The sequence below is a fragment of the Dasypus novemcinctus genome, chromosome 3 (genome assembly GCF_030445035.2).
Source record: "Dasypus novemcinctus isolate mDasNov1 chromosome 3, mDasNov1.1.hap2, whole genome shotgun sequence".
Taxonomy (NCBI): Eukaryota; Metazoa; Chordata; class Mammalia; order Cingulata; family Dasypodidae; genus Dasypus; species Dasypus novemcinctus.
In genome coordinates, this window is record NC_080675.1 from 17,236,841 (window position 1) to 17,308,364 (window position 71,524).

The 71,524-nt window shown below is 42.4% G+C and overlaps 2 protein-coding genes across 3 annotated transcripts in view; one reads left to right on the top strand and one right to left on the bottom strand.

The window, feature by feature from the left end:
- The first annotated feature begins 4,823 nt into the window (after positions 1–4,823).
- Positions 4,824–50,624, top strand: NRDE2 (NRDE-2, necessary for RNA interference, domain containing). The gene is made up of 14 exons (XM_004476062.5): positions 4,824–5,044; positions 15,464–15,572; positions 16,807–17,040; positions 20,553–20,702; positions 25,987–26,434; positions 27,357–27,762; positions 29,001–29,134; positions 31,620–31,740; positions 38,894–39,069; positions 41,701–42,087; positions 42,818–43,746; positions 44,834–44,972; positions 49,544–49,615; positions 50,214–50,624. The coding sequence occupies exons 1-14, from the start codon at positions 4,981–4,983 to the stop codon at positions 50,337–50,339; spliced, it is 3,495 nt and encodes a 1,164-aa protein (XP_004476119.2). The 5' UTR covers positions 4,824–4,980; the 3' UTR covers positions 50,340–50,624.
- A 14,708-nt stretch (positions 50,625–65,332) lies between these two features.
- PSMC1 (proteasome 26S subunit, ATPase 1) overlaps positions 65,333–71,524 on the bottom strand; it is a 14,696-nt gene continuing 8,504 nt past the window's right edge. For both annotated transcript variants that reach the window (XM_004476060.4, XM_071213727.1), the window contains 4 exons: positions 69,081–69,270; positions 67,903–68,054; positions 67,158–67,312; positions 65,333–65,682 (listed from right to left, as the gene is read on the bottom strand). In XM_004476060.4, the coding sequence (XP_004476117.1) occupies positions 65,548–65,682; positions 67,158–67,312; positions 67,903–68,054; positions 69,081–69,270 (632 nt within the window). In that variant the 3' untranslated portion in view covers positions 65,333–65,547. The remainder of the gene's footprint in view (positions 65,683–67,157; positions 67,313–67,902; positions 68,055–69,080; positions 69,271–71,524) is intronic.

Genomic DNA, 71,524 nt, shown 5'->3' on the forward strand with positions numbered 1-71,524 from the left:
TTTCCTTCCAGATCATGAGATCCTTGAAGGCATCGGAAGTTTTATTTCCTTCACCTTCAGATGACATTTTATCGGCAATACAAAGCATAGTGATATGCATCTTAGCATGCTGTTAAACGATATTCATGTATTTTATTTTAAAAGTATAAAAAATAAGGTGTTGTTTTTTGCTCACCATCTCTTTTGTAACTTTTTCATTTATTTGAATTGAATACTTTTTTTGCATCGAAGCATCATTTTAGAATACTGACCTCAATTTCTTGTTTTTGGTCTCAGGCTCAACATGTTTATAAGTTGTTTATAAGACAATGGTTTGAGGGAAGCAGACTTGGCCCAATGGATAGGGCGTTCGTCTATCCACATGGGAGGTCCGCGATTCAAACTCCGGGCCTCCTTAACCCGTGTGCAGCTGGCCCATGCGCAGTGCTGATGCGCACAAGGAGTGCCCTGCCATGCAGGGGTGTCTCCCGCGTAGGGGAGCCCCACTCGCAAGGAGTGCACCCTGTAAGGAGAGCCGCCCAGCGCGAAAGAAAGTGCAGCCTGCCCAGGAATGGTGCTGCACACACAGCTGATACAACAAGATGACGCAACAAAAAGAAACACAGATTCCCGGTGCCACTGATAAGGATAGAATCGGTCACAGAAGAACACACAGAACACACAGCGAATGGACACAGAGAGTAGACAACTGAGGGGGGCGGAAGGTGAGAGGAAAAAAAAGACAATGGTTTGAATTAGGTCATATTTGCTTAATAAATCGAACTTTGGTTATCCCACTCTGAGAGCTGTTATTAAATTCATACTCTATTCTGTGGGACTCAACCACATGGCCTTGTAGGATGGACTCCTGGTAGCAGTAATGCAAGGATGTCCAGTGGAGGGGGGAGGAGGGAAAGCTTGGAATAACTTGCTTTAGTCATGGCTGAAACACGTCAAGCCCTTATGTCTGATCTTTACTCCAATCAGTGGCTGTCATGGTCTTTTTCCTACCACAGCAAATGAAGAAGAGCCATTCCCCTCTCCCATTCTTAGATGGGCAGCCCAGTCTGGCTTGAGAAGGGGACAGTATAGAGGACTGAAGGGAAGGGGATGGTTCTGGGCAGGTGTGTGTGTGGTGTGTGTGTGAGAATGAGTGGGTTTGAAAGCCAGCACCTTTACAACCGCACTTTGCAAGGGTGAAGATGCTGGGTACTCTCCTTCCTGTAGAAGAAACTGAGAATTAACTAAAAATTTCCGAAGACTGGAACCTGAAGAACTCTGCTGGAAATCACAAGACAAATGAAACCCTTCCCTAAACAAACAAGTCTGTGTCCTTATACCAAATCCTTGATAATGGTTGCCTTTTTGGGAGGGTAGAAGGGAAGTGGGGTTGAGTTTTGGGCAGGGGTGTAAAAGGACTTCAGTCTTTCTCAATATTATTTTATTTCCTTTAATCCGGGTTTTCCTTGGGTCAGGAAATTCTCTGTGGGGGCTGTCCCGTGTGTTGTTAGAGGTTTAGCAGCATGCCTGCAAGATACCAATAGGAACCTCTCCCTCCCGCCCCCCCCCCCGTGACAACCAAGAATATCTCCAGACATTGCCAAATGTCCACTGGGAGGCAAAATTGTCCCCACCGTCTTACCTGTTGAGAAGGAACCATTTAAATAAAAAGCATATAAACACAAATAGAACAAATGAAAATGTTAACATGTGTTAAGTTGGGGGTGGGCTCATGATAATTTGTTGTATTATTCTGTATCTTTAAACTCTTCCCAAAGACTCAAAAGGAAACTGTGTCAGGAAGTGGATGTGGCTAACTGATACAGTGTCTGCCTACCATTTAGGAGGTTCAGGGTTTGGCCCACCGGCAGTGCTTGCTTCATGCAAGTAGTGCCATGCTGCACAGGGGTGGCCCCCACGTAGGTGTGCCCCATGTGCAAGGAGTGCACCCTGCAAGGAGAGCCGCCCCACACAGAAAAAAGTGCAGCCTGCCCATGAGGAGCTGATGCAGCAAGATCACCCAACAAAAAGAGATACAGATTCCCAGTGCCACCTGACAAGAATGCAAGCAGACCCAGAAGAACACACAGCGAATGGATACAGAGAGCAGACAATGGGGGGTGGGGGGGGGTGGCAGGGGGGAAGGGCAGAGAAATAAATAAAAATAAATCTATAAAAAGAAAAAAAGGAGCTGTGACTTTAAGAGCCAAGTCTTCCAGCACCAATAATTGCAAACGATGTCAGTAAACTGCTGTCTTTGCCCAAGGACAGCCTGGCCATGTATAATGACCTGCTTTCACCATTGTAATATCACATAGAACAATTCCAGTGCCATAAAAATGCCCTAAGTTCCACCTGTTCTTCCCTGCCCCTCCTCTCAGAACCTCTGGTAACCACTATCTTTAGATCAGTGTTGCAAGTTTGTCCATCATTATTACAATACTAGAAGTCTAATCAGTTTTCATTATTGATTATCGTTGTACTTCTCGCTTTGGGCCAGAATTGTTTGTTGAAATGTTCCTATGTACTGTTTGCACATAGTTTAGTGACTTTGTCAAATAGATGTTTAGCAAAGCTTTGCCTTTATTATTTTCATCATTTCAATAATAATAAAAAACAGACAAAGAAGAAAATTCTTCACCTCTCAATCTCTCTCTGTTTCCCCTGCTGTACATAGCTGCTATTTTTGGTTATTCTTGCACATTTATTTATTTATTTATTAAGCAATTTTATTGAGATACATTCAAATACCACATGATATATCTAAAGTGTGTAATCAATGGCTTTAGTATAATTACAATGTTGTGCATTCATCATCACAAAAATTTTTAGAATTATTTCATTACTCCAATCAGCATGCCTTCCCTAACCCTACATAACTACTAATCAAATTTTATCTTTATAAATTGATTTATATTTACACTTTATCTAAATGGAATTATACAATATGTTACACAATATATTTAATTCATAGTAACACAATCATATAGAATTTGTCCTTTTGTGTCTGGCAAGCTTCACTCAACATAATGTCCTACAGGTTCATCCATGTTGTCATATGCTTCACTACTTTGTTTCTCACAGCTGCGTAATATTCCATCATGTGAATAGACCACAGTTTGTTTATCCATTTATCAGTTGATGGACATCTTGGTTGTTTCCAACTTTCAGCAATCATGAATAATACCGTTATGAACATTGGTGTTTCATGCCACTGCTCTCAGTTCTTCTGGGTATATACCCAGCAGTGTTATTGCAGGGTCACGTGGCAAATCTATATTCAACTTTTTTAGGAACTGCCAAACAGTCCTCTACAGTGGCTGTACCATTCTGCATTCCCACCAACAGTGAATAAGTGTTCCTATCTTTCCAGGTCCTCTCCATCCCCAGGTAGTACCCCCATTATAAAAGCCATCAGATTCTCTGCATCAGCCCCCTCTTTGTCAAACGAATACAGATGTGCTAAAATTTTGCATAAGCTTTGAATTGCAACTTAAAATCAGGAATCTAAATCATTAACTCTACTACACGCTTTAAATTGTTCTTAAGCCAAATTCTCTTACACATGTGTGAGTACACAAAATACCCAATATGCCCAGATTCCTTCATGTCCCAGAAACATTATGGTTTTCATTCTCTTAAACCTTTCATATAATTCTTCCTTTTCTGGGTGGGAAGATATGATGCATTGGGGAAGACTTATCATCCTAGTCACCAGTGGTAATCCACTAAAGAAAGCAGATGCTGCCCAGTTGATTGAGGTAACTTAGAATTAGAGATTTGAGCAGGACCTGGAGTTTTAAAGCTCCAGACGCTAAGCTCATTTTCATAGGTGTTTTGTCTAAGGACCTTCAGAGCTTGAAAGCTTTGATTTTGGAGCTCACTAATTCTCACAAAGGTCTGCACCTACCACAGGAAGATAGATTAGATTAAATTGATTAGATTTGCATTTCTTTTTAACGTATTTCCTATCTAACTAAAGATCTTTGAACTCCCAGAGACCCTAAGAAATATATTTTCATTCATCTATTTTCAGCTGTATTAGATACTTTAATATATCTCTAATATATAAGAACTTTAATATGTAACCACAGTGCCATTAGTACATCAAACAGAATTAACAATAAGTATTGATGTCATCTAATTCTCTGTCCACCTTCCTATTTCTCCATCTGTCTCAAAAAAGGTCTTTTAACAATTTGTCCAATCAGAATCACAATGAGGCTATTGCTTTTGGTTGATGCCACTAAGATCTTTTAATCTATAGCAATTTCCTGCCTGCTTAAAGCCATCAATTATTGAAGAAACCGGGTCATTTGTTTTCTTTTGATTTCCCACATTCTGGATTTGGTTGATTGCTTCAAGATAGCATGAAGTCTTTAGTTTGTCCTCTACCCTTGATTAGATTCAGGCTTGATTAGATTCAGATTCAATTAATATTATTTTGGTCAAGAATACTTCATAGGCTGTATTTTCTAGTTAGCAAAGACATTTGACCTTGATGGAACCTCACATTCTTTCCTAATCCTAGGATATTTAAAATTGCAGCCTGGTTGAGTTTGGAAATTTCACATGGCTTTGGGTTAGATGCACATTATATTCTGATTTAATCTCAACATTTAGCAGATGAGAAACTGACGCTTAGACTTCGATTAAATTTGACCCAGTTTGTAAGCGATGATGAGAGTTCCGGAGTTGGGGGGTGGAATCCCAGCACCGACCTGCCAACACCTTTCTGTTCAGTTTCATTACGTTTTCAGATCCCCGCATTTTCTGGTTCTCAATGAAGCCCTGCAGTTCCCGCCCTGCTTACGTAGCCCCGCCCCGCCCACAGAGCCCCGCCCACGGAGCCCCGGCTCGCCCCGCCCGGTTGGGAGTCCAGCGGGGGTGAGAGCGGGCTAAACCACACTTCCCAGAGTTCATCGCATCCGCAGAGGCCATACTGGCGCTCGCTTGTCGGCGCCATTTCTGTAGAGGGGAACGGCGGTGAGGCCTGTGGTCATGGCGTTATTCCCGGCCTTTGCGGGCGTCAGTGAGGCCGCTGACATCGGGAGTTCCAGAAAAGGTAAGCTTATAAAAGGGCCGAAGGGGGCACTCATCGGGCTTAGGGTGCGGTTTCTCGAGGCCCGGCCTTTTCGGCCTTTGCCTTGGATTTGTTTATCCACTTGTATCCCAACATTCTCCGCGGCACTGCAAAGCCTTCTGGGAAGGGTTCCTGGGTTTACCTCGGTTACTCCGGGGGCCCAAAGGCAGGGGTGGAGGGTCAGAGGTTTAGAGTTATGGAACGGGGAAGAAAAATGGCAAAGAGACCCTGGAGCTGGAACTTCGGTATTACCGGATTGTCGGATCCCACTCTTCCTCTGAGCCGTAGTTACTTCATTTGTAAAATGAGAATAATGACTCTGTGCATCTCAACGAGACGACTCCTGCAAATGTTGGGTGTTACTACAGTTTCCTTCCCTTACTGTTTTATTTATTTCTGAGTAGTTTATTGGATTCATGAGATAGAGGATTAGGATACAAATTCCAAAGCAACAGTTTCTGCTCTCCAGTCGGCACAGTCCATAGGGAAAAGAATGAACGTTTATTTGTTAAAGCCCTACCGTGTGCCAGGTTATGGCTTTGCATATTCTATTTAAGCCTCAGACATTCCTAGGAGGTGTGCAATGTTAAAAAATTTCACACAATGAATTCTTTTTAAAAGAAATTAATCCTAATTATGCATAATTATGTCGCACAGCCCAGTTGTGTCAGGCCCTCTGTTATGTCCTCTCAAAGCTCCTATACTTCCCTTGCAGCACTTCTCACAATTGTGAATAATCTTTAAAAACACAATCAGTATGATACTATTCTCCTTTTGCTAGACCTGTAATCTCCATGTGGTCAGAGATCCAGGTTGTCTATTCATTGCAGAGTACTAGCTCAAATCCAGAATTTAGTAGTGCTCAATAAACGTTTGTTGAATGTACAAACCAGTAGAAGATACTTAATAAATACTTCTTGTATGACTGCTTGAAACCACCCAAAAAATAACTGATTGCACAAGGTGAACTACAGCAATAATGACTGTAATAGGAGGGTCAAAGAAAGCTTTTATGTAGGAGCTAACTTTTGGGATGGGTTTTCAAAGAGGGTAGGATTTGGAAAACACAGATAGTGGAATGGCATTCCAGAACCTGTTAAGGGTCAAAGGCATGTGGGGAGGAGGGCGTGAAACCTGTACAGGAAACTTTCATAGTCTAGTTTGGTTGGAAATATAGTGGCATAAAGAGGAAAATGGGAAATGTGGTGGTGAGGGAGGGTAGTTACTTGAATAACAGGCTAAGGGTTTATCCTTCTGTTTTGGGAGGAACACATTGAAGGTTTGCAACAGAATGTTACTCTTGACATTTGTATCACTTAAACTATTAATCAGGGCTCTTTTTTTTTTTTAATATCTAAATGTATACTATATTTAAAAGGCATGATACTCTTTCCACGCTTAGTTCTTCTTTTTCTCATAATGTGCAGCAGGTAGGAAGATCTCGCTCAGGTTGCTCCAGAAACCCCATGGGAGTAAATGTTCTGGTAGACTCGGGGCTCTGCTGACGGGGGTCTTGATGAGTGGAGGCACTGCTGGCACCGAGCCCAGCCCCCCTGTACCACTCATTCGTGGTCTGGTTGGTGATGGCCAATTTTTGTTTTAATTGAAGGGGTAATATGTGTAAAACATGGATATTTTATCTAATTATAATTATAATTTTAAAAATTTGAATCTATTTACGGCGATTCCTTCCTCCATTTATCCTATCCATAGGAGAAATGAATTAAAGCTTTTTAACTAGTGATGGAGAAATATAGTTATGTAATAATAAACTTACCACAAAAACGATTTCAGCTTAAAGTGTTCAGTGATGATTCATTATATTATTTTCTGTTAAATTATCCTGAAAATTTAGATCTGCTGGGTTCTTCTAGATACTTACCTGTTTCCTATTAGACAGTAGTTCTAAAGTGGTTTTTCTGCCTGATCCTTCTACACTTCTTCCTTGCTTAGATGGGTGTATATGTGATAAAATATATGATAGAATGCTAATTTCTGGGCAAGTTCAAACGGTTACTTATTTACTATCCTGCAGGGGCAAAAGATTTGTCAGAATGCTTATCTTAAACCCTAGGCATTTTGTGTTCTGCTGGGATTCGCCATAATATGTTACATCCTGCTTAATATTGACACAATTATCTAAATACATATTTGGTTTCTATAAGGAACTTTAAATTTGTGAGGGTGTAAGTAAATGTCGAACAGGACTTTACAGTATCATTAACAAAGCATCTAAGCATCTTTTAATCTCGGGAAACTTACCCAGTTAAAGTTGTTAAAATTAATTTAACAGAGTGGATGTGGCTTAAGTAGTTGAGTGCCTGCCTCCCACATGGGAGGTCCTGGTGCCTCCTAAAGAAAACAAAAAAACAACGAACAGACAGCAAAAAAAGAGTAAAAACAAAATGAGCAGACAAAAAGCAAACAACGAGCAAACAAATGAGGGAGCCAACTCAGGGAAGCTGGTCTGGCTCAGTGGTTGAGCACTTGCCTCCTGCACACGAGGTCCCAGGTTCAATCCCCGTCTCAGTACCTGAAAAAAAAAATTAACAATTCACATTAATTATTTGAACAGTTAAAGTTATGATTAAATAAAAGTGCTGCGTGAGCAGAGACCTTATCCCACATCTGCCTTGTTTACCACTGTGTTCTCAGTGACTGCATCTGAGCTTGGGCATGCAGTAGATACTCAATAATTTAGTCTTTACTGATTAAATATACATTTATAATGAAGAATGGAATTATAACGGTTGTACTTAATACCTAGATAATGGCTTAATTTTGAAGTTTTCAAGGTCCTTCATCTGTTCAGTAAATTAGGTGGTGGGGTTATAAAGATGTAATGATATGTAAGGATCCTCATTCACTTTTTTCATTCAACATATATTTATTGAGTCCACTTACTTTGTGCAACCCACCATGCCAGGTGTTGAGAATACAGGAATGAACAGACATGGTTCCTGCCCTCATGTTGCTTATTATTTGAAAAGGGGATGGGTAGGTGTTCTGGAGACCTGGGTGAAATAATTGTAAACACTTTGGGTGTATTTGGTTGGTAGAATATTTTGATATAATTTAATTTTTCTTTTGTTCTGTCCTCATTCCCTAGAGTGTCACAGAGTCATTATTACTAACTTGGTCCCTATATGCATTTTTTTAAAATTAGAAAAGTTGTAGGTTTACGGAAAAATCATGTGAAAAGTACAGAGTTCTCCTTTGCCCCCTCCCACACGGTTGTCCGTGTTTGCATTATTGTGGTACCTTTCTTACCAATGAAGAAACAATATTATAATTATACAATTAACTGTAGTCCTTAGTTTGCATAGGGTTCACAGTTTGTGTTGTACAGTTCTATGGGGTTTTTTTTATTGTTTTTTTAAAAAATTTTCACGTTGTGAAAATTGCCATCATGGCCTCTTACACAAAGTACAAGGAGAATTTAGGAAAGTCAGCTCCTTAGTTGAAGAGATCAGTAGTGCGGTGGTCTGGTGGAGGGAACTAGATTGAAGATCCCCAGATCCAGGTTCAGATGTGTGTCCTTGGCCAGGTGCCTTCACCTTCACCTCTTCCGACCTCTGATAATCTGGTCTCCAGGCGGTTCTCCAGAGAGCCTTCCCAGGCCCAGCCCTTCTTTGGAATCCAGAGTATCCCATTTTCTATTCCACATGTTGGACTTCTATGAAAGATTTTGTTTGAACTGTGACTTCCATGGCTAAAGAATGTTTGAAAGTCTCTGGACTAGATGATCTCTAAAATCCCTCCCAGGTCTAACATCCATGACTATTACTTCTGATATTCCATACATATTCACTGCTAACTGCTTGCCAAGTAAAATTACCTTATTCCCCCACAGAAGGTCCTTTGATTGAGATAAAGGTCACACATAGAGTGAGTGTTGATTCTGGTTCAAAATCCAAGAGTGCTAGTTCTTCATACGCTACTTTTCTCAGTGGTCCTATATGGCAAATCCTTAATTATGTCCTTCAAGCCTTGTACCTTCTGAAGGATTTTGGAGAGTTGCAATTTTTTTTGCTGTTTTGATATCTGTGTTTCTTTACGTTTTCCCGAAATTGTTATCACCATCTAGAACACTTAATGTAAAAATATACTGGGATTGTTTTAGAGCATTTCTCCCTGTGTGCTGTTTGTTACATAATTTTTCGCTTTTCCTTCCCTTGTTCATGGTAGAACATGGTTATTGTGAAAATAATTGTGGTATTACTGAGCAACAGGATCTGTTTTCACATACCTCTTGCCAGGAATTAAGCCCAAAGGAAGGGAACCAACATCAAAAGATAAAAGGAAAAGATAGAAGAAAGATGGCATGGACAGTAGTTTGTTTAGCACTTATTAGGTATGACCTTACAAAATACTTAATCCTAGTTTCCTCTTTTATAAAGTGGAAATCACATTACCTCCCATAGAGAGTTGTTGTGAGGATTAAAAGATACAAAGGATGTGAAGTGCTTAGCCTGGTGCTTGGTTTACATTAGGCACTTAGTAAATTATAATCCCTCTCTTCCTTCCCTTTTTCCCTGTGCTTCTTACTGTACCTTTCCTCCTCAGGAATTTTCCTTTTGTCCTTCCTCTTATTTCCCCACAAATATTTATTGAACACCTACTACAAGCACGTATTGCATGATCTCATTTATAGGAAGTAAGAATAGGCAAATCTCTAAAGATAGAAAATAGTGGCTGCAGGTGAGGGTGGGGAGTGACTGCTAATAGGTAGGAAGTTTCTCTTTGGAATGATGAAAATGTTCTAACTTATATTATGGTGATGGTTGTGCAACTCTGTACTAAAAACCATTGAACTAAATTCTGTAAAAAGGTGACCTTTCTGGTATATAAAGTGTATTTCAGGAAAACTTAAAAAATACAATTACTCTCCTTTCATCTCTTCAGTGGTTTCATGGGTTTTTTCCTCCTCAACCTGTGAATGTGCTCTGGGCTCTCAATCGTAAAACAAAACAGGACAAAATAAAGACCCCTCCTTGGGGAGGGGGTAGCTCAGTGGTTGATCTCCTACTTCCCATGTACGAGCCGGATTCAGTATTCCATGCCTCCCAGAAACCAAACCAACGAACCAAACAAAAAGCAAAAACAAAAACTTTCCTTGGGCCCTTTTGCTACATCCTGGTTTGTTTGTTTTTCTTCTTTTTTTCCTGTTCCTGACCTCTGTTAAAACTTGTCTCTTGGCTTCTGGGCCACCATTTTTCTCCTACCAAAAAAAATATGTGTGCAGCACTGAGCTAGGCACTTTATATACATTTTGTTGCCTCTGAGCCAGGTATTATTATCCCCATTTGTTGTAAGAAAGCTGAGGCAAGGGCAAGCAATAAATGGCCACGCTGGGGTAGGAGTCTTCTCCCTGGGCACACTGCCTGCCTTCTGGAGGCTCTTAGTCCCTACACAAATGCCTCTTCCTCTGCCTGTCCCTGGGCTGTCTTACCTGCCTCTTGGATGTGGGTTGCCCTCTATATTAGTCAACCAAAGGGGTGCTGATGCAAAATACCAGAAACTGGTTGGTTTTTGTAAAGGGTATTTATTTGGGGTAGGAGCTTGCAGATAGCAGGCCGTAAAGCATAAGTTACTTCCCTCACTAAAGTCTATTTTCACGTGTTGGAGCAAGATGGCTGCTGACGGCTGCAAAGGTTGAGGCTTCCTGGGTTCCTCCCTTCCAGGATCTTGCTTCTCTCTGGGTTCAAGGTTCCTTTCTTCCCAGGGCTTGCTTCTTCTTGGGCTCAGGGTTTCTCTCTTCATGGGGCTGGCTTCTCTTTCTTCTATGAGCTTACTTCCTGGGGCTCCAGCTTTAAGGCTTCAGCATCAAACTCCAACATCAAAAACCCTCAACTCTGTCCTTGCCATGCCTTTAACTGTGAGTTCACCAAGGGTTGAGGACTCAATGCCCTAATGACATTGCCCAATCAAAGCCCTAGTCATAACTTAATCATGCCCAAGTACAGACCAGATTGCAAACATAATCCAATATCTATTTTTTGGAATTTGTAACCATATCAAACTGCTATACCATCTCCATGTCTAGTCTAGGTTGCTCTCCCGTACACCCCACAGAGTACCCAGATACAGCCAGATATATCTGGTTGAATCCCTCATTCTGTCCTGCCTCCCAAAGAAATTGCAGACTACCTTCCCAGAATGCGCAGAGCTACTCTTCAGTCAGAGTTCCTTGAGTTGTGCTCCACTCTTAGAATGCCCATGGTGCCTACTGGACGGTGCCCTCCTGGGGGTGCTGCAGGCAGTTTGCTCCATCTGTACCTGCAACTCTTCTTGGAGCACAGCCTCAGGGATTACTGCCCATCATTAGTGTTCAGTCCCTTCTTTGATTTCCAGTCCCCTTCTGGGTAATTCTAAATTATTTTTCTGCCATTCTAAACCCTTTGTGACTTAACCACCCTGCCTTTTCAGCATCTTCTCTTGCTACTTCCCACTGCCTCCCCACGTTATTCTGTCAGGTCATTAGATTCCTGAACAAGCCATGTCTCTTATGTCTGCATCTTGGTCCACACTCTTCCCTGGAATGAAAACCTTTCCTCCAGGAGGTATTACCCCTGGAGTAATTACTGCCCCTTCCCGGGAATGAATATCTTTCCTCTCCTAGCAACTCCTGCTAGGCCAGCTGAAGTGCTCTCTCCTCCAGGAAGCCTTCTTCACTCATCCCATCCCCCACAGGCCCCTGTATACACCCCTTGCCCCAGTTACTTAGGTGGTCCTTCTCTTGTGCCACTATATTCCCTCTGCTCACCTTTAGTTCAACACTTGTCAAACCTATTATAACTGTTGTACCCACTGACTCCTAACATTAGACTGGGTGCGCCATGAGAGTTGAGGACTCTTTTCATCTTGGTGTGACACTTTCTCAGTAAGTGGTTATCAAGTGATTAGATAACTGTGCTTTAAATGAAAACTGGGGCTTTGATGCATATGTGGCATGCATGTTATAGCTAAATGAATCTTTTAAAATTCTGCTTTCATTTGGCTTGAGCTTCTCTGTAGTTTAACCCCTTAGTTTACAAATGAGTAAATGGAGGCCTGTGGAGGAAAGTGATTTTCTCTAAGTGACACAGTGAGTTTTCCACTTGATACCATCTAAGTGGATGACATCTAGCCCCTACCCACCTTTCTGGCCCTTTCCTCCCCTCCTCAGTGGGCTCGCTTGCCTCAGTGTGGACATCTCTGCTCATGCGCATGGCGAGTACTGCCCTCTCTCCACCCCACCCACAACACTCCTTGAAGCCCTTGCCTGCCTTTCTCTAAGGTTCCTCATACCTCTTAAGATCCAGCTCACCACAGTTCTTTAAAAGTCTCTCCTGACCTTACCAGCATGTAGAATTTATTTTTATCCCTTCTAGCTCTTCTAAAGACACTTATAGCTTGTTCAAGACCTTCCATTTTGGGTAGGGGTTTTATTTTGTTTTACTTCTTACTGAGGTATAATATATACATACCCATATAGAAAAGTTCATGTAGCATAAGAGCAGATATTGATGAATAAAAAAATTCACTTCAGGGGAACGGATGTGGCTCAAGTGATTGAGCAACTGCTTCCCCCATGGGAGGTCCTGGGTTCAGTTCCCAGCCCCCAGTACCTCAAAAAAAAATTCTTTTTTCAGTTCAAAAACTGAACCCACTTGTAATCACCACTCATATCAAGAAATGTAACTTTGCCAAAATCCTACAAGCCATACAAGGTGGTTTTTGGGGGGATGGGTTGTTATGGGTCTTGTCTCCTAAATACATCACATACGTTCCATGTCTTTGCTCATGTCTGTACATAGTTTGAAATGCCTTCACCTTCTCAGGTTTTCAGAATCCTTCCTGTTCATTGCTTCAGGCCCCGCTTCAGCCCACCTTCTTTCTAAGCTTTTTCTGACTCCTCCAGCTCACTCAGCTCCCTTCCTTGTCTACTCTAGCTGGCATTTCTTTAATGCTTTTACTGTTTGCATAATATGTTCATTACTTCTTCATGCTATGTGATGAGTCTTACACTTTTACTTGACTCTTTTTTATCTTTCTTTCTTTCTTTTATTTATTATTTATTTGACCCTGGACATTCTTTTAGTTTTTACAAATTTGATGTCTCGTTCCCGCAAATAAATTTTGAACTTCTTGAGGACAGGGACCACTAGTAAATGAATCACCAGATTTCGTCTAAAAATTATATCTACCTGAATTCTTTTAAAGGCATTATTATAAATGCCTTTTGTCTTCCTGTGAAACATTATAGCAGAAAAGTCAGAAAATTGTTTAGGAATAGTACAATGTAGAGAAGTTAGAAAACACGGATAAGCAGAAGAAACATTTTATGCACCCAGTTTCACCACCCACAGATAATCATTATTAACAACTTATATTATTTTTGCACTAATCAGAAATATCTGATTGAATTTAAAATTTTAGAGGTTAATTGTATGGCTTGCTGCTCATACTTAGGAAGAACAGATACTGAGAGCAGACCACAGGCATGGCTGGTTAGGTACCGCAGGAGACACTGCACTTCAGGAGACCAGCCTTCTGGGGGCTAGTAGGAGCCACAGTGTAAGTAGTTAAGTAACAAAGCTACAGCAGGGTAAACATTGTCATTTTAGATGCCTGTTTTAATTTCCAGTAGAGTTGCACAGATAATTTTTTTTTAAATTTCTAAAAAGAAGTATTGTTATACAGAAAGGTTTATATTAAGTTACTGTATTAACATAGAACATGGAAATTTTTTCTAAAGATCTTAATCTTCTGTAATAATATTAGGTTGGTGCAAAATGAATTGTGTTTTTGGACTGAATTTTAAATCATTGTAACTAGGCTCAAACACATCTTTAGTAATCAAAATAGGAACTATTATTATCACATTTTTGCCAATGAGAAATGTTTGTTTACTCTTTTATCGTAAAAATCCATGCTTTGGAATTGGATGAACTCTTGGAAAGCATTTTCTGCATCCTGCTGGTTGTGGAAGTGTTCTCCCTGCAAAAAATTGTTGAGATGCTTGAAGAAGTGGTAGTTGGTTGGCGAGAGGTCAGGTGAATATGGCGGACATGCCGTTGGGTGTTGTCGTGGAAAGGAATTGGGCCCTTTTTGTTGACCAGTGCCAGCTGCAGGCAGTTTTTGGTGCATGTCATTGATTTGCGGAGCATACCTCTCAGATGTAATGGTTTCACTGGGATTCAGAAAGCTTTAGTGGATCAGACCAGCAACAGATCACCAAGCAATGACCATGACTTTGTTTGGTGCAAGTTTGGCTTTGGGGAGTGCTTTGGAGCGTCATCTTGGTCCAACCACTGCGCTGGTCATCGCTGGTTGTAGTATAAAATCCACTCTTCCTCGCACGTCACAATCCCGTTGAGAAATGGTTCCTTGTTGTGTAGAATACGAGAAGACAATACTTCAAAACAACGATTTTTAAAATTTTTCGTCAGCTCATTAGGCACCCACTTATCAAGCTTTTTCATCTTTCCAATTTGCTTCAAATGTTGAATGACTGTAGAACAATGTTCAGTTCTTCGGCAACTTCTCTGTATTTGTAAGAGGATCATGTAGTTGTAGGAAGATCAGCTTCAATGATTGCTCTAATTGGTCGTTGTCAACGTCCGATGGCCAGCCACTACGATCCTCATCTTCAAGGCTCTTGTCTCCTTTGCAAAATTTCTTGAACCACAACTGCACTTGTACATTCGTTAGCAGTTCCTGGGCAAATGCGTTGTTGGTGTTGCAAGTTGTCTCCAATGCTTTATGACCCATTTTGAACACAAATAAGAAAATCACTCGAATTTGCTTTTTGTCTAATATCATTTCCATAGTCTAAAATAAATAGAAAATAAACAGCAAGTAATAAGTCATTAGCAAAAAAACATAAAGCAAGAAATGCACATTAAAATGATGTGTAACATAAACACATTTATTTAAGAATATATTCCAGTATCAAACGGCAAATTTCAACAATGCAAAACCGTAATTACTTTTGCACCAACCTAATATTAGGCATGATGGGCTTTTATGCATTTTTTTTTTTAACTCATAGAAATTGCCTAAATTAAATTTGAGGTAATTAAAACCTAATGCTTTGGAAGCTTCCACACATTAGGCAAAGTATGGATGGAGTACTTAAAGCCTTGTTACCTTTTAGGTCACATTTGTTAGATGGTTTTTGCTTAAGCTGCAGTCTGATATCACAAGAGAATTCCAGGTCTTAAATATTTTAGTGTGTTAAACCTATCTGCCCTATGAAATAAAAATTTCATGGATTCCCTGCTGCTTCTGTGGACTGTTCAAAATGTTTGGCTGACATTGGCTGTGAATTAGGATGTCAACTGGTAAGATGGATTTCCTCATTGGAAATCATATTGAGCCAATTTCATTGATCTTTTTTCCCTTTTGTGTGTGCAGAATTAGACTGGCTGAGCAACCCGAGCTTTTGTGTTGGAGCGATAACGTCACAGAGCCAACAAACTGAAGAGGCCACAGCCCTTATTTCTGAGGGGTCACTGCAGAGGAGGTATTTTTTTTTTTTTTTTTTGATAGATGCATCAGTCTTTGTCAGGGTACTATCTGGAGCTTAGCTCAAATGATGCTCCTTAGAAAGCTCTGCGATGGAAGGACTAAGTAAAACTTCCTTTTATTTAAAGTAATGAGGTGATGTTTTATTGCCTATTTTCCCTTACCTCACTCCTATTGATTATTCCTTTTTTTTTGCATTACAGTGGCAAGTACATGACCCAGTGTCTATAATTAGGCCGTGAGGGAAATGGCATCATTGGGATTCCTAACTAACTTTACTAACCTCATTATTAACCTTTAGATTATAATTCATGTATTCCCGTAGTGGCATTTTTGATATTTTTGTAAAGATAAAAGGCACTTATAGTATAAAACATGATAAATTCATATGAAAACTTTGGATAAGGCAAAATTGCACACATCTCTATGCATCTGTGAAGGAGTTTTGTTGTAGATCCGTGAATTGAGAAATGAGCTGTCTCTCAAACATAAACTAAATGGGCCCACTAATATGATTGAACGCTGCTAAGCCCTATACCCTGATGGTATAAGAAGCCTTTGGAAATTCAGGACAGTTGATGCCTAAGAGGGACTTTTTTGTTTGTTTGTTTTTAAGAGGTCCCAGGAATTAAACCCAGGAACTTGTACATGGGAAGTAGGTGCTCAACCATTGAGCTACATCTGCCCCCTAATAAGAGTTGGTTTTGTTTGTTTGTTTTTGTTTTCTTAGGAGGTACCAGGGATCAAACCCAGGACCTTTTACAGTGGAAGCTCAACCACTTCAGCTATATCCACTCCCCAAGAGGGATTTGTTTGTAGATGTTTCAGTAATGCAAAAGCGAATTAATTCTTTCTCTTTTCTCTTTTCTTTTTTCTTTTTCTGGCAGTAAGGACATGCTAATAACTGGACTAAAAATAAACTTTTTATAATGTTAAAAAATACTCCACTTGATAAAATAACTGATAGATTACTTCCACTTAAAGATGTATACATATGAAAGTATAGGTGTAGAAACTATTAAAATTAGAATTTATTCACCTGGCTTTATTTTAGGTTCAAGTCTAAGTTTTTTAAGGTAAACTGTAATCCAGGAAGCTGCTTATTAACATATAGACAAATAATAAGTCGATGTAAGCATTTGTAGAGTACCCTCTTACATTTTGTTTACTTGTTTATTATTTTTCCCTACCTCTCCTTTGAAAAGAATTCTAATGTTGTTTTCCTCAACTAGGAGTCCTTTGAAATCAGAGCCTTCAGATGAAAGTAACACTAACAAAAAACTCAAACAAACAAGCAGAAAAAAGAAGAAAGAGAAAAAGAAAAAAAGGAAGCATCAGCACCACAAGAAAACCAAGAGAAAACGTGGGCAGTCGAGTAGCAGTGGATCTGAACCAGATACTGACTCTGAAAGGGACACTTCTTCCAGAAGCATCAGAGACAGTAAGAAGGAATGTGAGAAACTGAAGTAGGTTTTCTGTTCTCATATAACTATGATGTTTTAAGTGTTGAGTTTTTCTCCTTCAATTGTTCTCACGAGTTAGACTTGTGGCATATATATATATATATGATTAAGACAAAACATCCTTGGGGATTTTTGAAAGATGGCAGGGTAGATGTGCGACACGATGGATCCGTGAGCCAGTTCAGGACGTAGTTAGGTTTCATCTATGGGCCTCCACATTTAAGAGAAAGGTCTTATTTCTCTCCCTTCAGATGTCTTCCTTTCACTCCTTCCTCCATCAGCCACTGTGCGCACACACAGCCCTCCTCTGGTTCAGGTTCATATAGCAATGAAAATAATCATTGCTTTTGTTCTTTTCATTTTCTTACCATTTTGTATTGTTTAGCTCCATTGTGTTCAAGGTATAGACTAGCTCATGACCACAGTATTTTCTTTCCTTGGGGGTTTTATTCCTCTCCCCTTTACCCACTTGTCTGTCTTGGGCATATTGTTCAAGCCGTTCGATAGAACTGTCACAGAGCAGGTACTCGACGATGCCTTTTCCTTTCTGCTTAGTCCAACATCCTCCTCCATAGAGAGGCACTTTGCCCACAGACTGAACAGCTGGTAGAGGAGGGATAGGGCTTGTTTACCCCCCATAGTGGGTTTGTAGGTGAAACTGCCTGAGTTATTGCTCGTTTAACTTTTTCTTTTCTTTACTCATCCTGTCCAGAAGAGAGAAAATTTAAGTACCTCTATAGGGCATATTTTTTAAAAGCAAGTGCTGGTCTTTAGGGATTATTTACTTTCGTTCTGTGTTTGGAAGTCCTGTTGATGTCAGTGAGAGCTCTGCACATGGAGCAAGTCTGGAATCCTGCCCTTAGTGTTTCCATCAGAAAGGCAAACACAGCAGTCTTCTGGGATCCTTCTGGCGTCAGATCAGAGTTGGAGAGCCCTGCAAGCTCCATGGCTCAGAGGATCCAGGTTGACTTAGCCCTCTGTGTAGCTCACATGTTAGACCTGTAACCCAAGTTTTCTTTTAGAAGGGAAAAATAAAAGAGTGAACCAAAAAACATTCTGATTTTTGAGGACGGGAACCATGCTTGCCTTGCTCACCACCGTATACCCAGTGCTTTGCACAGGCCTCATACAGAGTATGAGCCATACCGATATCTTTGTTACATGAATGAATAAGTATATTATTGGTATTCTTGCTTTTTAGAATGTCTTCAAAGCAAAATACATTAACCATTGAATATTCTGAAAATTCTCCTTTTGGCAAGTAGTCCTTTTTTATAGCTGAGGAAAATGAGTCTTAAGGGATTTCCTAAAATCGCACAAGAACTATTAGAAGTTGCAAAGTACCTATTTTCAGCTGATGCTTAATGATGTTAGAGGTGATTTTGATAGTTTTTTTATAACGTTTTTAAGTGTGTTGAGGTTATGCTTTTTAACCAAAAGCCCTGTTAAGATCAAAATTGATTGTTGATCTCTTCATTTACCTTCTTGCCATTAGCTTCTGTGTTCTTTTCCTGAGAAGGTTACCTGGAAGAATTGTTTGTTTCCACATGGACTAGGACTAAGATAGGTCTGAGGGGAGCAGGTATAGCTCAGTGGCTGAGCACCCATCAGCTTCCTTCTTTCAAGGTCCTGGGTTCAATAACCTGTCCTGGTACCTCCAAAAAAAAATATGAGTTGTGAGAATCTTTCCATGATGTCAGCAAAGTGGGTTCTTAAAGAGTAGTACATCATATGGGACTCTATTTCAGGGCTATGGAGGAACAATTTCCTTGGTTTTCCCTCAGGAGTAGATCACCAGCAGTCAGTATACTTTTGTTTATTCCAGAGGCTGCAGCCACTAATTGACTTTGTTTCCTAGGATGAGCTTTTCTTCACCTGGGTGGAGGCAGGCTCTTCCTTGCATATAGCTCAGACCACAGTACCCAGTATTGGAGGGATAAAGCTTGTTTAACCCTCACAGTGAGTTTGCATCTGGCCCTTTATTTTTCTTCCATTTGGCTTTCTATTTCTTCCTGGCATGCATCCCTCTCTTTCTAGTGGGCTCTCCCTCCCTTCTCTGCCTCTTACAGTTTTTATAGACCGAAAACCCTCCATAGTTGTTCTGAAGGGGAATCTGTTTAAATCACTGTTTATTTTAACCTGAGATTCATCATTCAACAGATATTTAGTATGTAGCTGCTTTGTGTCCCTGAAATGCCATTCCTTTGAATTCTCAGCCAAGAGTGATTTAGAAGCTTCCGGAATCTTTATTTATCTGGGCAGAGCCAAAAAGCAAAGATACAACAACAGTTAATGGCTTTTGTGACTGCTTTGGCAGCTTCTTGTATAAGCAGCATTATGAACTGATTTTCTTTAGAGGAAGAAAGATGTTAGACGTTAGAAAAACCTTCCCTCCTTCTCACTTAACTCCTAGGGGCGTAATTCCATTTGTACCTGCGATGAAAATCTGCCAGCTCACAAGTTGGTTCAGAGAGATAAGTAAGGGTTTTGTATTAAGTGGACTGCTCAGATTTAACCTTGATGTAGGAAGTCCATGTGTATAGGATAGACACACTACATAGAGCCCAGAATACAAAAACTGGGCAGATCACATGAAAGTTAACATTTCAGACTAAACAACTGAGGAATGTGGCTCCCCCCCACTTTTTCTTTCTCATTTTTTAAAAAGTTTTGAATCAGGGAAGGGGATGTGGCTCAAGTCATAGAGCTTCTGCATACCATATAGGAGGACCCAGGTTTGATCCCTGGGGCCTCCTGGTGAAAAAGAAGAAGAGAAAGCGTGCCCGTGCGGCGAGCCAGTACCCACGTGAGTGCCCTCATGGTGAGCCAGTACAAGTGAGTCACGCAGCAAGATGATGACGCATCAAAAGAGAGACAAGGGGAGAGTCAAGGTGAAGCGCAGCAGCGACCAGGAACTGAGGTGGCACAATTGACAGGGAACCTCTCTCCCCATCAGAGGTCTCCAGGATCGAATCCCAGTGAATCCTAGAGGAGGAAAAAATGAGAAGACAACACAGATAGCAAAAAACAGCAGGGTGTGGGAGGAGGGGGCGGGGAATAAGTGAATAAATCTTAAAAAAAAAAGTTTTGAATCAGAATAACGTATCTGAGCATATGTTAGGTGAAGTAAGGGTAGCTCACTTAGTTCCCTCTGCCTATAGCAGGATTTTTAAAAAATTATTTTTTTAAAGAAAAAAGTTTATAAATACAGTTGCAAGTCAAGTTACATTTATTTAAATGGAAGACTTTAGAACATGTCTACCCATTAGGTTAATTTTTGAAATAAGATGACTTCTTTAGTGGTGACAGTTTGTGCTTTATTTTTAAAAATTCTTTTCCCAGAGCAGGAATCTTCTTCCCAGCTCTGTGGCATGCATACATTTTATATACTTGTGTGTGTTAGATGCCATGAGGGGTTTAAAATGTTGAATGTTCATATTTCTGAAAATGCTAAATCTGTAACTGGAAGATTTCTAAAGTGTCTCTCCCTTTTTCTTCCTCACTGCCTCTAACAGTCAAGAAAATGATGCTACTGCTCATGTTGGACATCGGTCTGTATGGCTTGAGGACATTCAGGCTCTGACAAGAGAGTACTTCAGAACAGATAAGAAACCGGATCCTGCAAACTGGGAGTATAAGTCTCTCTACCGAGGGGATATAGCAAGGTACCCTGCCAAACTCCTTCTCAGCACTGTCTTGTCTGTCTGTCTGTCTCTCTCTTATGGATTCTTTTGGGTTTTATCCATTGCTAAGTTCTTTAGGCACATGCCTTTTCTCACATACACCAGGGTCCATTTCAGATTTACCTTATTTCTCCATAGTGCCTGTCCTAGTTGGTGTCCATTAAATATTCATTGATTGAATGAGTCTAAAAATACCTTGCAATAATTAATTATGACACAGTGTCCAGAAACCATTTGATCTGATCTATAAGCCATTTAAAGAAATTGCAAAAGCCTTTTATTTATCCAGTCCCCACATATGCTGTTTAAAAAATAACATTAAATTGTGATGTTTTCAAAATGTTTCCACACACCCCTGGATAGCCATGAAAATAGGTGTATTTGCTTCAGTAATGAGTTTGAACTTTCCCCCTCTGATCTGTCATTCAAAAAATATTTGAGTACTTACTAGACCCTTTCAACACTTAGTACTTTTTAAAAAACTTTTGGGAACATAAAGAACTGTAATACACAATCTGGGTTCCCAAAGAGCCAGTGGGAAATGAAAAAGGTAGACAGTCGTGGAATATAAGACCAATAAGAGGAGGCCTTTCAGAGCATCATAAATCTTTATAGGCTACTTACTTTATAAATATCAGTTTCCATTACTTTGCTATACCTCCAACTTTTAATCATGCTTACATTCATTATAACATACCTCACCACATAAGCAATGCCCACTAAAATTTATGATGAGTTTCTATCAGTTATTTGTTAGTGCGTATTTATATCCACATACTGTAATAAAATCTCGTGGCTAATAGTAAATGACTAAAAATATTCCCCCCAAGGTGGAATTCACTGCCTGTGAGCAATGAAGGAAGGACGAAAAGCAGAGAGCTTGGTGTCTGTGTGATTTCTTAAGGACCCTGTTCACAAAAGGGGAGCAGAGGAGATGATGGGAAAGAGTGAGGGCTGGCCCAGGTGAGGTGGAGGCAGTTTCCTGGGAGCTATCAGATGGAGGCATCTCCCCCCTGCCTCCTTTACCTCACATTATTTTATTGTGACAATTGTCAAATATACAGCAAATTTGAATTTTACAGTGAACACTCGTATGCCCCCCACCTACATACTATTATCACCATTTTACTTTACTTGCTTTATCACATGTCTTCCTATCCATCCATCTATCCATATCCTTATCAGTCCAGACATCTATTATTCTAACTTATTTTTTTCATGCATTTCAAAGTAAGTTGCAGACATCAGTATTCTGCCCCTTAAATATAAGTTTCAGCATACATATAATTAACTAAAAAAATTAAATCATTTTTTCTTTTGATATGAAATTTCATGCAGTGTAATGTTCAGGTGTTAAGTGTACATTGACTTAATTTTAACAGATGCATATACCTGTGTAACCCCTATGAAAACTTGACCCCAAAATTTTCCTCATTCCTCTTTCTGGTCAGTCTGTACCCCCCACCACCCCAGACGCAATCACAGCTCTAATTTGTGTGTGTGTTTTTTTTTTTAAGATTTATTTATTTATTTCTCTCCCCTTCCTCCCCCTCCCTGCCCTAGTTGTCTGTTCTCTGTGTCTATTTGCTGCATGTTCTTCTTTGTCTGCTTCTGTTGTTGTCAGCGGCAGGGGAATCTGTGTTTCCTTTTGTTGCGTCATCTTGTTGTGTCAGCTCCCTGTGTGTGCGGCGCCATTCCTAGGCAGGCTGCACTTTCTTTTGCGCTGGGCGGCTCTCCTTATGGGGTGCACTCCTTGCATCTGGGGCTGCCCTATGCGGGGACACCCCTGCGTGGCAGGGCACTCCTTGTGCACATCAGCACTGCGCATGGGCCAGCTCCACATGGGTCAGGGAGGTCCAGGGTTTGAACCGTGGACCTCCCGTGTGGTAGACAGACGTTCTGTCCATTGGGCCAAGTCCGCTTCCCACAGCTCTAATTTGTTTCCACTATTGACTAGTTTTGCCTCGCCTAGAGTTTCATATAAATGGAGTCATGCAGTGTTTGCTCTTTTGTGTCTAGTTTCTTTCACTCAGCACAGTGTTTTTGAGGTTCATCCATGTTGTGGCATTTCTTAGTTTCTTCCTTTTTGTTGTTGGTAGTATTCCATTGTGTACCAATTGTATACTACCGTTTGTTTATCCAGTCTCCCATTGACAGACACCTGGGCTTTTTTCCAGTATTTGGCTGTTATGAATAAAACTGCTGTGAACATTTGTGCGCAAGTCTTTGTGTAGATATGTGGTTGCCTCTTTCTTGGGTAAATACCTAGAAACGCTGGGTCATAGGGTAGGTCTAAGTTTAGTTTTTTTAAGAAACTGCCAGACCTAATCCCAAAGTACTTCTATCATTTTACATTCCCACCAACGGAGTGTGAGAGTCCTGGTTACTCCAGGGTTGCTCATCAACATTCATTGTTGTCTGTCTTTAATTTTAGCCACTCTTGGTGATTTTGTAGCATGTTGTTTTAATTTGCAATTCTTTGTTGACTAATAATATATACTGCTTTTTTAAACAAATCAATTTTATTGATACATATTAATAAAGCATACAGTTTATTCAAAGTGGTATTTGGTATAATCACATATTTGTGCATTTATCACTTCAATCATTATTAAAGCATTTTCATTATTTTAATAATAATAAACAAAAAACAGACAAACAAAATTCCTTACCTCGCAATCTCCCTTTCCCCTGCTGTACATAGCTGCTATTTCTGGCTATTCTTGCACAACTTTTTGTTTATTAAGCAGTTGTGTTTTTTTTGTTGTTGTTTAGTGCTTTATTTATTTAGCAGTTTTATTGAGTTATATTCATATACCGTATGATATATCCAATATGTATAATCAATTTTTTTTTAAGCTGGTAAAAAGTTCTTTATTGTAAAATTATAAGATAAATAGAAAAATATGAGCCATCTATATTTTGTCTACAAGAGACCCACTTCAGACATAGGGGCACAACCAGGTTAAAAGTAAAAGGTTGGAAAAAGGTATTCCATGCAAACAATAACCAAAAAAAGAGCTGAAGTAGACCAGATAATGTAAAATAACAATGTAATAGTATGTGAACAATAACTACTCAGTGCAGCCAGTGAATTGTTCCTGTGGTCAGTATTCTGTAATTTTTCTCATTCAAAATAAACACTTGCTTTTAATTGAGAAGGACTGGAGAAGAGAGAGATTTTTGGATACTTCATTTTTCCTTAACTCTTTCTTATTCATACTCTTCAATTAAAATATTCTATCTGGATCAATAATATTTAGCATGACTACTGTTGAACAAGATTTTGAGTTTTTCTGCCTCATAAAATTATGAGTTGGCAAATTTTTATCTGCTGTAATTCATTTCAGTAAGATGTGAAGAATTCCCAAATAGGAATTTGACTATCTAGAAAGAATTATGGCCTATGGAAATTAAGTAACTAAACTAATAATATATTTCTTTCTTTTTTTTTAAAGATTTATTTTTATTTCTCCCCCTTCCCCCCCCCCCATTGTCTGCTCTCTTTGTCATTTGCTGTGTGTTCTTCTGCATCTGCTTGTATCATCAGGCAGCACTGGGAACCTGTGTCTCTTTTGTTTTGTCATCTTGCTGCATCAGCTTCAATGTGTGCAGCGCCATACATGCTTTGTTCACATGGTGTGGCTCTTCTTGCGGGGCGCATTCCTTGCGTGTGGGGCTCCCCTATGCGGGAGACACCCCCGCATGGCACGGCACTCCTTGCGCATGGCAGCACTGCGCGTGGGCCAGCTCATCACATGGGTCAGGAGGCCCTGGGTTTGAATCCTGGGCATCCTATATGGTAGGCAAATGCTCTATCGGTTGAGCCACGTCCGCCTTCCCCAATAATATATTTCATTCTTAGAGATTATTATGTCTAAAAGTTAGAACTGTAATATAAAAATTAGAATTATGTTACTATTAATTTCTACTGTATTTGAATTATTATTTACAAATGTTTGTTACTGTGCTATCTATTTTTTGTAATAGATTATATTAAATCTAATCTGGCCTCGTACACTCTTTTAAAATGTGTAATTTGGGAAACGGATGTGGCTCAGCCAACTGGGCTCCTGTCTACCATGTAGGAAGTCCAGGATTCAATGCCCAGGGCCTCCTGGTGAGGGCAAGCTGGCCCACGTGAAGTGCCATCCCACGCAGGAATGTCACCCCATCCGTGCAGGAGTGCCACCCTGCTTGGGAATGCCACCCAGCACAGGAAAGCCACCCCACGCAGGAGTGCCAGGTGACACAGAGAGCTGGCGCAGGAAGACGACGCAACAAGAGAAACAGAGGATAGAAAATACGAAGACATAGCAGAACAGGGAGTTGAGGTGGCGCAAGAGAGTAATCGCCTCTCTCCTACTCAGGAAGGTCCTAGGATTGGTTCCTGGAGCCGCCTAATGAGAATACAAGCAGACACAGAAGAACACACAGTGAATGGACAGAGAGAGCAGACAACGAGGGGAATGGGGGCAGGAGGAAATGGGAGAAATAAATAAATTTTTAAAAAATAAGTAAAATGTGTAATTTCTTTCAGTCTGTTTTTTGATGTATACGTTTTTGTGTGCTTATTGATCATGTATATATCTTCTGTGACATTTCATTTCAGCTCTCTTGCCCATTTTCTTGGTTGGGTTGTTTGTATGACATACATATTTTTCCTACCTTTTGCCTGTGCACGTATTGAGCAGTCATGTATTGGTAATTCTGGGGATGCCTGTATGTTCCATGAGAACATTTTATAACCCAACCTCTTTTGCTCAAAAGTAGAAAATATCCAAATATAATATTATTTGATGGACCTCAGTTCAAGATTTAAGTTCTTAGACTGATATGTTATCTTTTAAGTAGGGATGTAAGACAACACTGAGGGAAAAAGACTGGTCCAGAAGTTAAATGACTGGGGTTCCTTGTCTCAATGTCCTGAATTAGGAACAGCTTGAAGTGGGGATGATCATTCTGCCTTGGCTGTCACATAGGGTTGTGATGCTTAAATGATGTGACAGTATTTTAACTACAGAGCTCCAAGAAAATGTAAACTACTATGATCTGGAAGACTTGTGTGATCTCATGAGATGTTGATGAGGAGATGAGGTGTTACAGAAGGAAGTCAAATTAGGCAACAAAAAGTTAATTGCTCATCTTCATATATCTCTAAATAGAAACAATTTGAAGGTGAATTTGGATATATGCAGTTAACTTACATAAGAAGAATTTAAGACTAATGAACCTTCAATAACTTCTTTTCTTTTTAAAATATAAGATACAAGAGGAAAGGAGACTCCTGCCTTGGCATTAACCCTAAGAAGCAGTGTATATCTTGGGACGGAGCTTCCACACAAAAGAAGCATTCACACAAGCATGTTGAACGTTATTTTACGAAGAAAAATGTGGGATTAATGAACATGGATGGAGTTGCCGTTAGCAAAACTGAACCTCCCTTGTCTGAGTCAACCCTGTTTATACCAGTGAAGGGCTCAGATGATATAGTTGCTTCGGTTACAACCTGGCTGAATCCTCTGGGGATTTATGATCATTCAACCACACAGTGGTTACAAGGACAGGGTCCTTCAGAGCAAGAGTTGAAGCAGCCAGACTCACAGCCAGACAGAGAAAATGCCATTCTAAAGGCCAAGGTGGAGGAGTTCAATAGGAAAGTCCGAGAGAATCCTCAGGATATTCATCTATGGATGGCATTTGTTGCTTTTCAGGTAAGTAACGTAGTCCCAGTTCTCTTACTTTAGAATGACCTCTCTAAATTTGGGCACATCCATTCAATCTCCAGCAATTTTTGAGGTCTTCTGAGGAACAAGGCATTAGGCAGCTAAAGAGTGTTAGAATTTCGTCCTTGCCCTGAGCTTGGTTAAAGTCCAATGAGGAAGACTGCTGTGAAGAACAGATACAATCTAGGGTAATGATGCTGTCACAACCATGAACTTGGGAATGAAGGGAAGGAGTGACTTGCCACTAGGGAGTAAGAAAGAGCTTCCAAGAGAAGGTAAAATTTGAACAGAATCTTAAAAGAAAGAGTAGATGTGATACCAGGCAGGGAGAGACATTTCTGACAAGCAGGCAGGAAAATGCACGGGATTATGAAAGAGAAGGGGCTGCTCATTAAATTGTCCTACTTAGAACATTGTTCTCCCTTTCTAAAATATGTAAATTTGTCTTAGTCATTCATTTGTACCACTTGTACAATTACTATATTTGGTCCCGTATTTGACTTTTATTGGTAATGTTGTCGCTTCAGAAATGATAATTCAACTTCTTGCATGCTAGTTATTGGTACATAAATCTAAATTTAACGTGACAGAGTGTGAACAGGTGATTAAGGTAAATTAAACACAGATTCAAACACATCAGGTGACACAGGCACCCAAAGGGCCAAGTAGTTTTTTTTTTAAGGTGATACCAGGGATTGAACCCAGGACCTTGTAGATGGAAAGCAGGTGCCCAATGCTAAGCCACATCCACGGCCCCCAAGTTTTTATTAAAAGGAATTGTAATGAGTAATTATTAAGAAAGCCTGAATAGCAATTTATTTTGAGAGGTAGGAAACCCAGTAGGGGTTTTAAGTAGGAATTCTGCGGATCACCTGATAGAATTTGTTAAGCTCTTGTTTTTGCTGTTAAGGACGAGGTGATGAGAAGTCCTGGCCTGTATGCCATTGATGAAGGAGAGCTGGAGAAACGCAGGAGATCCCTGAAGCTCGTTCTGGAGAAGAAGCTGGCCATCCTGGAGCGGGCCATTGAGAGCAACCAGAGCAGCGTGGAGCTAAAGCTCGCCAAGCTGAAGCTCTGCACTGAGTTCTGGGAGCCCTCCACTCTGGTCAAAGAGTGGCAGAAGCTGATATTTTTACACCCCAACAATACAGCCCTTTGGCAGAAATACCTTTTATTTTGCCAGAGCCAATTTAGCACCTTTTCAGTTTCAAAAATTCACAGTCTTTATGGAAAATGCCTGAGTACTTTGTCTGCTGTTAACGATGGCAGCATCTTATCTCACCCTGCGTTGCCTGGCACCGAAGAGGCCATATTTGGTAAGGAGACGACCAAATCTAGTTTTGTGGGAAGAGTTCACCTTTCTTTTGGCTTTAGTTGAAAGTGAGGATTTGTTTTGGTTTATTTTAGAAGTCTAACATGTCTGATAGAAATGATTAAGAAAACAGAGTATTGTTGCTTTGAGTAAAACAGATATTTCTCTCCATCAGCTTATAGTATTTTATTAGAGCCAGTAGAGGTAGACAAAAATCACAGAGTTGAAGTCCCAGCTTTCTGACTTAGTAACCTAGTAAATGTAGTCAAGTCTTGTAACTGCTTTGGCTGCTGGGAACCTTATCTGTCAACATGCCCCTACTGCTCCTTTTACACGATAATGTACATGAGGTGCTCTGACTAATTAGAAGTCGCTGCATAGATATAGTCATTGGTATTGTTTATAATATTAACATTTGCTGGTGTGCCCCAAAGGAACCCAAAATAAATTTTGGCTAGTGATAACATACAGGAGACAGCATGTTATGCAGGAGCCAGAATATCTTGTTTACAGAATGATTGTACAGTTTTTATATATATAGTTTAGCTGAGTGCCTGGCACATAGGAGCCATTTCTTTGACTGAAAGTCCTGCTATTGAGTATTACTGTTAACTTTGAAAAGGTGAAAGTATATTGCTCTGGAAATTATGAGCATTTCCTGCAGTGATATAAAGAGTAGGGTATATAATACCATTTGTGATATACTCAAATAGTTTATTGTTGTTTAGTAATTTGCATTGTACTGCAGTTAAGACCAACTGAAATTTTCAGACAGGAAGCCATGATTTGTTTACAGTAGACCCTGAACATACGATGAAAAATGCTGGTGAATAATGCCATCTAGTGATGAGTTGAGTACAGATCTTTACTCTCCGACAAAAACCTACCACATCATCCTTTTCCTGTAATTTTTCTGGTAATAATGAACCTGGAGTGTTTGATAGCCAATATGCTGACCAATCCCTTGACTTATTTTTGTTAACAAAAATGTTTTATTGTTGATGTTTGTGTATCCTGTGAGGTTGTCATACAAAACTTAGAGTAAACATATTTTGATTACAAGACTATTGCAATTCCTTCTAAATCAGGACATATATATATATATTAAAGCTTTGAAAATATGTAAGGTTCTGATTTCAGGGAAAAGATATTCTTGGTATTTAACTGACTGTTCTTAGGAGTTTGTTTTTTCTCTTTCCTGGTCTCACGGGGATTCTGCCCCTGTGCTCGCCCTGTTTGCAGTGCTCTTTCTCCAGCACTGCCACTTTCTGCGGCAGGCTGGCCACTCTGAGAAGGCAGTCTCTTTGTTCCAGGCCATGGTGGACTTCACCTTCTTCAAACCCGACAGTGTGAAAGATCTTCCCACCAAAGGCCAGGTACTGATTTCTGTCTGTCTGATCTCTGTGTCTCTCTCTGGGGAGAGGTGTGGATAGTGAGAGGTGGTGGTAGTATTTTTAAAATATATTTTCCTTTACATCATTCTTCTGGGGATTGTTTCTCAGAAATATTCCAGTGATCCAAGGAAAATTCCATAATGAAAGCAGTGAAACATGGAGAGATGAAAAAAGAAAATCTTTGTGAGAATTGCCAGTGAAATTAAACATTGGCACTTTATCAACATCCATCCTAATTAGGGAGCAGGAGATCTTTTAGATAATAACAACTGAACATTGCCAGTGTTTAGTATGGGAAGCAATAAAAGAAGATTCTTACCCTAGACCTGTGCATACAAGAAAACCTATCTTTTTCCTTTTGTCACTGAAGAAAACTCAGTTTTCTCCTCTGCAAAGGGGATGTGGAAGAGGATAGAGAAGGTATCTGAATTATTGTGAACTTTCAGAAGGCTTTTTTGAGAGGCTAAGGTCTGACCATCGTGTGAAATTTTCATGAAATGCCATAAATTCAAAAGACCATTTTTATTATTTGGTACCTTTAGACAAATTTGGGTTAAAGAATTATACCAGTTAATACTGATGTAACTGGTTATTACTGTAATAAGCCTGCTAAAGTTATTTTTATTATATTTTAAGGTATGCTTTGATATTTGAAGAATGTGCTACTCTATAGAAGTGATTCTTAGCCAACTCCCAGGGGCACTGAGTGTGGGGAGAGGGGCGGCTCCTTCAGAACCTCTCATCCCCTACCCCTGTGCTGAGATTCCCCGTGCGTGGTGTGATGAGAGCAGTCACTGGCAGTGGGGGGGCACTGCCCCTGCTAGGAGCAGTTGACCATTGTTCCAGAGTGTCCTAAGACCCTGGTCCAGATTCTTGAGATTTTAAATGCTAACAGTACATTCATTTTCAAAGCATTTTCATGACAAATTTGAAGTCAAGCTTTTTATTCACACTATTCCGTATTGTGTTTATAACCTAGAGACATTGTTACCATAAACACAGTAGTGTAACATAAAACACTGGTTTGTGTAACACAGTAGTGTAACATAAAACACTATTTTTAAAAAATGCCCTTTCTGCTTCCTCTTGGGTGCACTTTATTCCACCACTTTTCTAAGAGCCAAACCTGCCCAGAGGGACCGCAGAGCCCATGGCCCCTTCACAGGGAAGGCTGACATGTACTCAGAGATAGGGCCCATGGCAGGATGTTTGCCCTGCCCTGCCCTCTTGTCACCTTCCTGTCGACCCTGCTCTTTGGGGTATGCGTGGAACCCTTGGGCTCTGGCTGGCAAGCCCTATGGTTCCTGACCCACTGTGTGCCTGCTGGTAGGCAACTTGTCCTCTTCAAAAGGTTTCTTACTAAAGCTTTCATTGAGCAGGGTAGGGCTCACTCTTTTTTTTCTCTTTTTTTAGAAGATACCAGGAATTGAACCCAGGATTATGTACATAGGGAGCAGGCACTCCACCACTTGAGCCACATCTGCTCCCCAATGAGAGTTGGTTTATTCATTTGTTTTTAGGAGATAATGGGGATTGAACCCGGGACCTCATACATGGGAAGCAGGCTCTCAACCACTTGAGCTACATCTGCTCCCTCAGCTCACTTTTAAAGTCTTTATCATCAGCTGATAACTTGATTGCTTTCCTGTTAATTGCCATTTTCCCATTCTTTTTCATGGGGAATTATTGATTGCCTACGGTTCGGTTTCCCCCACTGCAGACTTAATTCCTGAATGAATGAGGAAGGGGGCCCAGGGGCCAGGCTTTAAAATGCACAGTTCTTTCTTCAGTGGTTTTCTCCTGCATTCAGATCTGGGCCAGGAAGCATTTATTGAGGCCCTACTATGTATTGGCACCATGCCAGGTGTTAGGACTCTGCAGTTACTTAAGATGTGGTCAGGCCTTAAGAGCTCACAGTTTGTCCTCTGGAAACTTTGCATCTCCTCCCCGTCAAAAGGTCTTGAAGCAACATGACTTTTCAGAGACCAGTTAGGAGCCTAGTGGCATTAGGAGAACTGGTATTGCTACTATCCCTGGTTAGACTGGCCTGGCAGGGTCAGAACTGGGAAATCACTCTTCTCTCCCAGCTGCAGGCCCTTCGTGCTGGCCCTCAGCCATTCTTGGTAACCTAATCATGGAAGAAACATCCCACTGCCTTTGCTGGTTTCTTTTGGTTAGAGGTAGGACACTAGGTCCAGCCCCAGTGGGGATCAGGGACTTTACACAACACATGACTGCCAGGCGATGGTGCTCATTGGGTGCTGTCTGGGGTGCTACCTACCACACTAGATCATTATATTCTTTTATTTTTGGATGTCCCTCAATTATCTACTTCAAAGGCTGATAGCAGGCGTGATTTTATTTTAAGAATCATAAGCTCCTCTTATGTCCATGATCACTCACTTTGTCCAGTGACTCAGCAGTTTTGTACAAGTTAAGCCCAGCTTCCGTTTTTACATCTGAACAGGTGGAATTCTTTGAGCCCTTTTGGGACAGTGGAGAGCCCCGCGCTGGAGAGAAGGGAGCACGAGGCTGGAGAGCATGGATGCATCAGCAGGAGCGGGGTGGCTGGGTGGTCATCAACCCAGGTATGGCATTTCTGAGTTATGACGTGTTTGTATTTCCTTGGATTTTGTTTTTAAGTCTTCATGATGATTTGTTTATCTGTATAAGCATCTATTTATCAGTAGTTTGAGAACATTACACAAACATCAAAATGCCAGAAATACTTTTGAGTAGGTGTCATATGAGAATAAGCTGTTTCTTCCCCTTAGATGCTTTAACACAGTTTACTCTCCTATCTTTCAGCGCTTTGGAGAGTTTGAGTTTTAGAGGAAGTAATTTAAAATTTCCTTTTGTAGATTGTTCCTAAAGTTGTTGTAATCGTGTTGCTAACTACCTTCCCCCACTCCTATTTTTGTGCGGATTTGAGGCAGTCTTTTCCTTCTCTTGGCAGTGTACAAACCAACAGAATCTCTATTAGTCAGCCAAAGGGGTGCTGATACAAAGTACCAGAACAGTTGGCTTTTATAAAGGGTAAATACCTTTTATAAAAGGGTAGAAGCTTACAGTTACCAGGCCCTAAAGAGACCAATTCAAGGTACTTTCTCACCCAAAGTCTCTTGCCATGTGTTGATGCAAGATGGTGGGCAATATCTGCGAGGGTTCAGCCTTCTTCCTACTAAGGCTCTGTGGTCCCAGCTCTTTCCAATTTCAGTGGTAAGCTGGCATAAGGCTCATCTCTCTCCCTGAGGCTTGTTTCTTTCCAGGCTCAGCTGCTGTGGTCTCTTCACAAGGTCAGCTGTAGACTATCAGGCTCCTCTTTCTTTCCCCGGCCATATCTATAGAGCACTCTCTCTTCCTGCTTATGTACTTCTGTGTGTTCTTGATTGAGTGTCTGTTTATATAGCCTACCAAGTCGGGTGGGGACGCAATAATGACATGGTTGAATCAAAGCTCTAATGTTAACATAATTGAATCAGAGTCATCTCAGCTGAATCTAATACAACCGAAGAGTATCACACCCAGAGGAACAGACCAGTTTACAAACATAATTAATATCTCCTTTTTGGAATTCATAAATATAAAACTTCCACACTCCACCTTCTAATTCAAAAAAGATATTGCAATGCTCCAAAATACTTTAAATCAGTAAAAATGCTAAGTTACAAAATCATATCACAGTTGTAGAAATACAGTTTGTCTTGGGGCAAAGTCTGGTCTGGCTGTAGACCTCTGAAACTTACAAAACAATTTGTCTACTTCCAGTATACAGAGGGACAGACAAAGGATAAACATTTGCATTACTGTAAGGAGAAATTGGGAGGGAAACATGAGTCACAGATCCAGAGCAGTTCTGAAAACCTGCAGGGCATATATATATATATATATATATATATATATATATATAATTTTTTTTTTATTATTGTCTTTAAAAAAAAAAAATAGATCACACAAACTGTTACATTAAAGAACTTAAGAGGTTCCCATATAACCCACTCCCTACCCCACCCCACCCTGCTGCTCCCACATCGACATCCCTTTCATCGGTAAGGCACATTGCATTTGGTGAATACACCCTGGAGCACTGCCGCACTACAGGGACCATAGTTTACATTGTAGTTCACACTCTCCTGAGTCCATCCAGTGGCTTGTCCTGCATCTGTCCTGCAGGGAATACTTTTAATATCTGAGAGTCATTCTCAAGATGATGGTTTCCTCTCCCTGGGGCCTCATGGGGACCCACCCTTTCCATAGGCTTTCCCAATGGACATTTTCTTGGTTCTACCTTCATCCAGCTTCTGGTGGCAACTGAGCTCCAGACCTCACCCTCCAAGAATGTTGATGGCCATACTTTACCCAATCTTTGGGGTAGAGTCTCAACCCCCTTAATACAGTGAGGAAGAGGTAACATTGTCCCTAATCTCTGGCCTATAGGCCCAACCCTCTCAGAACAATGAGTTAGCAACCTGGCCTTCCCTAAACTCTGGGGAACAGGGCCACCTTCTCAGACCTATAGGGTGTCAGCCTTACTTTCCGCAATCTTTGGGGAACGTGCACCACCCTCTCTGTAGCCTGGGGCAGCAAAACTCTCCCCGAATAGCAGGCTTGAACATCTACCATCTTCAAATGCTGGGGCAACTCATTCACTCTGTACACGTGGATGGGGTTCATCTTTTGGCCCAAGGAGATGTCTTAATTCCAGATCTCGGCTTCCAAGGTTTCCCTCTTAAGGCCTTTCCTCCTGCCCCTCCCTGTATTAACGAGGGATCTCAGCTATTTACTGTCCCGATGGGTTGCCTTTCTACCTTCACCTGTTAGCTTCAGGGAACTATTAGGGAGGTCTCTCTGTTTGGAATTATCTGGGATTTCTTTTGAGCCCAGAAGTTTCAAATGGAACCTCATGAGCAGGGTCTTGGTGAACTTGTCGCTGTAACTGTTATAGCTTTGTTCTCCAGCATCTACGTTACCTCGGGGTTTCCAGGCAGGGCCTCATGGCTGTGTTCTGATCAGTGGCCTTCCTTTGTTTCCTATGCTAATGTGCCTCAACTCCCCCCCCCCCCCCCCCCCCCCCCCCCCCCCCCGCTTAGAGAGAATTTATGCCCTTATTCTTAAGGGGGAGCTCAAGGGCGATGGTCATTTTTCTGTACCTGCTTCCTGCTGCATAGGGCAGTAGTAGTCCCTGCCTGATGGGGTACGAAATATGAAACCCTCTGGCTACTCCCTCACCTCTCTGGTTCAGGGAGAGTGGGTCCAGCACTGTTGTTGGAAAAGGATGAAATCCCTGCATGACTAATACCTTGTTCTGGAAGGTGTTGATTCTGGAAGAAATAAACTTAATTCGAATTTTGAAGATATGCCATCCTACTAAAAGGATAAGAAGATGGTGGTAAGCAGCCCCCAAAAAGAGGCCAGCCATGACATACTTGACCATGGGAGCAAGAGAGTCTAGGTGCCTCCAGAGGCTGCATCCTCCTGAAGCTGATGGGCTTGCTCTTGTAGGTTTTGAGTGCTGTCTAGGACTATTCTGGAGCAGTTTATATAGAAACAGCATTCCTCCTTGGGGAACAGCCAGGTTCCTCTCTGTGCCGCTGTTAGCATGTTTAGGGCTCTGTAGTTTTGCAGTACTGAAATTAGTTGTGTGTGTTTTTTTTAAAAAAGATTTATTTATTTATTTCTCTCCCCTTCCCCCCCACCCCAGTTGTCTGTTCCCTGTGTCTATTTGCTGCGTCTTCTTTGTCCGCTTCTGTTGTCAGCGGCACAGGAATCTGTGTTTCTTTTTGTTGCATCATCCTATTGTGTCAGCTCTCCGTGTGTGCGGCGCCATTCCTGGGCAGGCTGCACTTTCTTTCACGCTGGGTGGCTCTCCTTACGGGGCGCACTCCTTGTGCGTGGAGCTCCCCTACACAGGGACACCCTTGTGTGGCACGGCACGGCACTCCTTGCACGCATCAGCATTGTGCGTGGGCCAGCTCCACACAGGTCAAGGAGGCCCGGAGTTTGAACCGCGGACCTCCCATGTGGTAAACGGACACCCTAACCACTGGGCCAAGTCTACTTCCCCTGAAATTAGTTTTGATAATAGATTTTAATTTACTTAGGATACCAAAAGTATATCATTTTTTTAAAAAGATTTATTTATTTAATTCCCAACCCTCCCCCGGTTGTCTGTTCTCTGTGTCTATTTGCTGCGTCTTGTTTCTTTGTCTGCTTCTGTTGTCGTCAACGGCACAGGAAGTGTGGGCGGCGCCATTCCTGGGCAGGCGGCACTTTCTTTTTTGCTGGGCGGCTCTCCTTACTGGCGCACTCCTTGCATGTGGGGCTCCCCTACATGGGGAACACCCCTGCATGGCAGGGCACTCTTTGTGCGCATCAGCACTGCGCATGGGCCAGCTCCACACGGGTCAAGGAGGCCCGGGGTTTGAACTGCCGACCTCCCATGTGGTAGACGGATGCCCCAACCACTGGGCCAAGTCCGTTTCCCCAAAAGTATATCATTTCAGGGAGTAGATGTGGCTCAGGCTGTTGGATACTTGCCTCTCATGTGGGAGGTCCCAAGTTCAGTTCCCAGTGCCTCCTGGAGAAGGCAAGCAAACAATGAGCAGACAAATGAGAGAACCATCTAAGGGAAGGGGGGAATAAATAAATCTTAAAAAAAAAACAAAAACAAAAAGCAAAAAGTGTCATTTCAATGTGTAATCGGTATTGAAAATTATCAAGATAGTTTACATTCCTTTTTTTTTTGATAACTATTTTAAATTCACTGTATTTTTTACACTTAGAGCACGTCTGAATTCAGGTCAGTCCATTTTCGAGTGTGTTAAAAGTCACATAATGGCCACCATATTTGACTGTGCAGCTTTAGATATTCAGGAATTGCTTGACTCTCTGAAAGGCAGTTCCAGTTTCGGGGCATATCTGCCATGAAGACTGTTTGCCTTGAAAGTGATAGGTGGCAAGGCAAGGAGTGACCACTTTGGATTTGCCATCTCTGAGGTACTGCCTGTGTGGCAATTTGGAGCTGCAGGCCAGGTGGCCTCACTCTTATCCCTCAGGAGGGACCTCCCCGTGGTTTGGTAACTTTGCCCAAGGCGATACCTTTAGGTGATGAATATGCCTTACTTGGGGGATGTAGAATGATCAGCTGTTCAGATTTCCCTTGAGGGTGAGAAAAAAAGAAAGACCTGGAACTGTTCTGTATAGGAAGAAAAATAATCTACACAGCAAAGTGGAAGTAGGTATTGTACTTCCAGCCACTGAGTCTGCAATACCAGATGAGCAAGAACCAAAAAAAAAAAAAAACAAAAACTGTTAGTGCTAACTTCTCTTTCTCTAAGTGTTTGACTCAGTGTGACTTTTTATGTTTTTAGGTTGTTAGTTTTGTTTTTGCTAAGGTATGTAAGTATCTTACAATGTGTTAAATAGGGTGTATCATGGGCTACATTTCTAAGTTAAATGAGCATTAAGTAGCGTTCACATAGTAGCACTCAGAGACCAAGTTAATATTACTTCTCTAAATGTCTAATGGTCACTCATAATCATATTAAAAGTTAGTTTTTTCTCAGAAAGATGTGATGCAAGTGTTGAACCCTCTAATTTTAAGATCAAGTTAGAGAGGTGTATTGGTTCTTATATTCTCTGCAAGCTTTCTCATTTCCAGTGTAGAGGATCATCTACCATCTTGCTTCATTAATGAATTTCCAAAAATCTAGTAGGGTCAAAAGAAAGGTTGAAAGTTTCCTTGTTTCCAGAAAACTTGTTGATAACCATTTCTATTTAGGCTTTCTTGTTCATCCTGACAAGGATGTGCAAGTGTAGTTGGCATTTTATCATAAGTTCTGAGGTATTCTTTGTCCATATCACAGTTTATTTCTTCTCTCTTGTCCTCACTTCCTGTTAGTCTGTTCTGTTTTAGACATTTCATATATAACAGTATTTTCAACTTTCTTTCCATTCTAATTCATGACCTATGGATCCTGCCCAAAAACCATGTAATCCTTTGAATTTTTAATGTAATCTATCCAAATATCTAAGCCTGGTATAGGGGTAATTTGTTTTATTGAAAGGGTTTTTTGTTTTATTTCTTTTTGGTAAAGTTTTCTCAGTGATTAAAAGATGACTTTAAGTGTAGCTCTTTCAAAGAATGTGATAATAAATAGTTATATTTTAATTTTTCCTCTGAAAAAGAAGAGCTTTAAATAGGTGGGAGATTGGGGTTTAGAATACTAATGTATATGTCATGCATTTAAATTTTTTGGGTTTTTTGGTTTGTTTTTAATAAAATTTTGAAATAATTACAGATTCAACAGGAAATGTAAGGGGGGTCCCAGGCACCCTTCACCCAGCTCACCACTGTGTAACTATAGGACACCATCAGAACCAGGAAATTCATAGTCTGTGGAGTTTACTCCACTCTCACCAGTTTATGCACACTCACTTGTAAGTGTATGTTTGTACAGCACTGTGCAGTTTTTCATGTGTGTAGATTTGTGTAACCACCACTGAGTGAAGATGCTGAACTGTTCCGTTGCCCTAGGCTTCCCTCGTGCTGTCCCTTCAGAGCCACACCCAGTCCTCCCCCCCATCCCTGACCCCCAGGAGCCACTAGTATGTTCTCCATCTCTGTGATTTGTTATTTCAGGAGTGTTACAGAAATGGGCTCATGCAAGGAACCTTTTGAGAGTAGCTGTTTTTACCCAGCACAATTCCCTTGAAATTCATCCAAATGTTTCCATATTTTGATAGCTTGTTCCTTTTTATTGCTCAGTAGTAATTAATGGCACACATGTATCACAGTTAGTTTAATCATTCACCTGTTGAAGGATATTTTGGGTTATTTCTGTTTTGGGGTATTACGAATAGAGCTGCTGTGAACATCTGTGTGCAGATTCTTGTGTGAACAGAGGTTTTCATTTTTTCTGAGATAAGTGCACCCAAGAGTGCAGTTGCAGGCTTTTGTGGTAAGTTCAGGATTAATTTTATAAGAAACTGTCAGACTATCTTCCTAAGCAGCCTGTACCATTTTGCATTCCCAGTTTTTGTTGTTGTTGTTACTTTTAATATTGAACTTTGCTGATGATTCAGAATTTTCCCCTCTTCCATTCTGCATGTTCAGAGTTGGGAAACAAAGTGAAATAAATTATAGGATATCTAGAATTGACTGTTTTTATTCCAGCGGTTTCTAGTGCAGTAGGTCATAATCAATTAGAAGGCCCCTGGCTAAAAATTCGAATTGCTTGACAATATCTAATCTAAAATTGTCATTAAATGTAATCTAGTATTCTAGAACTGTGGTGCCCAATACACTAGCCACTAATCACACATGGCTATTTAAGTTAAAATGAATTAAAAGGAAATAAAATTTGAAACTTAGTTCTTCTACTAGGTACATTTTAAGTCACACATGGCTCATGGCTCCCATTTTAGGCACCATAAATACTGAATATTTCCATCATTGCAGGAAGTTCTTTTGGACAGTGCTGTCCTGGCATATGTCTCATTCCCATTTTAATTGCTGTGCTAACATTAAAAGTTACCTAATTTCATCAGCTTATCTGCCTCTTTCCCCTGGGAAGTTGGTTGGTACAGGAGAGACCCTAAGTTCCCCTGAGTGCCCTAGAGACCTGGGTCTTACTCATCTTGGTATTCCAGGTACCCACCGCAGTACCAGAGCAGCTTGATTGGGTGGCGGTGGTGGTTTATTTGCTGATTAGGTGACCTGGAAGTTTTGTTCTTGTCTAGATGAGGATGATGATGAACCAGAAGAGGATGACCAGGAAATAAGAGAGAAGACTCTGCCCAGGTGGCAGATCTGGCTTGGTGCTGAGCGTTCCCGAGACCGGAGGCACTGGCGGCCCTGGCGCCCCGATAAGACCAAGAAGCAAACGGAGGAAGACTGCGAGGATCCAGAGAGACAGGTTGGTGCCCTCTCCCTTTCCATTCCCTTTGTGCTTTTGTTATCTGCAAGCGATGTCTGGGTCTCTCTTAGGACTTGGCTGGTGTAGCAGATAGTAGACTGCTCCTGTTCATGACTGTGGCTGCTTCCCTCTTCTGAGTACCAGGGTGGAGTTTCATTGGCGATTGGTGATGGGGGCATAGAGACACTTTTGACCAGATGGCTTCTGCCCCCTAGTAGGAGGGGAAGGCTCTCATGGCCACCCCTCTGGAGATTGCCTTTCAGCATATTTCACATGGATGCCTGAGGGCTTAGGGTCTTAAAAAGCTAAATCACTGTCCTAGATGCTCTTATATCCACTACACTTTCTGATCCACAAAGATTTAGCAGGTAAGTTTGATCTGGAAGATAAGAGAAATTGGATGAAGAGTTCCTGTGGGGACAGTCAGCATACAGGTTGTCTTAGAGAAGAAACTGGCCTCACTCTGTGCCTGTTGAGTTCCAGGCACTTCCCTCATGCTGTCCTGTTTGCTATCATCATGGCTTGGTAACATGCTGCTCTGTGTGTAGTGTCCAGCAGCTCTGGAGACTTTAAATTAAAATAAAGGAAGAAATTCTGGTTTGGTACATCGAATTAGTCCTGTTTCAGAAGATACTGTATTACTTGGCATACAACATGTTATAGCTACAGATCAAGAGGTCTTCACAGTGATGAGACGTGTTAACTTTTTAGCTTGTGGTTTTTGTCTGTGACCCTCCCTAAAAGTAAGGGATCTTGAAGGTGGAGATTTTAGCCTGCTTTGTTTACAGCTATAGCCCCAGTGCCCAGAACAGTGCTTGCCATGTAGTGATTGCTCAGTTACTGCTTCCTGAATATTGAATGAGTTTTTGATGCCGGAACTTCCGCTCTGGGCAGAGGGATCAGTGTTGTGTGAAGGCCCCAGAGTACCTGGAATGTTCGAAGAGTGGTGAATGGGGCAGCAGGACTGGAATTAGGAAACAGAAGGGGGAATGGATAAAGAGGTGAAGGGGCAGTGGGGGTCGGAGGTGGCTTCGAGGGAAACCTCAACTCAGTGGACTGCGGGGGGTGGACTGTCGTAGTGAGGTGAGTCTCTGCATGTGAAGCCCCTTTCCTGGCTGAAGCTGAATGTTTAGAGAACATAGTTTTTCTAGGGTGTTGAGGGTTTTACTGGGTTCAGGGTCACCCTTCTGGAAGTTGGTTCTCAAGGCTCAGAATTACCAGCATTCTCCTGGAAGTTGATTTCACACTACTACCATGAGCAATTTCTTGTCATTTAGCATTTTCTGTAACCAAAGCCTGGGAAAGGAAACCTTTCTGATAATTGGTAGTTTTGATAATTGAGTCCCAGGTAACTCAGCTTTATTTGGCTTATGTTTTTGTTTTTTTAAATTTATTCCCCCCTCCTCTGTTGTCTGCTCTCTGTGTCCATTTGCTGTGTGTTCTGTGTCCGCTTGTATTCTTGTCAGTGGCACCGGGAATCTGTGTTTCTTTTTTGTTGTTGCGTCATTTTGCTGCATCAGCTCTCCATATGTGCGGTGCCATTCCTGGGCAGGCTGTGCTTTTTTTGCGCTGGGCGGCTCTCCTTGCAGGGTGCATTCCTTGCACACAGGGCTCCCCTATGCAAGGGACATCCCTGCGTGGCATGGCACTCCTTGCATGCATCAGCACTGCGCGTGGACCAGCTCACCACACGGTCAGGAGTCCTGCATTTAAACCCTGGACCACCCATGTGGTAGGCGGATGCGCTTACCAGTTGAGCCAAATTCACTTCCCATTGGGCTTAGGTTTTGATTTCTCTTTGTTGAGAGCCACAAAGACCTATGAGTTTTGTGTTATCTATGTATTTTTTAAAAATAAATATATTTTAGAAAAAAGTGGTGAAAATGTTGAACAAATATCCAGAATTCTTCAGAAATAAAAGATTTCCTAGAAGAAACAAACAAAAAAACCAGTGAGATAAGCAGTGCCTGAGATGGTCTCGTTGGCCTTACATTTAAAAATTGTTACATGAAATCAGCTATGAATGTTTACAGTTTAGTAATAGCCTTTCACAGTTGCTCTTAACATGGCCATCATGCCTTTTGTTTCCTTCTTTCCTTGCTGCTGTTTATCTATTTTTTAAGCATATTTTTCATTTCCTGAGGCAGTTTTGTACACAGAAACCACAAAATAGTAAAGTTCTCTTCCATCGTAAAATAAATTTTTTCACAGTTTAACTTATCAAGTAAATACAAAAGCAATTATGTTCAAAAAATGAGCATGATTCCAGCTTTTGTAGGAACCCATTAGGGTACTTGGAAAGCATTTGACTTAAGCCTTTTTGTGACTTCCTTCCTTCCCAGGATTCCCAGTGTTCCCATGTGAACATTCTTCTGGTACTCCAGGGCTGCTGGTGGTTGGTGGTTCTGGAGAACCAACTCTCCAGGTTGCCTCTTGAGGCCTCTGGGTTTTTTTGCATGTTGCAGAAAACCTAGCAGCTGTTTTTTAAAAATTTATTTTAATTTGAATAATGTTGAATCATTATTTTACTTACATAAAAAGAATTATGGGGAAAATTATGAATGCTTCTTTTTTGTTTCATTAAATAAACTTAGCTCCTGAGTGGGTCACTTTATTTTGTCTTTGTTGCAGGTGTTGTTTGATGATATTGGACAATCTCTGATTAGACTTTCTAGTCCAGAGCTTCGGTTTCGACTGGTCGAGGCCTTCCTGCAGTTCTTGGGGGTGCCTTCTGGCCCTGCTCTGCCAGCATCCTGCCTTTATCTGGCCATGGATGAGAACAGCATCTTTGATAGCAGGCTTGATGATGAAAAACCGTTGACATTTTTCACCCCTTCGTTTTCCGGCGTTAGCCGTGTTGGCCTCATGGACCAGTTGGGCTGTTGGCACTGGACCAGGGGTCACAATCGAGAGGGTCAGGAGTTCATCCGCAACATCTTCCACCTTGTGATGCCTTTGTTTTCAGGCAAGGAGAAGTCTCAGCTCGCCTTTTCCTGGCTACAGTACGAGATTGCAAAGGTAGCTCCAGCCTCCTCCTCAGTGTGTTGGGGATGTTTCTCTCTCGTGTTCATAGGGATTATAAGGCTTACTGCTCTTCAGGACTCTGCCACAACCCCCCTTCTTTAGGGACTCCTCAAGGCCCCTCCGTTGGGGCCGTGGTGAAGAGGAGGGAGAAGGAGGCCAGTCCAGCTACTGTGGAATGACTCCAGAACTGTTTACTGTATTGACTCTTAAATTGCCAGATGTCTGTGATTATAAGAGCAGTTAGTGATAAGAACCAAGCTTCAGCTTACGCAGGGTTAGAGGCTTTAGGGGCTTATTAAACTAGATAAAATAAGCTGCTTACCTTCCCTGCTGTGTAGCTATCTGCTAGAAATTAGTCTGGGTGTGACTATTCTGCCCTCCGCTGGCCACCAGTTGGTATTGAATTTGAACTACAAAGTTTTAAAGCTTTAGCTACAGATAAAACACACCAGGTTGTATTATTAAAACAGTATATCTTATAAAATTTGGTGGCCACATCTCTTTGGAGAAGGGCATCTTGAATGGATAAGCTTTATTTAATTTGGGGGCACCCAAATAATCTCTAAGTCTGGTTTGTGTCCAGATTTAGAGAGCCCATGGGTTTACCAAACGTATGAGAAAGAAAATAAGTGTAAATGCCTCATGTCTTTCTAAAGTTGGTGTGGTAGAAGGATTGCTTTAAAACTACAGAGCACATGAAGTCATTCTTTCCTTTTTGCCTTAGGTCATTTGGTATCTGCACACTAAAAACAAGAAGAAATTAAAGTCACAAGGGAAGATCTGCAAAAAACTAGCCAAGAATCTCCTTAAGGAGCCAGAAAACTGTAACAATTTTTGTCTCTGGAAGCAGTACGCCCATCTAGAATGGTTGCTTGGCAACACGGAGGATGCCAGAAAAGTTTTTGATACAGCACTCAGCATGGCAGGAACCAAAGAACTGAAGGATTCTGCCCTTTGTGAGCTCAGCCTGCTCTATGCTGAACTGGAGGTGGAGCTGCTATCGGACTTGAGAGGGGCTGCCACATCCAGAGCTGTTCACGTACTAACCAGACTGACTGAGAGTGCCCCATATGGGCCCTACTCTGGGCAGGTCTTGGCGGTTCACATTTTGAAAGCTCGGAAGTTTTATGAGCACGCGCTGCAGGACTGTTTGGGTGAGAGCTGTGTCTCTGATCCAGCTGCCCCCCAGTCCTTTAATCGCCTCATTAGCATGGCTAAATGCTTTATGCTCTTCCAGTATTTGACCATAGGGGTTGATGCTGCTGTGCGGATATACGAGCAGGTGTTTGCAAAGCTGAAGGGCTCTGTTTCCCCAGAAGGCTCCAGCTTGGAGGAGAGTGGCAGCGCCTGGAGCTTGTCCAGCGTTCTTGAAGCTGCTGCCCTCATGCACACGAGCCTGCTCAGGTTCCATATGAAAGTTGGTGTCTACCCTCTGACTCCTCTGCGCGAGGCACTCTCCGAGGCTTTAAAGTTGTACCCAGACAACCACCTTCTTTGGAGGTCATTTGTACAGATACAAAATAAGTCCCACAGTGCTAGTAAGACCAGAAGATTCTTTGATGCAATCACCAGGTCTTCTAAATCCTTGGAGCCTTGGTTGTTTGCAATTGAAGCTGAGAAAATGAGGAAAAGGCTGGTGGACGCTGTTCGGAGGTAATTACAGATCATCTTGGTTTGTTTTATGTGTGGCACAAACCCTTATGGACTGTCTTCCATGTTCCCACCGCTCTGCCAAGTCTCCAACTGCAGTGCCTGGAGCACCTGCTCTAGATATTCTAGGTGGTAGAGCATAATCTACTGAAAGGTGGAATGTACAAGTAAAGATGAAAGTTACTTACAGAGTAGCAGCATCTTTCATTAGAGGCTTGCATGGCTGTCTTCCCAGGCCCTGCATTTTTGAGTGTTGCTGATGGCGCATGGCATGGGCCATAAGATTATCTGAGAAGCTGTAGTGTAAGCTGAACAGTAAAGACCCAGGCTCTGGCGTTGACCTGTCTGAATTTAAAACTTAGCTCGTCCACACTCGGCTGGGTGGCCAAGTCATTTCACCTCTCTTACAGGTTTTTCATCTATAAAATGGGAATGAAGAACCTCTCTCATAGGGTTGTTTCGAGGGATGGTGAGGCCTAAGTGCTCAGCACAGAGAGTGCAGAATAATTAACAGCCTGTTATTACTGGTAATAACATGTTTTAAATGTCATCTTTTATATTTTGTACTCAAAGTTTAAATGGTGTTCTCGGAAAATATATTATCTTAGGCATCATTGTTCCTTCTGGAATCTTTGCTGTTGCCTCACTTTGACCTTATAAATTTGGTGGAATTACCTCCAATAGTATTTCATTTTCATTGTTTTTTCTTTGGTCCATTGGGATTTTATTCATTCCATCTGAATCTTTTTCTCCTTCTAAGTGGAAAGGTCTTTCCATCCCTTAAAACATAATTTACATTCTGTTGATTAAGGGTAGGTTTTCTTTAGGAAACAGAGAAGTAGGCTGTATGTGTTTGTGGGGTTGGGGGGGGACGACTTCTAGATAGGCTGAGTGTGGTGTGGGACTCACAGGAGCCTGGCCTCAGAGAAACCCTGCACTCCCCCAGTGTACATAGAGACCTGAGAGGGCACTCCCTCCACTCACTCAGACCCGCTTGCTGCTGGCATTTGTTGGTACTAAAGCATCTCCTCCTTCTGTGATGTGGGACAAGAGAGCTTGCTCCAGCGTTACATGTGCCTTTCTCTTGCAGGGTAGATGGTGGAGAAATACATGCCACAATTCCTGAGACCGGCTTAACAAATCGAATCAAAGCCCTTTTTGAAAATGCTATACGGAGCGACAGTGGCAGCCAATGCCCCCTGCTCTGGAGAATGTATTTAAATTTTATGGTAAGAAAACATTTAGGCTTATTCGTATGCAGCACTCTACTCCGTCCTTCTTAAGTGAGAAAGTGCAGGTGTCCAGTGGCCACTGCCTAGGTAGGCCAGGGTGGCCTCTCCCATCCTCATGCCTTGTTGTCCCTGGTCAGCCTTTCCTGGAACCCTGATGAGATAATGTCAGGTTTCTCGTGGGACTTGGTAAGGGGCAGCAAGTTCCAGTTTGCTCAAGGTGTTAGGTAGAATGGAACTGAAGAGGACTCAGGGGCGTTAGGTAGTGTAGAACATGCTGTGAGGGTTTCTCTGAGTTAACTTCATAAAGTCAGCAACTTGGAAAATGTTCCAAGAGCTTTCATTTGAAAGGGACCTAAATTCTTTGCCAGCTTGCTCATGAGAATTTTCAGGTCCTAATTCTGTTTTCATTACTAAAAGAAAAGGTTCAATCTAGAATGTAGTTTCTGAAACCGAAATTTCTAGAGCATCCTTTTGCTCATTATTAATATGACATAGCATAATGCTTGCCTGTGGTGAGGCGTTGTGGAATTTTGTTACATGAATGCACATAGAAAGCTGTGGAGTCCACAGGTTGGCTTTGCCTTCAAATTAAAGGCCGATCATTCAGCTGGGCCTCGCTTACTGTATAATACATCCACTGCCAAGTTGCTTGTTTTATTAGAAACAGTCTTCTGGGCCACTTCTCTGGTATTTTAGCTCAAGGGCACTAAAGAACATCCTAGTGACTTCTAATGAGCGTCACTTTTCAGAAGACAGGAATGACCTTCCTTATACATGAATGCTATGTATATCTCTGATTATTTCCATATAATAAACTCCCGAAACCCAGTCAAAATGTGTTAACGTTTCCATTTGCCATATGACAGAATTGGGTGTAAAGAGAGAGAGAGGGGGTAAGGAGAAGTTTGGGCTTCTCACCTTTTCCTGCTTGAGATTCTAGAATTCACCTGGGCGTACCTTCCAGACCTCTGAAAGGGCAGCTGTGCTGAGGGCCAGAGGGCAGGAAGGCCACTTCTCTCAGGATGGTTCCTCACTGGCACACCCAGAATAAAGGGGCATTCTTGTGGGCAGAATTGGCCACAAAGTTCTGCGCATTTTCCTAACATCGATTCTTTATACCCGGGGGCTGAGATTTTATGGGTTGACTCTGAGGTGGAACGTAAGCCTTAGAAGTTCACAGGCTGCTCTGTACAGTCACGGCGCCTCCCTGGCCTGTGAGCAGGACACTGCTGGTTAATTAGGGGGGCACTTGGGGCAGCAGTCAGGGGGTCTGGGGTCTTGTCTCATCTCCATGCCCATCGTTAGCCCCTTCAGCCCCCGGAACAGATTAGGTGCTCTTTGGTAGCACTTCCAGTGCAAATATTCTTAGTCTTTCTAAGCAAAGACCTTTAAGTTTAACAAGGGAGACCGTGCAAATTTACCAGTTTCAATTCCCCAGTCTTGTATAGGTAGAGGTGGGATAAGGTATAAACTTAAAATATTTTTCCTGAAAATCTGCCATGAGCCAAATTTGGTTGGGTTGTAGGCAGAAATATACTTGCTGACTTTGGAAAGAAAAGATCTGGGCTCTTAAGGAATTTATTTCTTTTTGGAAGGGTTCATATTGGAACCAAGGAGCATTAGAACAGCAACTTTCTCTGGCAGCTTCTGAGGCATCTGGGCAGGTCCTCACGCTTTGATAAACACTGTGGAAAAATCAAGTGAGGGCCAAGATGTAAGCTGTGGGCAGCTAGGTCGAGGAGAGGGCAGGGGAGGAGCCTGGGGTGGGGCCTGGGACAGGGCTCTGGGGAGGAGGCTTTCTGTTGGTGCATTTGTGAAAGCTTGCTTGCTTGGTTTCCCTGCAAAACTGATGGAAGAAATTTGTTGGCTGTGGAGAATATGGAGGAGAAAGAAGAATTAGATAAACAGCAGTTAGAATTTTCCACTAAGATTAGAAATTTTAAGAGGTTAAAACCAAAAAAAAAAAAAAAAGATTATAACCTCTGTTTTTAGGGGACATGTTCAAATATACCATTTTGCATATACATTAACATGCTCAACCAAACTTTTTTCCATTGTTTCGGTTAAAATTGCACAGTTATTCTCAGGAATTTTGAAGTCCTTTAATTTGATCATCTACCTACACAATAAAGACACATTTAGGAATATAAAGCAGTTAGCAGATTTTTTGTGACCCATGAAATCTCAATAAATAGAAAGGCAGAGTGGCATTTGTGAGTTGTTAATCATTAGGTTTTATTTTACCATTTGGGATAATTTCCTCCATTCTCTTGACAACTGGCAGAAATTAGAATATATTGAAAGGCCACCATTTAGAAGAGCTGGTGGGAGGGAGGAGAGTCCTTTTTGTGAAGTTTACCTTTCTGGTGATGAATAAATAAACTTTTGGCTAGAGTGTCAGTCTTATGCCCCTTAAGAGTACTTTGATGAAATATTATAGATACGTGTCTTTCCCTTATTTGAGGAAGACTGGAGACCAGTTTTGTCAGATTACTTTGAATAAAACTTTATCAGCTAGCGGTTGCTCAGATTGTTTATACTGAAATAGGAAAAGAGAATCACATTTTACAAAAGCCTGAAGACCTCGGTCGTCTTGTTTTCTTAGCAATGCCTGCCTCCCCCATGTGGAGGTGGCACATATCAGATAAGAAGGTACAGAAATGCCAGAACAAGTGATGACTGAGCACCAAATAGCTTCTCTAAATTGAGAACTTGGGCAGTTGTTACCTTATTGAAGAGGCTGGCCTGATCGGCAGCTGCCTCTTCCCACTGCCGTTGTCACACTCCGGCCCCACACCTGTCCAGGTAGGGAGAGAAAGCAGGATTCCCAGTTCACGCTAGGAGACTGGCGTGGCAGAATCCAAGGCGTACTTGAAGCCCAATAATGGCAGCTCTGCTCCTTCCTCAGCTGTGCTTTCTTTGGTTCTCTGTAAAGACCTGGTTAGCACCTGGAGTCTGTATGAGGAGACAGATGTCCATCCAGCCACCACTGGGTTAACGGGGGAGGGCCATGGGAAAGTGGGGAGAAGTCACCCACTGATTATATTTCAGCCCCAACTTAAGAATCTGACAAGGAACGTGGTTGTCAAGATGAGAAAATTTAGAAGGTGAGGAAGGAGGATGGGGACCCTGGTTGTACCCATGAACTTTGCTTCCCATTTGAGGCTCTGCTGTAGTCAGATGGAAAGACATATATGTAGAAGGCCGTGCCTTAGAATGTGAACTCAGGAATGGGAAATCTCAGCACAGTCCCTACCACATTTTGACCTGGCCTGAGCCCTTCTGGCCCTGGCCGTCCAATGGCCAGCAGAAATACGGGAGAGCATCTGTGAGTTTCACAAATACAGTGGTTTGTTGCTGGTTAAGAAAACTATGGTAAAAATTTTTCTTCTCTCAGAAAAGAAAAAAATTGACTTGAGTTTAGTCAGTATTTTAGGAGGGATCGTTGAAGTATTTTTGGCACAAGGAGCAAGGAAAGCTCCCATTGGGTTTCTTGGTGAAAAAGGAGGCCCAGACTCGGGTTGCCTGGCGCTCACACCAAGGAGGAAACGGGTGTCCCCTAGGCACGCAGGCTGGCTCTGTGCTGGCAGTTGGAGCCCTTGCCTGGAGCCCACAGATACTGGTTACAGCCCAGTTACAGCCTCTGTGACTGTGGGAATTAACCTTCAAAGGCCGTCCTTGGTGGATTGCGATCCTGAGCCGTAATCTGGAGTACTTAGATGCCAGTGCTGAGGGTCCTGGGAGGTCGGTCAGCCACCAACTTGATGAGCCCTGTGCTGGATGCTGTGTCCCGGCTGCCTGTTGGGAAGAGCGGGTGTCCACCACAGCACTCCTGTGGGCGGCAGGGAGGGGTGGGGTGGGCGTACAGACTCCAGCCCCATGACCTCTGCTCAGGTCCGCTCCGCCGCACACACCAGCCAGCCCGTGGGGCTGCCCTGTGTGGGCTGACGGCCCTGGAGAAAGCCGAGCAACGGATTCCATCCCAGCACTGGAGGGATGCCCCTAGAAGGGGGGAGGTCACGGGGGCTTCCACATTGGGCTTGAAAAGACTCGTGGGGTCTGCAAGTTGAGACCAAGGATGTTACAACTAGAGAGAAAATCTACTGAATTCAGCACACTGAAATTCTGACTAAAATTGCTACTTCCAATAAGCTTACTGGTTTGATTATCCTAGAGATCTCATTTCTCTAAAAGGTAGTTTTCAGAAAATGGCAAGTATAGAGCAAATATTTTCTCTGTGTGAGGTTGGCCCCAGCTCAGAGTCACAGCCTCATTCCAGGCACTGATGCCCAGACCCTGTGCTTCCCAGTGCAGGAGGGCGTGCCAGACTAGGAATGAGGCAGCGGAGGGAACGGTGAGCGCTCAGGGCCGTCCGAGGAGGGATGTGCTCAGGCCGGCAGCAGCCCCTGAGCCTGTTTCGTGGGATGTGGAGACCGTGCTCTGTAGTCGCCATCCACCCAGGCCGACTTGCTGTGCTTGAGACCCCACTTGTAGGTGCGGACAGGAGGATATCAGAGCCTTGCCCTGAGTCTCAATTAATCATTTTTATGTTTTATTCCTCACCTCAGGTTTCCTTAGGAAATAAAGAAAGAAGCAAAGGTATTTTCTACAAAGCCCTTCAGAATTGTCCTTGGGCAAAGGTAAGTTTTAAAGAGCATGGTATCTTCAGATTCTCACATACTTTCCCCTCCACTTCCTCAGGGACACTCAGCTCTGCGGAAGCTGATGACCTGTCCCAGGGCACATCCAGGGCCTTTTCTGAGCAAGATGTCCCCTGTGGAATCTGAGCCTTACGGGCATTGGTCTCCTTTCTCTGCCCTGGGGCTGCTATTTCAGGGGTGGGTTGCTGTGGGTAGCTTGTTTCCCAACATTTGCCCAAACTTTAGCCCAGTATCTGAGTATCAGGTTCCATGTCCCACCTTTGCCTGGCAGAGCCCAGTAAGGAGGTATTCAGAAATCGGACTGATGGCAACCACTATGTCTGCCTACGACGTAGGGTCCGTTTTGAAATAGAAAGTGAGTTCACGCACTTTGACTATTACCGTACTGTTTGCTGTCCTTCCTGAAGCTTCCCTGGGTGTTATCTGAGTTAGGAGAGCCCCAGTGAAGGAGAGGACCAGCTGGCGGGGCCAGAGGCAGGAGGGACAGCTTACTGGGAGCCTGCTCCTTGTGTTCTCAGCTCTCCCCACCTAACAGGAAGTGGCTGACTAACTAGGGTGGGCCTTCCCCCCACTGTAGGTGTTATACATGGATGCAGTGGAGTACTTCCCTGATGAGATGCAGGAGATCCTGGATCTGATGACTGAGAAGGAGCTCCGGGTACGCCTGCCGGTGGAGGAGCTGGAGCTCCTGCTTGAAGATTAGGTACCAGGAGGGCAGGTGGTGTCTCCTGCCATGCGACAGCCAGAACGAGCAAGAAGAGATATGGGTGCACTGCATTGGGTGGGCATGTGCCTGTGGGCGTTAAGGGGCCCCTCTTTTTTAAGTCTTCTTGGCGATTTGTTTCTGGGTTGTTAGTCTCCCACAAGGTGTACATTTTTAGATGTGTGAAGACACAGAAGCTATTGTTACATATTATATATGTGAATATGTATGTATGTACAGAGACGACTCATTGTGCCAAGTGACAATTAAACCTATTGTGGTTGAGGTGTGTGTGAGTTCTTGTTCCATCTGCTCTTACTCTTCCCAGCCATTGCCAGCCCTGCCCAGGCATCCTTGGTGGTCCTGCCATAGCCTCTGGGGTCTTGAGGTCACCATTGGAAAGGTCTGAGGTCAGGTGCACTTAAAGGTCTGTTTCTCAACACCAGACCTCCTCCTCCGGGCTGGCTGGTAGTCATTTAGAACTTGGTGTCCTGGCTTGTGTTGAGTGAGCAGAAGGTTTCTCATTCCCTTGGCCCAGAACTCAGGTGAGGCCTTGTGGATCAGCAGTAGCACCTGGAAGCTTGTGAGAAATGCAGATTCTCAGGCCCACCGCAGACCCCCCTGAGTCAGAGTCCACCCCTTACAAGGTCGCAGGGGGTTACTTTGAATGTGGAAAGCAGTACCCAAAGAGAAAGGATCCTGTGGCGGGAAGGCTTGTTAGTGACCACCATAATGAGAGAAATGGGGAGTACTGGGTGCGAGCTCCTCTTCCTACCAAACACAACCCCGCCTTTACAGTGTGCTTACGATGCTTGTTCCGCCAAAGGGGTGCTGATGCAAAGTACCAGAAAGCTGTTGGCTTTTATAGAGGGTATTTATTTGAAGTAAAAGCTTACAGTTACAAGTCCCTAAAGAGTCCAACCCAAGGTACCTTTTCTCACCCAAAGTCTGTTGCCACATGTTGAAGCAAGGTGGCAGGTGATGTCTGTGAGAGTTCAGCCTTCCTCTCTCTCTTAAGACTCCGTGGGCCTAGCTTCTTCCCATCTCACCTGTAGGCTAGCCAAGGGCTCAGCTGCAAACTACCAGGCAAATGGCTCATCTCTCTTCCCGGGGCTGCACGATCCTCTTCCATGACTATGGAGTTCTCTCTATTCCCATGTGTCTTCTTTCGTGTATCTACTTCCGTGTCTCCTTGATTGAGGGTCCATTTAATTAACCCACGAGGGCAGCGATTCAAACTGAGTCGCCCTAATGATGTGGTCAAAGCCCTTATCCTACCGTAATTTAATCAAAGGCATCTCACCTGAATTTAATACAATCAAAGGGTATCACACTCAGGAACAGAGCAGTTAACAAACAATATCTTCTTTTTGGAATTCATGCATCAACACTGCTTAAGATTTAAGGCTAAGACTGGTCACATTGTTGTTTTGATTTCTGAGAGCTGTGAAGAAAATGGAACGTAATACTCACATTCAGACAATAGTCTGCTTTTGACTTCTGAAGAGATCTTTTACTGTCTTGCAGTCATTTTTTACTGTTAATAACATTTGACTACGAGGAATGACTTTCCTATCTTCCCTGATGTCCTGCTCTAAAAAGTATCAGTAGGTCCTCTGGTGGGTTTTTTTTTTTTAAGTCACAACCTCTGCAATTGCTGAAGTTTTAGATTTCTTTGATACCTCATCCAGAAAAGCTAGTATTGTGGAATATGATTTTGGCTGGAAACTGATGGCTAGTGGTTGAGAAAAACAAGAGAAGGTTACGTAGCTAGAGTGCTTCTAGACCAGTGCTTTAGAACATAGAAGGAAGGGGGCCAGTGCCCAGTAACTGCCCTCTTCTGCTTCTCCCCAAATCCTTGAGCTGCAGGTGGCTGTGGGCAGCTGGAGACAGGTGAGGTGCTGCCTTTGGATACATTTTCACAGGAACACTCAGCCAGTAGAAGTAGCTGACATAGAATGCTCTAGGCCTGACATGTAGACTCGCTCCCTCATCCCCACTCCAAGAGCGAATGGGCTTGAGGCAGTGAGGAGATACAGGGAGGACTGGCCTCTCCCCGAGTTCCTGGCTTCCCGCAAAGCAGGACCTTCAGCGCCTTCACTGTGTGTAGTGGGCATCAGGCAGACCCAGCTCTGCCATTGTGCGGGTACTGAGGCTAGACGGGGGATGGACTGGGAAGCCCAGGTCCCAGCCTCGTTCCCCATGGTCGCACCCTATCTTCCACTCTCTTCAGCCTCCTGGGTCTGTTCTCATTTGTTGCAGAACTGAGCAAGGAGCAGAGTGTGGCTAATTGGTTCCCTCAAACCCCACCAAACCTGCGTCTAGGGAACCTGGAGTGGACTGTGCAAATGGGTAGTGGAGCCCCTGAGAGAGGGTAAAGCAGCGTCTCAGATTGACTACTGGCACATTACGTGCTGCTTGGGAAGAGGTTTAAAAAAAATTCTCTGTGGTAGGAATGTTTTCTAGGAAAAGGGAATGGTGAGGCCATCACAGTTAGCATTAAAAAAAAAAATTGCTAAGCTCCCTGGAAGTCTGCAAGATGATTAGATTCCTCCCAAGACTCCCACTCAATCAGACAGTTGCTCAAGTGCTTTGTCAGGAATGCTAATTACTTCCCAGAAGGAGTTGCTCTTCGCATTAGACCCTCTGGTTTGGCCTGAGCTTGGGTTGGGATGTTTTCTCAGAAATGAAACTATACCTTTCATCACACTCTTAAAATCAAGGGTTGACAGCCCTTACCTGTCAATCAAAGATGTCAACTTCTAGCTCTGTCATCAGTTGATTACAATCATTTCCATTGACCTGAATAATATTGATCAATTATAGTACTAGACTTTACACTGGGCACTGGGGTATAAAGTCAGTTTTCCTGATTTTGAGTTTTATGTTACTGCTAAGAGCACACATTTTGTTGTTTTTTTTTTTAAATAATTTTACTGACATAGTTCACAAACCTTAAAATTGACACATTTTAAGTGTATAATTCAATGTTTTTAGTATTTTTTGCTCATTGTCTGCTCATCATCTTTTTTTTTCTTTAGGAAGCCCCGGAAACCAAACCCAGTACCTCCCGTGTGGGAGGTGGGTGCTCAACAGCTTGAGCCGCATCTGCTCCCTTCAGTAGGTTTTTTCCACTATTAAAACATCCTGTGGCTCCCACACACTGGTCTGATTTGGAGCATGTTGCCCAGGGGTACAGTCATAGGGACTCCAGTAGCCCTGAAGATGCATCTGTTTTAAAGCTTAATTAATGGTCCCCAAAATAACTAATGCTTTAGAAAGAAAAAGAATAATTTCATTCTGACTAATGAAGCTGGAAAGCATTTCTAAAATGTAATGTTTTTAAAAAAGTGTTCATCCTATTTATCCATGTTAAGATCAACAACAACAACAACAAAAATCATTGCCAGAAAAAGGAGAGAAGAGGGAAGGAAAAGCAAGAAGAAAGGAAGAGAAATGCCGATGCCTGGCCCAGGTGCGTGGCTTGGGCTGGTGGGAGGTAGAGGGGAGAGAGAAGCAGGCGCAGCCCCCAGTGGGCTCTGGTAAGAGAAGGCAGCTGCTCTGGTATGCACAGTTCTGTCAGTCATTTTGCATTGGAAACGTGAAGGCAAGGCAACCCCTGGAAAAGACCAAATGCTTAGTGCAGAGAGTGCTGAGAGAAGCCCACCCCAACGGGACTGCTGAAGAACAGCTTCCCAGGAGGCATTTCTGGGGGCTTGGGAGAACCAGTGGCTTTCCCACGGGCAGCCCAGGCTACCCCGCTGTTCCTGCTCACCAACTGCGAGGAGCCAGGGAGGGAATTCTCCCCGAGAGCCCCACCTTCACCAACGCTTCGTCCCTGTGTCCCCAGAGCAAGGTTTGGCCCCGAGGGCCTTGTGGCCAGCTGTAGAAACGGTGCTTTCAGCATTATATTGGTCAACAAGTGAACCAGAGAGGCAGCTGCTGGCACCGGAAGCTGTTCAGGTCAGGTAACAACTGAGAGGGAGGCCAGCATTAGCAGCCCCCAGCCTCCCCCTGCCCCTGACTCCAGACCTAGGCACAATCTTAAAATTGCAAGAGAACTTTTTCTTTCCTGAGTCATTTGAGAATAAGTTGCTGACAGTCTCCTACATAACCATAATCAAGACCTCCTATGCAGGAAATTGACATGGATGCAACACTCCCATCTGATCCTCAGGGCCATTCACGTTTCACCAGTAGTCCCAATAATGTCCTTGATAGGAAAAGGATCCAGTTTGAGCTGCATTTGATTGTCATGTCTTTTTTTTTTTTTTTTTTTACATTATATAAATAGAATCATACACAATATATACAGTTCATAGTAACACAATCATACAGTATTTGTCCTTTTGTGTCTGGCTTGCTCCACTCAACATAATGTCCTCCAGGTTCATCCGTGTTGTCCTATGCTTCATGACTTTATTTCTTCTTACAGCTGCATAATGTTCCATCATGTGAATATACCACAGTTTATCCATTCATCAGTTGATGGACATATGGGTTGTTTCCAGCTTTTGGCTATCGTGAATAACACCGCTATGAACATAGGTGTGTAGATGTCTATTTGTGTCACTGCTCTCAGTTCTCAGGAGAACTGAGAGCAGTGACAGTTCCACCCGGTAGTGGCCTTGCAGGGTCACATGGCAAATCTATATTCACCTTCTTTAGAAACTGCCAGTCCTCCACAGCGGCTGTAGCATTCTGCATTCCCACCAACAGTGAATAAGTGTTCCTATCTCTTCACTTCCTCTCCAATAGTTGTAATTCTCTTTTTAATAGTTACCATTCTGGTAGGTGTGAAATGATAGCCCATTGTAGTTTCTATTTGCATTTCCCTAATTGCTAGTGATGAAGAGGTTTCCATCTGTTTTTTTTTTTCATTTCTCTCCCCTTCCCCCCCCCAGTTGTCTGCTCTCTGTGTCCATTTGCTGTGTGTTCTTCAGTGACCACTTCTATCCTTATTAGCAGCACCAGGAGTCTGTGTTTCTTTTTGTTATGTCATCTTGTGTCAGCTCTCAGTGTGTGCGGTGCCATTCTTGCACTTTCTTTCGTGCTGGGCTACTCTCCATACAGGGCACACTCCTTGTGTGTGGAGCTCCCCTACGCGAGGGATACCCCTGCATGGCACAGCACTCCTTGTGCACATCAGCACTGTGCATGGGCCAGCTCCACACGGGTCAAGGAGGCCTGGGGTTTGAACTGCGGACCTCCTGTGTGGTAGGTAGACGCCCTAACCACTGGGCCAAGTCCACTTTCCTCATCTGTTTTTGTTTTTTGCCCTTTATATTTCTTCTTTGGCTAAATGTCTATTCAAGTCTTCTATCCGTTTTTTAATTGGGTCATTTGCTTTTTTATTGTTGAGTTTTTACATCTCTTTATATATCATGGGTGATAAACCCTTATTGGACATGTGACTTCCAAATATTTTCTCCTATTGAGTCAGCTGCCTTTTCATCCTTTGGACAAAGTCCTGTGAGGTGCAAAAAGTGTTTACTTTTGTGTAGGTCCCATTTATCTATTTTTTCTTTTCCTTTGCATGCTTTGGGTGTAAGGTGCAAGAAACCACCACCTACCACAAGGTCTTTAAGATGTTTCCATTTTCTTCTAGTAGTTTTATGGTCCTGACTTTTATATTTAGGTTTTTAATCCATTTTGAGTTGATCCTTGTGTAGTGAGTGAGATAGGGGTCCTTTTTTATTCTTTTGGTTATAAATATCCAGTTCTCCCAGCACCATTTGTTGAAGAGACTGTTCCATTAACATGGACTTGGTAGGTTTGTCAAAAACCAGTTGATTGTAGAGGTGAACATTTATTTCTGGACTCTCAATTCTCTTCCACTGATCAATGTGTCTATCTTTATGCTAGTACCATGCTGTACCTGTAGCTTTGTACCTGTACCTGTAGCTTTGTAATATATTTCAAGGGCAGGCAGTGAAATTCTTCTCATGTTGCTCTTCTTTTTTAGAATGGTTTTGGCTATTTGGGTGCACTTTCCTTTCCAAATGAATTTGGTAATTGCCGTTTCTATTTCTGTAAAGTAGGCTGTTGGAATTTTGATTGGTATTGCATTCAATCTATCAGTTTGGGTAAGATTGACATCTTCATGATATTTAGTCTTCCAATTCATGGACATGGAATGTCTTCCATTTGTCTGGGTCTTCATTGATTTCTTTTAGCATTGTTTTGTAGTTTTCTGCATATACGTCTTATACTACTTTGGTTAAATTCATTCCTAGGTATTTGAGTTTTTTTGGTTGCTGCTGCAAATGGAATTTTTTCCTCTGATTTCCTCAGATTGTTCAATACTAGTGTACAAAAACATTACTGATTTTTGTGTGTTGACCTTGTATCCTGCCACTTTGCTGAGCTCATTTATTAGCTCAAGTAGCTTTATGGTTGACATTTCAGAACTTTCTAAATATAAGATCATGTCATCTGGAAATAGAGTTTTACTTCCTCTTTTCTTATTTGGATGCCTTTAATTTTTTTTCTTCCTTGTCTAATTGCTCTAGCTAGAGCTTCTAGTACAATGTTGAATAACAATGGTGACAGTGGGCATCCTTGTCTTGTTTCTGATCTTAGAGGGAAGTTTTTCCCCATTGAGTACAATATTAGCTGTGGGTTTTTCATATATGCCTTTTATTATATTGTGAAATTTTCCTTCTATTCCTATCTTTTGAAGTGATTTTTTGTTTTGTTTTTTTTAATCAGGAAAAGATGCTGGATTTTGTCAAAAGTCTTTCTGCTTTGATTGAGATGATCATGTGGGTTTTTTCCTTCAATTTGTTAATGTAGTATATTGTATTGCTTGATTTTCTTATGTTGGACCAGCCCTGCATACTGGGAATAAATTCCACTTGGCTGTGATGTGTAAATCTTGTGATTTGCTGTTGGATTCAATTTGCAAGTTTTTTGTTGAGAATTTTTGAATCTATGTTCATTAGAGAAATTGGTCTGTAATTTTCTTTTCTTGTACTGGCCTTGGGATTAGGGTGATGTTGGCTTCATAAAATGTACTTATCCCTCTTGTTCAATTTTTGTAAGAGTTTAAACAGGATTGGTGTTAATTCTTTTCGAAATGTTTGGTAGAGTTCACCTGTGAAGCCATCTGGTCCTGGACTTTTCTTTGCTGGGAGGTTTTTGATGATGGATTCAATCTCTTTAAATGTGATTGGTTTGTTGAGTTCTTGTATTTTTTGTAGCATCAGTGTAGGTTGGTTGTACATTTCTAGGAATTTGACTATTTCATCTAGGTTGTCTAGTTTGTTGGCATAGTTTCTTTTAATATCCTCTTATGATCCTTTTTATTTCTGTGGGGTCAGTTGTAACTTCCCCCCTTTCATTTCTGATTTTATTTATTTGCATCTTCTCTCTTTTTTTTCTTTGTTAGTCTAGTTAGGGGTTTGTCACTTTTATTGATCTTCTCAAAGAACCAGCTTTTGGTTTTGTTGATTTTCTCTATTGTTTTATTGTTCTCAATTTTATTATTTCTGCTCTAATCTTTATTATTTCTTTCCTTCTGCTTGCTTTGGAATTGGTTTGTTGTTCTTTTTCTAGTTTCTCTAGTTGTTGAGTTAAATCTTTGAGTTTAGCTTGTTCTTCTTTTTTAATGTAGGCATTTAGGGATATAAATTTCCCTCTCAATATTGCCTTCACTGTATCCATATGTTTTTTTTTTAAAGATTTATTTATTTTTATTTTTATTTATCCCCCCCTTGCTGCTTGCTTGCTGTCTGCTCTCTGTGTCCATTTGCTGTATGTTCCTCTGTGTCTACTTGTCTCCCTTTGTTGCATCATCTTGCTGTGCCAGCTGTTCACGGGCATGGGCCGTCAGCTCTCTGTGGGCATGGGAACCCAGGGCCTCCCACATGGTACACAGGAGCCAAATTGGTACACAGGAGCCAAATTGGTTGAGCCACATCCACTTCCCATATGTTTTAATATGTTGTGTTATCGTTTTCATTTGTCACAATATATTTACTCATTTCACTTGCAATTTCTTCTTTGACCCACTAATTGTTTGGCCTCCACACAGTTGTGAATTTACCTTTTTCCTATCTATTATTGATTTCCAGTTTCATTCCATTATGGTCTAAGAAGGTACTTTAATTTCAGTCTTATATTTTTTGAGATCTCCATTGTGCCCTAACATGTGGTCTATCCTGGAGAAAGATCCATGGGCAATTGAAAAGAATGTATAACCTGCAACATTCTGTATATGTCTGTTTGGCCTAACTTGTTTATCATATTGTTCAAATTCACTGTTTCCTTCTTGATCTTCTGTCTAGCTGTTCAATCTAATGGTGTCAGTGGTTGTGTTGAAATCTCCCAACCATTATTGTACAGATATCTAATTCTCCCTTCAATTTTGCCAGAGTTCCATGTATTTAGATACTTATGACTTTTATATCTTCCTGGTGGATTGTCCCTTTTATTAATATATAATGGCCTTCTATACCTCTTATAAGTTTTTTCATTTAAAATGTGTTTTGTCCAATACTAGTATAGCAATCCTTGCTCTTTTCTGGTTATTATTTGTGTGGAGTATTTTTTTCCAGCCTTTCACTTTCAGCTGGTTTGTATCCCTGGGTCTAAGGTGAATCTCTTATAAGCAGCATATGGATGGCTCATGTTTTTTAATCCACTCTGTCAGTCTAGATCTTTTGATTGGGAGTTTAATCCATTCACATTCAAAGATATTACCGTAATTGCATTATTTACTCCCACCATTTTCTTGTTTGGTTTTCATATGTCATATCATATTTTAGTTTGTCTTTTTATTCTTGGTTATCCTTTCTGCTATTCTTTCTTCTCTACTCTCCTCCAAGTGTCTCTCTCCTTTTTTTTCTTTCTCAGACTCTAAGGCTTCCTTTAATGTTTCCTGCAAAGGTAAATACTTTTTTTTTTTTTTTTTAATTTTTTTATTTTTTATTGACTTTGTAATAATATTACATTAAAAATATATATGTGAGGTCCCATTCAACCCCACCCCCCCAACAACACTCGTTCCCATCATCATGACACATCCATTGGATTTGGTAAGTACATCTTTGGGCACCTCTGCACCTCATATACATTGGTTCACATCATGGCCCATACTCTCCTCTATTCCATCAAGTGGGCCCTGTGAGGATTTACAATGTCCGGTGATTACCTCTGAAGCACCATCCAGGGCAGCTCCATGTCCCGAAGACGCCTCCACCTCTCATCTCTTCCTGCCTTTCCCCATACCCTTTGTCCATTATGTCCACTTTTCCCAATCCAATGCCACCTCTTCTATGTGGACATTGGATTGGTTGTGTCCATTGCACCTCTATGTCAAGAGGAGGCTCAGATTCCACCTGGATGCTGGATGCAATCCTCCCATTTTCAGTTGTAATCACTCTAGGCTCCATGGTGTGGTGGTTGTCCTTCTTCAACTCCATCTTAGCTGAGTGTGGTAAGTCCAATAAATCAGATTGTAGGTGCTGGAGTCTGTTGAGGCTCAGGATCTGGCTATCACATTGTCAGTCCAGAGATTCAAATCCCCTAAATATATCTTAAACCCCAACATTAACTGCACCTCCAGCACTTTAGCATGAAAGTCTTATGAAGGGAGATCCCATCTGAGTCCAGATTCATCACACATAAACACCAGGTAAATACTTTTTTATGAACTCTCTTAGTTTCTGTTTGTTTATGAATAATTTTTGTGTTTTTTTTTTTTTTTAAGATTTTTTTATTTATTTCTCTCCCCTTCCCCACTCCCCTGCCCAGATGTCTGCTCTCTGTGTCCATTCGCTGTATGTTCTTCTGTGTCCGCTTGTATTCTAGTTAGCAGCACTGGGAATCTGTTTCTCTCTTTGTTGCGTCATCTTGTTGTGTCAGCTATCCATGTATGTGGCGCCACTCCTGGGCAGGCTGCACTTTTTTCGCTCTGGGCAGCTCTCCTTATGGGGCGCACTCATTGTGCATGGGGCTCCCCTACGCAGGGGCCACCCCTGCATGGCACGGCACTCCTTGTGCACATCAGCACTTTGCGTGGGCCACCAGCTTGTTACGTGGGTCAGGAGGCCCTGGGTTTGAACCCTGGACCTCCTGTGTGGTAGGCAGATGCTCTATCCGTTGAGCCAGATCTGCTTCCCTGTTTGTGAATATTTTATACTCACCTTCATATTTGATGGAGAATTTTGCTGGATAAAGAATTCTCGACTGGCAGTTTTTCTCTTTCAGCGTTCTCGTTGTATCATACCACTGTCTTCCTGCCTCTGTGGTTTTTTATGAGAAATCCATGCTAAGTCTTATTGGGCATCCCTTGTATGTGATGGTTTGCTTCTCCCTTGTTGCTCTCAGAATTTTTCTATTATCTTTGACATTTGACATTCTGAGTAGTATGTGTCTTGGAGTAGATTTGTTTGGATTTATTCTGATTGGGGTACAGTGCGTTTCTTGAACACGTAAGTTCATTTCTTTCTTAAAAGTTGGGAAATCTTCAGCTATTTTTTCCATAAATACACTTGTACCTTTTCCCTTCTCTTCTTTTTTTGGAACTCCCATGACATGTATGTTGTTGCATTTCTTGTTGTCATTCAACTGCCTGAGCCCCTGCTCATTTTTCTCCATTCTTTTCTCTCTTCAGTTTCAACTCTCTTCCATTTTCTTAGCATGGTTCATAATTTTTTTGCTGATGCCTAGGCATCTGAGTAGGATGGTAGTTTACTCAGATGCTCAGTTTCTCTTTCATAGGGATCTAGTGGCAGGAGACTGTGTGTTACTGCTACTCTTTGATTCTTGGTTCGACCTGGATCATTAGGATGGTCCCTGTTAATTGGTCAAAACTGAGCAATGCATTGCAGACCTGCTTCCTAGGGCCTTGGGGAGGGAGGTATAAAGGCCTGAAAACGACTCTTATTTTTCATTTTCTCACATGCACGTCCTTTGTCTGCCAGCAGATGGCGCTCTTTGACAGTCCTCTCAATTCAATGCCTGGTTGGAGTGTGTTCGCTGTGACACAGACTGAATCAGTGTGATAGAGTTTCCTGCCTGGAGGCTAGAAGCCTTGTATTAATAATTCAGACTTTCTCAGAGACAGTTCTCCAGTCTTCTCTGGCAGTCTCCTCCCTTTTCCTGGGTAGGAAATAATTACACTCCCCTCTGTATCCTCAAAATCAATCCTGGTTAGTAGAGAAGGAGAATGAGAGTGTCAGTTCTCTTTAGTATTAAGCTTGCTCCCAAGGCAAAAAATGGCACAGTCCCACCCAGGCTGGAAGGGCTGGTGGGACACAGCAGACCAAATTTGTGAGTCTACAGCTAAGTCAGCCTTAGGCTTTGTCCTTCTCTCTCCCCTTTCCTGGGGCAGGAAATCCTTGGAGTCCCCTTTGTAGCTGGCTCAGAGGCCTGAGAATTGTAAAGTGTCATTAGTGTGAGGGATGGTGACAGCAGCAGCAGGATCAGCTGCTGGTTTCCACTCACAGTTTTGCTGTTGCAATTCTCCTCCTTTGTCCCTCTCTCTTCTGAGTGATGTCCAGCTTTTGGAGAAAAATGGCACTCACTGGGACACAGAGACTGATAAGACTGTAGGCAGGAAATTTATTGAGAAGCTCTCCCAATGGAGGTCGGGACTCTGAAGAATAGACTTCAGCCCACTTCTGGAGGGGGGATTTGAATTTATACAGTACTTTCCTAGGTGGGGAAATGATAGTCAGTGAGAGGGGACTGAAGGTCTGAGTGAGGTGCGGGTGCCAATAGGAAGCCCTAGAGGTGAAAATGTTCCCTTGTATGGCTAGAGGGTATTGGGTTAGGGAGTTGTTTTCTTGGAATGCTGGAGAAGCACGTGTCGCTGGAGAAGCACGTGTCACTTTGATCTGAAGGGAGTGAAGGTCTCTATCTCCCTTTACTCCTGTTTCCACGTGGTTTCTTTGTTCAACCTTTGGGGAAGTGCTGTGCTTTCAGACATGTAGGCTTATGGGGCTGGGGGGCTTGTCTTTCCTCAATGCATATGAGGGGGAAACTGAGTCGAAGCTTGTGAATTATTGCAAAACTAGTAGGAGGTAATCTCTAACACCATCCTTTACCTGGTGTCCTAAACTAGATCTTTTTCCAGGGCTTTTCAGTCTGTCCTCTGGCTATTTTTCTGGAAGAGAGTTCTGTCTCTCTAGTCCACCATCTTCCTGCATCTATGTCATGTCTCTTGGGTATCCTTCAGTCTGGAAGAGATCCTCAGTTCTTGCTTGACTTTCTTGACACCTTTTTTTTTTTTTTGTTAAGATTTATTTTTTATTTATTGATCCCCCCCCCCCTTGCAACTTCCTTGCTGTCTGCTCTGTGTCCATTCGCTGAACATTCTTCTGTGTCTGCTTGTCTCCCTTTGTTGTGTCATCTTGCTGCGCCAACTCTCCGCAGCATATCTTGTAGAGATATTGCAGGTTTGGTTCCAGACCACCACCAATAAAGCAAATATCACAGTAGTGAGTTACATGGGTTTTCTTGTTTCCCAATGCATGTAAAAGTTGTATCTATGCTGTAGTCTATATAAGTGTGCATCAGCATTATATCTAAAAATATATATATATATATATACACACACACACACACCTTAATGTAACACAGAGATACAAAGTGAGTACATGCTGTTGGTAAAATGGTGCCAACAGACTTGGATCAATGCAGGGTTGCCACAAAGCTTCAATTTGTAATAAAACTCAAATGTCTGTGAAGCACAATAAAGCAAAGCACGATACAATGAGGTACACCTGTACTGTAATATTGTTAGCTATTTTGATGCTCAAATTGTGCTAGATTTGGCCATTGGATACCCCTTCAACCTGAGCTCTTTTGACATGGCTCCATCATTCTTTGAGTGCTCCCTTGCTTCCTGGCACAATATTTTGGGTTCAACCTGTAATTGCCCCGTGTGGCCCTTGAATCCTGATTCCTTCCTCTTAATGGAGAATGCTATTTAGAAGCAAGGATCTGGGTGCTGGGTGGGCTCATTGCTACTGGGGTGTCACTGCTTCAGGCCCTCAGTGGACAGTTCATTCTGGTTTTCTTCCCTTCCATATCTGTAAAGTCCCTTCTCAGGCAGTGAGAGACCTGACTCCCATCATCCTTAATGTGTTTACTTGTTTAGTTGCCCCTGAATGTAACCAAGCTCCTTTTCTTGCTGCTGCCCTATCCCCATGAATGCCTTCCTCACCCCACTTGGGCTCCAACACTCCATATCAGCTACCCCTTACGCGGATGCGTTTCTCACCCTGCCTACATTGGCTCCCCATTGGGCCACCCCACCCCTGCATGTAAATCCCTCTTGGGCTCCAATAGTGGGTCCTGAACCTTCCCCTGCGTACACTGTGCTTGTTGGGGATTGAATCATGCCCCCCACTAAAGGCATGTTCAGGTCCCAACCCCTGGTTCTGGGTGTGTGAGCCTATTTGTAATGTCAATTGACCCTTTAAAGATGTTATTAGCTAATCTGTGCCTAACCTGAATGAGGCTGGGCCTTAATCCAACCCTTATAAGCTAAAGAAATTGGACATAGAAAGAGAAGCCACAAGAAGCTAGGTGCCAGAAGTCAACAGAAGCTGGAAGAGAAAGGAGAGGTCATCTCTATGTGACAGAAAAGCCAAGGGACCCCAAGGATTGCTGGCAGCCAGTCCCAGAATCCCAGTCTTCGGGGAGAAAGCACACATTTCTGACCCCTCAACTTTGGAATTCGTTTCAAAATTGTGAGCCAATAAATTTCCATTGTTTAGGCCAACTCATTGTATGGTATTTGTTTTAGCAGTTGGGAAACTTAACAGTCCTCGTCCTGTGCTGGGCTACCCCATGCATACAGATGCCCTGCCTGGGCTCTGATACCCTCACACCAAACCACACAGCCCTCCCCACAAGTAAGCCATTCTCACCTAGTGCTGGGCCACCCTTGTGCACAAATGCCCTCTGTGGTAGGCAGAAAAATCGCCTCCCCAACATGTCCATGTTCTAATCCCTGAAACCTGGGCAAAAGTAACTCCAGGTTAAATCAGGGAGAGTATGCTGGATTATCTGGGTGGTCCCAGGGTAATCACATGAGCCCTTAAAAGTGGAAAAGGCAGAAGGGTCAGAGACCCAAAGATGGAAGACAGTAAAAGCGTGAGGGTCTTGACTATGGCTAGCTTTGAAGATGGAGTAAGGAGGCCACAAGCCAAGCTGAGGGTAGCTCCTCTAGAAGCTGGAAAAGGCCCTTGCTGACAGCCAGCAAGGAAATGGGAACCTCAGCCCTACAACCTCCCAACACCTGGATTTTAGCCCATGAGACCCACTTCAGACCTGACCTACAAAACTATAAAATAAATTTGTTGGAGCCTAAGTTTGTGATAATTTGTTATGGTGACAAAAGAACTAATGTACAACTTCCCCTCTGCCCCATTTGGGCTCTGACAAGCTGTGCCAGGTCACCCCAAGTGGACACTTCCCTTGGCCTGCCCCCTACTTCACAGCTTTAAGATTGAACTGTTTTAAAGGGAAAGGGAAGGGAAGCAAACAGATGGGGAAATGGAGCAGCTCTGAGATTTGTGAACTTGAAAGGTATGAGGCTTCTGAAACCCAAACGAGGAAGCAGGGCTGGCATGAGATGCTTTCACTCTGACCTTTTGAGATTTCCTTTATGAACTCCTCAGGCTCTTGGAAACCCCAATACTTCTTCCTGCCCCCAGAGTGCTGAGAACCTACATGGTCCAGAGAGCTGCAAAAACACGGAAAGCTGTATTTCCTTCTCTTTTAAAGAAACAGCCACATTAACTCAGCTTCTATTACTTAAACAATAAAGACGGTTCCTTATGTAGTTATAATCATTTTTCCTATTAATTTCTGTCCTGCAACTCTACCACTGCCTTTGGGGTATGATTCAGGGGGCCATGGGTATTGTGCTGCCAGCCTGAGGGTGTCTTGCCCAGAAGCTTCTCTAGCACCTGGACCCACCCATTTGTTGGCTGCTGAGCAGCAGGGGTGGAGAGACTCTGGAAACAGGAACGAACTATTTCTGAAAGAGTACGCTTTATTGGGAAATAGTGTTGCAGTGACCAAAAGATGAATGCAGCCCAAGGGGCGTCCTACACATCATACTCAAAAAGACACAATGTTACGCCAATAAAAATCAACGGGAGTATGTATCTCCCCAGGCAACTTCCCCAACTTCATCCTGAGGGGCTGGGAAAATGCCCAACCATTTTTTTGAAGGCATGTGGTTCACTTAGAGATAGAGCCCCTCAGGGGTACCTTCTTGTTTTTTATAAAGAACATTTTCTTTAGATTTTTTGAAGTCTTCATTTGTTACTTTCATTCTACGTTCTCTCAAGGCCATCAGACCTGCTTCTGTACAGATTGCCTGTAAGAAAGAATAGAATGTTCAGAAAGTGAAATACTACTTTTTAGTCTAACAAGCAATCCAGAGAGATCAAATCTGAAATAGGATGTAAGAAACTCAGACTAAACACAAATTACTCAAACTATTTGGGAAGATATTGGACTTTTCAAAAGTTTTAAGTATCCCAATTATTTTCCAAAAGGATTTGAGGTGGCTTAAGCTAGGAATAATTGCAACCAAGAAGGAAATCTGGCTATGGGTTCTAGTTTGGCTCAGGTTCTAACTAGCTGTATGGCCTGGCAAGCCAGTTAAGTTCTCACAGCTCCACTTTTGTTAAAAAGGGAGTAATCATCCTAGGAAATAGAAGAAATTATACTTTGAAATGTAAAGGCAACATAGAGTATGCATCCATCATCCATTCACCTGCTGTCCTAAGAGAACATATATTCTGGTTAAGTATTATAAGTTTCAGAATAGTATCTATTCTAATCTATCAATTTCCTCTTAATGACTTGCCAAAAGTAAAACACAACAAGAATCCATGCAATGTAATGTGATAAAGGCATGATTAATCCTGGCTGTGAAGTATTTGGTTATGGTCATGAGGATATTTATTTCAAAGGGTTCAGCAGAAAAGTGGGTGTGTATGCACAAAAAGAGAGCTAAAGGAAATGGTAAAGTGTGAAACCAGTAAATCTAGGTGATGCGTATATGGATGTTGACTGTCCTATTGTTGCAACTTCTCTGAAGGCTTGAAAATTTTTAAAAGAGAATAAAAATAATTTCAACTTAAAAGAAGAAAGATTTCACTCACCAACTAAGACACTAAGTGTTCTATAGGAGAGATGCCAGCGAACCACAGTTCGTACAGGCACCGACAAGGAAGGCAGGGTCTGCACCCCCCTCTCTCTGTGGTTCTGGAACCTGACTGAAAACTAACTCAGATCTTCTCACGAAAAGTGGGTTAATAAGTATATCCAGAGTCAATATGGCCAGGTTTGCTATGAGTTCTGGCCATCTGGGAAGAATCGTCCTAACTCATATACACGTGTGAATAATCAAGAGGAAGCCTCTTTCCTGGTCAGTTTGGTATAATCCATCAGAATAGATCTGAAGGAAAGAATGCAATGAGATGCTCATCCCCACACTGCAGCTCTGAGCTAGGTTCTCCCAGCAGATACTCTGTCCCAAGCTGGGGCTGTGTGATGACACTAGACATGCCTGAGAAAGTCACCTTGGCCAGCGGGGAAGGCGGCCAGCTTAGTGCCGGGGACTGAAGCCAGTGGCTGCAGGTAACTTATTTAATGAAATGATGCACTAAATGATTTTAAGTAATTACCTGCCATTTAGGCTTAATGGCAAGTCAACCGCAAAGATTTACTAGGTCAAAACCCCTAGGTCCACACAGCCAGCCTGAAAACTACATAACAAGCACAGACAGCCTTTCCTGACTGATGTCCACCATGTTGATGAGCCGACCCAGCCCACTATCTCACCTTGATGTCAGCACCAGAGAGGTCATCTTTAGCCATGATCAAGTCATCCAGAGTTACATCATCAGCCAATGTCATCCTGCTCGTGTGAATCTGGAAAATGCGCTTCTTGGTCTTCTCATCAGGCAGGGGGAACTCAATCTTCCTGTCGATGCGACCTGCAGGTATAAAGGTGTTCAGCCACACCCTATCCTGGGGCTGCCCCAACTCAAAGAGAGGCTTAAACCATCTCCTCACATATGCAGTTTGAAATATGGTTCAAATTTTAAAAAGAGTACATTTGTTTTTTGTAGTTTATAAAGGAACACTAGTGGTGTATTTTAGTGGAAAAGGACAGTTTGATATTGTTAAAAATATTATAAAAGACAGTAAACAAATTAATAACTGCTTCTTCTAGTCTTTTCTGGGCTTAAAGAATAAACCAGAGTTATCATATGAATAATTTCTTCAGAAAAAGAAGAAAAGAACGTTCTTGAGGCTAAAAAGAGTCTCTTCGTTATAGTAAAGAGAAGATCAAGACATAGATAAGAATTTAAAGGGCCAAGTTGCACAGATTATACCACTTTACCACTTTCTTATTTAACCATAATATCAAGGGAACATATTTTTTGGTAAATTAGTCTATGCTTCAGGCAGTATGTGCATATATGTGTATTTTTAAATCCTTTCCAAAGTAGACTTAACCAACACATAAATATATATCTGGTTATGCTGGTTAAGTCCATGATGAAACAAAAGCAAATACAACCTGGTCTGATAAGGGCTGGATCCAAAGTTTCTATTCGGTTTGTGGCCATGATAACTTTCACATCTCCCCTTGAATCAAATCCATCTAACTGGTTCAAAAGTTCCAACATAGTTCGCTGAATTTCTCTCTCACCACCGGAATTCGAGTCATATCTTTAAAAAGAAAATTAGAAAGACTGAAGACCAAACTGATCTCTTGTTAAAGGGGAATTACATCAAATACTTCATTGTGGCAAAACACTATGACATTCTGGTCTCAACCCAATGTCACTCCCTTAATCATGTTAGTTAAAAAGCAGCATCACCCCAACCTGCCAAGTTATGCATTACATTTTTTACACAGCAGTTTCAGTGCCTGTAATTACATCACTTCTTTTGTCTCCATATTTGTTGTCTGGATCGCCCAATCTGACTCCTGAGTCCCTTGAGGGCAGAAACTCTGTCATGTTCACTGCTGTGTTCCTAGAGTTCAGAATGGGGCCTGGCTCAGAGGAGGTACTCAAGACATAGTTATTAACTGAATGAGCAACTTCTAAACGCGAACAATTCCTGGATAAGCTGTTAACCAGCACCTGGAAAAACAGAGCCTAAAGCATCCACAGAGAGCCAACTGCAATAAGAACTGTGGCAAACCAAGGTGCAGGTGATAAGGGGGATGCCTGAAGACCGCTTGTTCTCAGCAATGAGCTACATGGTTGTTTGTTTTTTTTTTAAAGATTTATTTTTCTCTCCTCGCCCCGTTGTTTGCTCTCTGTGTTCACTGCTGTGTGTTCTTCTGTGTCTGCTTCTCTTTAGGTGGCACCAGGAACCAATCCTAGGACCTTCCAGAGTGGGAGAGAGGTGTTCAATCTCTTCCGCCACCTCAGCTCCCTCATCTGCTGCGTCTCTTGTAGTCTCTCCTGAGTCCCTTCTTGCAGCGCCAGCTCTCCACTTGGGCTGCACTCTGCTTGGGCCAGCTCGCCGTGCAGGCCAGAACTCCTGTGTGGGCCAGCACTCCGATTAGGCCAGCCCTCCACTTAGGCGAGCACTCTGCTTGGGCCAGTTCTCTGCTTGCCTTCACAAGGAGGCAACTGAACCCTGGACCTCCCATGTGGTAGATGGGAGCCCAATTGCTTGAGCCACTTCCCTACATGGTTTTGACTTCTCAACAGTGCAAAGTAGTCAGAACAGAAAGTCTACCTTTTTGTCCCAATGGCATCGATTTCATCAATAAACACAATGGATGGTGCATGTTCTTCAGCAACTCGAAACAATTCCCGCACAAGTTTGGGCCCATCTCCTAGGTACTTCTGAATAAGTTCAGAGCCGACTACTCTCAAGAAAGTGGCCGAGGTTTGGTTTGCTACTGCTTTGGCTAACAATGTTTTACCTGTTTTAGATTAAAAAAGAAAAAGACAAAACACTTAAGTACTGTTCTAACTTACAAGCCATTATCATTACTATTTCAAATGAACACCAAAAATGGGTACATCCCAGTGATGAAATGGCATGCAACCATTCAGGTGTCTTGACAGTCTGTTCTCTGAAGCAGGTAAGAAGGAAATTTAGACAGATCTATCAAATACCATGTTTTAATTACTTTGAAGGACCTTTCTAAATTCATAATGCTAATTACCAGTTATTTTCAAACCATGACCCAACCTTTTCATCAAAGAAATGCAAACTAACTACCTGTAGAAGAAATGAGATGTATCAGCTGGGGAAAAAAAGAATTTTTTCTCTGGCTGAACCTTTCTCGGTGCCCTTCAAAGCTGCATCTAATAATGACCTCCCTTATCTTTCCTTCTAAACCACCTAAGCCCCAGTAGAGAATTGAACTAAACTCTTGTGAAACAATCAATGATGGAACAAAAGGTCTGAAGAGGCTAGGTTTGATGCTAAAAAGACACATCCAGTCCTCATGAGTACTGCAGCACCCCAAGTGCTACTAGAAGAGTACCCATTGGTGGGCCTGTTGCAGGCTCTGACAGCCAGACAGACTGGCTCTTGAAGCAGCTCACAGTTGAGAACTGCTGAAAGATTAAGAGACTTTTCTCGGGAAACGGACTTTGGCCCAGTGGTTAGGGCGTCCGTCTACCATATGGGAGGTCCGCGGTTCAAACCCCGGGCCTCCTTGACCCGTGTGGAGCTGGCCATGCGCAGTGCTGAGGCGCGCAAGGAGTGCCGTGCCACGCAAGGGTGTCCCCCGCGTGGGGGAGCCCCACGCGCAAGGAGTGCGCCCGTGAGGAGAGCCGCCCAGCGTGAAAAGAAAGAGCAGCCTGCCCAGGAATGGCGCCGCCCACACTTCCCGTGCCGCTGACGACAACAGAAGCGGACAAAGAAACAAGACGCAGCAAACAGACACCAAGAACAGACAACCAGGGGAGGGGGGGGAATTAAATAAATAAATAAATCTTTTAAAAAAAAAAAAGAGACTTTTCTCAATCTGTGGCATGCCTGGTCAAGGAAATTCCTCTTAGTGATCTCAGGGAAGATCTCAACTTTTTCAATACTGCTTTGATTCTCAAATATTTCTCTTTCAGGTCAAAACCAAAAAACCAGCAAAGAGCACCCAATTTGAGAATTTTCGAGTTGGAAGACCTTGGCCCCTCTGACCTTGGCCCCTCTGAGGATATGGCTAAGGAGCTAGGTAGTTGCTGGAGGACACAGAGGCAGCACTGGTGAAGGACCAACCTTAGTCCTGCATAGAAAGGAAGAGACTGGAGGCCAACTGGTAAGCGATATTGAAGACTTCACGGGAGTGGGAAGAACTGGGAGCTAAGCTTTGCAGTAAGATGCAAACAAAATGACATTCCCACTGGTTAGACTGGCAGAGGAACAAATGCAAAGGCTTAGAAGGCTGGACTGTTCCCTGAGAGCATAAATTAAGAATGGCAAACAGAAGACAGAAAGAATCTTTCAAGTGGATGGAATATTACAATTCAGAAGCAGCCAAGTCTAGCTGCTGGTCTGTCAATGGCCAGAGGGGTCACTAAACAAATCACCTCCTGTGACAGGTCTGCTAGTCCAGTTTCCTCTGAGCCTTGGTAGTACAAATGCAGAGGGCAGTGGCTGTGGGTCAGGAGGCCCGCATTTCAGCTCCGGCCCCGCTACCAGCCCCCACCCTCTCTGAAACTGAATTTACTGATCCAGAAGAAAAGGGGCTGTAGTAACAGTGATCCCTCCTAGACTCCACACTTCAGGGAGTGGTTCCCTCCCATCCCACAAGTCTGGGCAATGCTGTTAGTACAGATTGTCTTAGGAAGATAGTTATTAATTCATTTACTCAAATGACTGCTCTTTGGAATTTACACAGCAATGAACTGCTAAGTCCTGGGCTGTACAACTTGCGCAGGTCAACTTACTATATAATGTACTATATTATATATATTATCTTTATCTCTTTATCCATCCAACATATACTTATTGATTCAGTGTCAATGGACCAGAGAAATTAACATAATCTGAGTTCCACAGAAAAGTTTTTAAATCAGTGGCCCTCCATCATGGCTTATAATGCTCAGGTCACACCCCAGAAAATAAAGCAGAAACTTGAGTTAGGGGTTAGACATCAGTAGTATTTTTTAAAGGTCCCAAGGTAATTCCAAAGTACAGTGAAGGCTAAGCATCGCTGTTTTAAAGGA

Bases quoted from the DNA above. Each gene is read 5' to 3' on its own strand.
- NRDE2 (XM_004476062.5), top strand. From the start codon at position 4,981: ATGGCGTTATTCCCGGCCTTTGCGGGCGTCAGTGAGGCCGCTGACATC. The intron at 5,045-15,463 runs GTAAGCTTATAA...TTGTGTGTGCAG, and splicing joins CATCGGGAGTTCCAGAAAAG to AATTAGACTGGCTGAGCAAC. The intron at 27,763-29,000 runs GTAAGGAGACGA...CCCTGTTTGCAG, and splicing joins CACCGAAGAGGCCATATTTG to TGCTCTTTCTCCAGCACTGC.